This window comes from Ruditapes philippinarum, unplaced genomic scaffold, assembly GCF_026571515.1.
Source record: "Ruditapes philippinarum isolate M1 unplaced genomic scaffold, ASM2657151v2 ctg7388_1_1_1_1, whole genome shotgun sequence".
Taxonomy (NCBI): Eukaryota; Metazoa; Mollusca; class Bivalvia; order Venerida; family Veneridae; genus Ruditapes; species Ruditapes philippinarum.
In genome coordinates, this window is record NW_026863121.1 from 152,669 (window position 1) to 214,293 (window position 61,625).

At 32.6% G+C, this 61,625-nt stretch overlaps 2 protein-coding genes across 2 annotated transcripts; both read right to left on the bottom strand.

The window, feature by feature from the left end:
- Positions 1–26,563: 26,563 nt before the first annotated feature.
- Positions 26,564–29,151, bottom strand: LOC132721201 (uncharacterized). Its single transcript, XM_060705465.1, has 2 exons — positions 28,998–29,151; positions 26,564–28,647 (listed from the first exon to the last, which is right to left on the bottom strand). Exons 1-2 carry the CDS (start codon positions 29,013–29,015, stop codon positions 26,926–26,928), a joined length of 1,740 nt encoding a protein of 579 aa, XP_060561448.1. The 5' UTR covers positions 29,016–29,151; the 3' UTR covers positions 26,564–26,925.
- A 2,462-nt stretch (positions 29,152–31,613) lies between these two features.
- Positions 31,614–46,908, bottom strand: LOC132721202 (prolyl 4-hydroxylase subunit alpha-2-like). Its single transcript, XM_060705466.1, has 11 exons — positions 46,581–46,908; positions 40,873–41,033; positions 39,966–40,288; positions 39,561–39,734; positions 39,181–39,240; positions 38,292–38,344; positions 37,872–37,962; positions 34,432–34,479; positions 33,911–34,021; positions 32,297–32,369; positions 31,614–31,654 (listed from the first exon to the last, which is right to left on the bottom strand). The coding sequence occupies exons 1-11, from the start codon at positions 46,781–46,783 to the stop codon at positions 31,614–31,616; spliced, it is 1,338 nt and encodes a 445-aa protein (XP_060561449.1). The 5' UTR covers positions 46,784–46,908.
- Between the last annotated feature and the right edge of the window lie 14,717 nt (positions 46,909–61,625).

Here is a 61,625-nt window from a genome sequence, read left to right on the forward strand (position 1 = left end):
TTATCAATATCTCAACTATGTTATTGTTACGCATTCAGATAAAATACCAAGGTCTAACACACCCGTGTGGTTTTACCTAGTTTATACTGGGGGAAAACGCAACTATTTCAAAGTATTACACGATATTTATAATTATAGGTATGTTGCTTATTGTAAGCAACGTTTTTTTTCAGTTCCGTTTTTGTACCACTTTATTAATATGTCAGTTAAATACATATGTGAACAAACCTGAAGAGCGGTCTTAGATTCTTTAACAACAGTAGCAGATAATAACTACCAACTTAACAAACATCCTATTTTTAACAAATTAAAACTAGAATTGTGCCACAGAACATTTAAGCCCACACTTTATTTGCCGTTAAACAATGACATTTTAATATACATGTGTACTTATGCCTTGAAGGTCAAGTATTACATTAATAAGTAATGCATATCAAACAGTTGTATTTCACAAACCAATGACCGAATAAACTATTTAATTATAGAAGGGGCGTCCGTGGCCGAGTGGTTAAGGTTGTTGACTTAAAACCACTTACCCCTCACCGCTGTGGGTTTGAATACCGACAGGAACTTTGGATACTTTCATGTGAGGAAGCTATCCATCTAGCTTACGGAACGTCGGTGGTTCTACTCAAGTGCCCGTTCGTGCCTGAAATAATGCACGGAAGGGCACCTGAGGTCTTCCTCCACCAGTAAAACTGGAACGTCGCCATATGACCTTTACTGTGTCTGTGTGGTGAAAAAAGCCCAATCAAACAAACAGATCATAGGAACTCGGTAACGGTCAGCAGCAGGTTGTCACACATACCTTCGATCATGTAACTAAATATTTTTTTTTGTACTATTCGAATATATGGTCTCAAAGAATATAATATCCATTAAACGCAATCTGTCATTATTTGGTAAACGAATAACGCGATACCATGCTCTCGAGTTTAATTTGTTTCGTTTATGTCTCGCCCTCTTAATTAAACAAGAGGGCCAAGGCCATGATGACCCTAATATCGCTCACCTAAATATAAATACATTTATAGACAAGTAATGAGTAATATTATAAACTATAAACGCAAGCACATAAGAAATCTTAATCTTAAGGTTGCTATGGAAATTTACAGTTAGCTATGGATCAAAAGCCCCTGATCACTAGTTGCTGTGTGAAGTTTATGGTTGCTATGGAAGTCAGTACTTACAATGATGGTTATTGGTTCTTATGGAAATTTAATTGTTGCACTTGAATGTCACTAGTTGCTATAAGAAGTCACATTTAAGGAAAATATATGTTCCCCTAGGGTGGGGCAAATTTTGACACCAGGGCTATAATCAATACATTTAGTTCAAGTCCGCTTAACAACGTTTTATGCTAAATACTAGTATCCAAGATATAGACTTTGCAGTTTTCAAGAAGAAGATGTTTGAAGTATTTACTATATAAGGAAAGACTATGACCCCCTAGGGCGGGGCCAATTTTCACCCAACGGCTATAATTTGAAAAAAAAAAAATTGTAGAGGTCCACCAGACATAACCAGAGTATAATAGAGATATTTTGTCTGCTATTTCTACTATAACACATAAGGAAAATCATTGAACCTTTAGCGGGGTAATTTTTAACTCAAGGGTTTTAATTTGAATAAACTAAGTAGAGGTCTACGAGATAACGTTTCATGTAAAAAAACTGAGCTTTATCTTTTGTGGTTTTAGAGAAGAATTTTGCTATATACATATAAAGAAAATTAAAGCTCCCTTTGGACGGGGCCAATTTTGACCCAAGGGTTATAAACTTACCATCAGTCATTATTTCATACCAAATATCTAACTTAAAGCCTCTTTTTGTTATTCCGGTTGTCATGGCAGCTATAATTTAGCATGAAAGGGAATTCTTTGAATATCTCTTTTTACACCAACTGGCCAATATTGTTAAAACTGGAAAGGAATGTTCCTGGCATGAATCTCTTAGGAAAATGTTTGACGCCATTAACGCCGCGCGACGTATACAAAACACATCTGCTCAAGCGAGCTACAAAGTAACGAATAGAAGTCAAGAAATCGTCCGATACAGTGGTAGTGATATGGTGCAATCAATTTTTTTTCCGAAAAAACAAAACAAAACAACAACATGTTTTTGCAGTACACGTACGGAATTCCGTTAGGGCCATTGCCTATGAATGTTTTGATCTGAAACGCGATAGTCCATAGTACGATGGTCACTATCGCGTTTCAGATCAACATATTCATAGGCGATGGCCCTAACGACATTCCGTATACACGAGGTATATAGTTCAGTAACCTAGCTTCAATTATAGTCAATGTTCCTCTTATTCAGTTTGTTCTCCAGCAAACATTTAAATGTTTCAGAAAAAAATAAACATGCAAAACACTCATTCAATAGACTAATTGAGTTTAGTGCCACCACCTTTGAAACATGAATCATGTCCAGGGGTCATTAAATATTTCGATCAATATAAAGGAACGTTTATTTCAACTAAAATCTAAAAAAAACTAAAACCACCCTTGTCTGTAAGTTTAGAAGAGGATAGGTATATAATGATTAAGTTATAAAATGACTGATAAAAACAATAGAAATGTATCATTCCGATATTCTTATAAAAAAGTCGCTTTAAAAAACCATTGATGGAGTTCTAAGTGATTTAAAGTGAACATTTATGTGATAAATAATTATATTTTTTTCTAAAACATTTTATTATCTGTTATAAAATGTGTATGTTATATCTTATCATCACACTTGATAATGACATCCATATATAATTATTTCGTGGTCTGTTTTTGATACTAAATTCTTTTAACGTAATTATTCATTGTATTACATACCCTCCATTATAGACCAATTCACTCTAATTTATAATGAATTGTACATATACTGATCACTTGGCTTCTTTTAAACACGACATACCAACTTCAATTTAGCACTTGCTTTCAAAAGTGTAACTTCAATATATAATAATAATTCCAGGCGCTAATTAATAGGCCAACAGTATTCAAAACTAGACAACGCGAAAAATGCAATGCTTGGACTATAGTCACAGACACTTGGGGTGTGGAGCTCAAAACGTCTTTAAAATCCAAATAAAATGTATATTTGTCACTCCCATATATATATATTGATATTGAAAAAAATCATATTTCAACGTCTATAATAATAAAAGACGTTGAAATATGATTTTTTTCAAAACGGCTTATATTAAGTTTATATATATACACATTTGTATATGTAAAGAAGAAAGCGTTTATTTCCTAACGTATACATAATATATGTATAATAATATGTATAATACATGTATAAGGTATAAGACGATCTATTATATCCAGGTAAACTAAGACACAAGACTTCAGGGGGCTAACTCCGGTAGCCTAAGGAAAAAATATTTTGCGCGATTACCGCCCTGAAATTGTTTAGAAATGCACTGCCTGATTATTATCGCGTTACCAATTATTCCAAGGTATTCGGTATAAAAAGTATACCGGCTAGACTTCACGCAAAAGCCTGGAGACTTTAACTTTCTTATTGTATTTTCACCAGCATGCTCCGAAAACGACCTACAAAGCCATGGCTTATTCCTTCTTAAGTTAGTCATCAGACCTTTGACCTTATAACATCAAACATCAATATAATTATCTACTGGCAATGTACAATGTCCCTGCCAAAGAAAATAAACCAGCGCTTATTTCTTCTCAAGTGATCGTATAAACAAAGTTAACATACCGTGAGCACGTGTATACTGAGCCATCCTATCACAGGATGGTCCCCGCAAAGGGGCATAACTTAGTAACACTTCATGTCTGATAATGAACCTTGGATAGTGACCTCCTAATATGATCCTGAAGACATGTATCAAGTTTAAAGTGAATACATTGAGTAGTTTAACCAGGGATTTTCTAAGTTTAAAAAAATTCATATATATAGTGTTATCTGATTTGTAAATTATCTCGTGCGCACGACTTAAATAACTCGTTCGTACCACATAGTAACTCGTACCCACGACTTAATTATCTCGTGCGCACGACTTTGTCATTCGTGGCCACAACATAGTATCTCAAGTGCACCACTTAATTATCTCATGCGCACGACTTAGTAACTCAAGGCCACGACATAGTGTGTCGTGCGCACCACTTAGTTATCTCGTGTGCACGACTTCAAAATTTCACCATTTTTCGTGTTTAAATGTTGAATTCCGCTTAAGCCGGTGCTAGGGGGCGTGGACGGTAACTTGCACTTTCCAGTACCGTCCATGAACAGGCTCAATCAAACCGAGCCTGCAACATTTTCAATTTTGTCGTGTTGGGCTTTCTTTATGGATTCTGTATTTCTCTATTTAGTAACTCGTGGCCACGACATAGTATTTCGTGCGCACGCGATAAATAAAAACACAATCTAAAATAATTTAAGACAAATTTTACAATGACAAACTATGGTGTATGAGCAACCTACAAAATCACTGGCACGTCACTTGGCTTTTCATTACATACAAGAGTTGAATGAATTACTCATAAAAATATAAAAAGGTTACGACAGCTGTCTAAAACTTTAACTTGATGTGTCCTTACAATTATTCATACGTTAGACGATTTAATTTTACAAAACAGAATACTTACAGAGGGAATAGGAGCTCGACAGATGTTAAAAAGTAAATCTATTGATCAATTCGGTAAGCGGATGTCCCTACAGCAGCTGCCAGTAGGTAAATGAAAACACTTAAAATTGGAAGTAATTTGGCAAATTCCTTTCTTCAATGTAAAAGATGGCATCAGTCTCGTTGAAAATAATGTTACACTGTAACTGAATCATTTACTATAATAACACTGTAACTGAATCATTTACTATAATAACAAACAGCTTAGTTTTTATTTGTTTTGGTCGTGAGACGGTTGCACGCTCGCTTAGGAAGGAGTTCAAAGAGGTCTGGAGTTCAAATCCCAGTAATAGCATCCTTTTTTTCAAATTGTTTAAGTCAAATAAACATTGAATTGAATATCAGTGCTGCAATTAGTCTTATAGCCAATTTACTACAGTTAAACACTGGAAAGCATTGGTGGCACTATACAAAACCAAATTGGTTTATAATCTCACAACCTTCACCTTTCTGACATTCTGAGACCCAAACAAATTCAGTGCCTTGTTTGCTTCGATTATATATGAGCCGTGCCATGACAAAACCAACCTAATGTGTTTGCGACCAGCATGGATCCAGACCAGCCTGCGCATCAGCACTGTCTGATCAGGATCCATACTGTTCGCTTTCAAACCCTATAACAAGTAGAGAAACTGATAACGAACAGCATGGATCCTGATCAGACTGCGCGGACGCGCAGGCTGGTCTGGATCCATGCTGGTCGCAAACGCATTACGTTGGTTTTGTCATGGCGCGGCTCATATTGGTTGTTGGTTATTAGTGTCATGTATGAATAAAATATACCAACATTCATACCGGTGCCTCATTTTTTCTACGGTACTTAAATGTTTAAGAAACATAACAAAAGTAAAAATAATAAAGTTGTGAAAAGCACCATAATTATTGTAGAAAAGATATTTTAAATTACGCCATGGTTTATTCCATTTAATGTAAACTTACATTCGGCAATCATGTACACAAAATGGCGGCAAACACTCATCTAACACCCTGTGAGTTAAAGTTGTTTTCCCATAATTTTAGGTGTCTTTAATTCTTAAAATGTCTTCACCTAGCAGATGTTGTTTTTTTTACGGCATTCATCAAATATTTCTTCATGGCCAGATGTTTTAACAAAGAAAATTGCCCTAAAAGGTATGAAAACTAAAAGTAAAATGGTGAAATATTTTATTTTACGATTCATGTGAATCAGATAATAAGATTTGTCAGTCGTTTTCGGAGCATGTTGGTGAAAATACAGAGAAAATAAGAAAGTGAAAGTCTCCAGGCAGTTGTTTGAAGTCTAGACGGCGCTTGATACTTTTCATACCGAATACCTTGGAATAATTGGTAACGCGATAATAATCAGGTAAAATGTATAAGTAGTGCATTTCTAAACAATTTCAGGGCGATAATCGCGCTAAATATTTTTTCCTAAGTGTACCGGAGTTAGCTCCCCTGAAATCTTGTGTCTTAGTTTTCCTGATACATTATACATGTATTATACATGTATCATGTTTACGTTAGGAAATAAACACTTTCTTCTTTACAAATACAAATGTAGATATAAATGTTTATTTCTTAACGTATACATGATAAAACTATATAATATATTTATACGGGTATACCTGAAATAAATGAAACACTTTTCATGTAGATGTATAAGTCATGTGTGACAAGGGCAGCGGGTGTAAACATTACTGAGGCATCATATTACAGTACACGTGTTGAAAATAAGTTTAAAAAAATCATTTTCAAAGTAATATGGTTTCCTAGATGAGATGATTGAAAGTTAACTTGCATTATTTAGAACACACATATTGACACTGCTTACAAATAAATAACAAAAAAACACATGTTTAATTTTATTCAACGAGTGTAAAACAAAGACATCACAACTTAGCAATAACAATTTCCCTACAAGCTTGTTCAATAAGGTCTGTCTTAAACTTTGATAAATACAAACGTCCATGACGTTTGTGAATTCCCATTGGACTTAGTAAATCATCCAAAACTTTTTCACTCACGTATCTTAAATCTTTATCAAGTTTTAAGACCAAATCTTCATCCCAGACTGACACAAACACGCCTCTGTGACTGACAGAGATTCCCTTTAATGCTCTACCTTCTCTATCAGAAAAGACACGACATTCATCACCAGGTAAATGCAATCTTAAACGAGTTATGCTTGTTCTTTTTGTAATATAGATATATTCTCCATCAGGAGATATGTCAAAATAAGATGGACTTTGGACACCGGTTTGATATAATGCTTGTTCAGCGCCATTATTGCTTTTTATAGCACGCACTTCTCCAGTTTCACACAGAACATATACAAAACCTTCATTGTACTTGATACCTACAATATCACAAGAGCATTTAAGGCTATATTCAGATTTTAATGTCAGCTTCATTGAGTGAGATTCTACAGCTAGGACGAGAAGTTTCCTTTCTTTACAAAGGGAAACTATTACACTGTCGTGGTTTATTGCACATATAGAGTTTGGTGCTTGACACCGGAATTCTTGAAAAGGCTGCCCTGTCTTTGTAAAAGCTTCCACAACATTATGTACTATATCTGTAACCAACAACGTACCATTCCTGAGAACAGTCATACTTGTGATTGAACAACGAAACTCGAGTGATGAATGATCATTTGTCATCATGGTTCTCGTACGGATGTGTTTATAACATGGTCGACATATCAACACACTTGAGAGATTGAAGCATTTCCTTCCCCTACAGGTTTGTTCTACTTCACCTGACTTACTTTTTTGCAATGACGAGGTACTGGTTGTTTTGTCCTCTACGGAAACAGTCTGTTCTGTTTTACTTATTCTTTCTAAACTGTCTGAAACATTTGTGCATGTATCCCTTTTAACAGGTCTGGCTTCAAATGTTCCTATTTTCTTCAATTCCAATCGTCTTTCCATGTCCTCTGGTGTATCTGTATGTGCACCTACAGTTTTAATCAACCGGCATAAAATAGTTTTTAATCTTTTGTACTCCCTTTCGAATTCAATCGTGGTCAAAGATGCGTCTCCTATGTGAAATAGCGTATTTCTTATCTCCTTCAAGCGTGTAACATCAGCTTCTATACCCGTATCGGTATATCAAGTGGGTCCAACCAAATCTTATTGCTGACTTTCATGAAAGGATGGAGCTGTCGTATTAGGAACACAAGCAGGGATATATCTAATGCATCTAAATCAGGTGCCCCGGAATGTGGGTATACTTTGATATATTGTTCCATAGTTAATACTTTACTCTTTTCAAGCCCTTCTTTTATTCTTTCTTTGACATGATCTTGGCCAAGATATTCCTCGAATGTTTTACAAGAAAAGCCCGGTAAGACATGTCTCATATAAAGTTTGAGAACGAATCGTCCCTCTTTATTCAGCATTGACAGCAAACGAAACACGTGTTTCTCTTCTTTCGTATAAATTTCAGTCTGGAAAACACAAAATATATGTACAAATGTCAAAGATCATAGGAATGTTTCACTGTACTCCTTACATGATGAGTTTTAAGATACACAACCAGTTGTATTTTTAAACCTAACTCTGAAATATTATCATGACAGGAATGCTTTTCAAACTAATTAATTATCGCTATAAACACATTACCAACATGCAAAATTACTGATTTTATGTTTTAAACAAGATTTAAAAAATTTAAAAAACAAAATATTTCGTTATTGTGACATAATCATTTTAATCAAATATCTTACCATATTTTTTTGTTTAAAGCCTCAAAAACAGCAGATGTCCCTGTGACTGCGTCTGTATGAATGAAAACATTTGTAATTGAATTATACGGGAACCCATTTCACGTAACTAAAAATAGAATGTTTACTGTAATCATGAATGAAATAAGACATTTTGCGGTTTAAATTAAAGCCGGTGCTTATTATATATGCATATCGTAGGATCTACCTATTATAATTTTAATATTGTTCAATTTCTATATAAAGATATCCGACAGACAGGGTAAATTTACGGCCTTGAAATATTTTATAGGTCAGACTTCTAGATGTTGTAAACTTAATTTGGTCCAGATTCAAAAAACATACTACCTCGTTTTATTATCATATTAAACGTATAGGTAAATGGAGTTACCAGTACTGATAGAGCGAGTAAACGTCTAGACATAAAAAGAGCGGGAAAAAATCTCTAAATATTCCTATCATTATGTGGGATTTTCTCATGCTAGGTAACATATATCCCAACAAATTGTGTGCTTTAGGGCTTTTATTATATAGACGATGGTCGCTCACTTACGATTCAAAACAATGCGGAACGTTTTCCTTCTATGTGTATGCACAGGTGGCAGTATCAGTGTTTGAACAACCCACCCCTATCTGCCCCTGGACCGTTACTACAACGCTGAAAATAATAATTCAACACTCTAAGGCTTACTATAAGGTACCAAATACAAAACCACCGATAAAATTATATATATATAAAAAATTTCCACTATCAAAATTATAGTTATAGAAAGGTGAAAAGCCTACTATATGTTCATTTGCCAAACAATGTGGAACACGGGAAATAGTCGTTTCGGCGACTGAGGCGCATTCCGGCGGGATTCCGCTGCATCCTTCATTTACATCAATAAAAAGAACTAGAATTACATCGCTTATCTAATTCAAGTCCAACTAATATCAATATCATTCCGATTTTTTTTCTGTTTTACTTGTCGCAGCCATTTTGCATTCTGATACCTTGGTTGAAATACGCGATCTGATTGGACGAGCCAATTCGGACGTCCAATCAGATCGCATATAATACACAGGTATCAGAATCCGAAATGGCAGCGACAAGTCGAAAAATACTGTGAAACAGAAAAAAATCGATAGAATATTGATATTCGTTGGACATGAATTAGGTAAGCTACGGAAGAGCATTAGTGTATGTGTATGTTTTTTACTAACTCGAAATTTCGAGTTACTTACTTGATATTTCGAGTTACTGACTCGAAATTTCGAGTTACTTATCTTGAAATTTCGAGTTACTAACTCGAAATTTCGACTCACAAACTCGAAATTTCGAGTTATTTATCTCAAAAGTTTGAGTTACTTACTCGAAATTTCGACTTACTAACTCGAAATTTTGAGTTAATTTACTCGAAATTTCAACTAACTTGCCCGAAATTACGACTTAGTAACACGTAATTTCGAGTAAGCGAGTCGAAATTTCGAGTTAGTTACTCGAAATTTCGAGTTAGTAACTCAAAACTTCGACTTATTAACTAGAAATTTCGAATTACATTTGTTGCCGGTGAAAGTAAGGATTGAATTCAAGATTCTTTATTTCATGTTTAGCTGTTGCACATTGACACATAGCACCTATGTTTTTCACAAAACAATTTAATAGGGTCAAATTGTCCACACATACCGAACATATCCTTCCCATTATCTTGATTGCTTTTAGGTGTGGGGGGAGGGGTGTGTGTAAAATCACACTTTTTACATTTCCGTGTTAACGGGATGTTTCATGTGTCTAAAGCACACATACAACCATCAAGTGTAGATACAACAAATCTAAAACCCACCCTATTGTAAACTGTGCAATATTCATGTGTTAACTAAGTTTTAAGTGGCGTGTATACGCCAGTTAGTATGTCACGTTTCTTTATGCTAATAATGTTTTTGTAACATTTTTTAAAAGATGTTTGTCAATATTTTATATTCATTTATTTACTAAGACTTTGATTCATATTGTGTTGATAAAAGTTGATAAAAGTGGAACGTGTTGTTATAATATTCAAGCATACGATTTTACAAGAAATATAGTCAGAAAACCCTACTTTCCTCAGATGATCCACACGTGAAGTATAGGATCGTTTTATTCACAGGGATGAGAATAATATGATTAGTGAAAAGATATGTTCGAAGAGGTGGGATACAATACAACGTCTGAAGAACGCCTGAACTGCAAATTAAAGGAAGTCTTGTGTTTTTTTAGGTCGGGCGTGTACATGCCATTGTCAAAATTGTCCACCCGAATTAGTTTAAGTTTAACTTTAATTGTTTGTCCAGGCACCCGTTTCTCCATCTCCATCGTTCAACCGCACTCCCTACTATATCTTATATTACCTAACTCTTGGTAAACAAAAACTTTGGCCATTCGAGTAACTAAGTCGAAATTTGAGTTGCTTAGTCGAAATTTCGAGTTACAAAGTCGAAATTCGAATTACTAAGTCGATTTTTCGAGATAAGTAAGTCGAAATTTCGAGTTAGTAACTCAAAATATCGAGATAGATAACTCGAAATTTCGAGTTAAGAAGTCGAAATTTCAAGTAAGTAAGTCGAATTTCGAGTTAAGAAGTCGAAATTTCAAGTAAGTAAGTCAACATTTCGATTTAATTAAAAACACACACTTGGCACTAATGCTCTTCCGTAGTAAGCTGTGGAATCCTAGTTCTTTTTATTCCCTGCGGTCTGGAGACCGCAGGGTATTGGTACGCGTTTTACTTTTGAGGCATGGAGGAGCACGTGACCTGTTTTCGGTACATATGGAGGAGCATGTGATCTGTAAACCGTATATGATTGGTTAATTGACCTTTTCGAAAACCCAGCTAAATACCGTTTGCCGGTACGTTACGGATTTACCTGTAGGGAATAAGTCCGAATTACACCTAATTGAGAACAAAAATTTATTACGTGTTATTTCTAACTTTCTATAATCAATTTACCGTTTAAGGTGGAAAAACTTGAATGACGTGTTTGAAAATTATCAATGTTTCTTTAATATCTATCTCAAATTTTACAAACAATAAATTGTTTATACTGAAAATCTGCAAAATGAAAATATTCGTAGTGGCATCTGCCATAATAAAAAGAGATATTTTCTGCGTAAACTTAAGTGTTTACTTTATTTATTTTTGCTCGGAATTATTTATAAAATGGTAGGCCTATTTAATAATTTTCTTAAAAAGAAATAATTGTTTTATGTTAGACCTTCTCCGGTCTTCAACGGTCACATGCAGTTTCCAAAGACCTTCTTCTATATTGTTCGATTATTGTCAACTATATTCCTGTTACAAACGTTTATTTACCCCCCCCCCCCCAAATAATGTTGAAAATAGTTAAATGAAATATCTTTATATCATTAAAATGTTCACCGCAGGAGCCATTTTACTTGTTGATGTTAATGAATGATACTGCCACCTGTGTGTGTGTATGTGTCAGCCGCTTACTTTGACGTATAGGTAAATGGATACATCGTGGTGACTTACAAGTACTGATAGATTGAGTAAACGTCTTGACATAAAATGAGCGGGAAAAATCTCTAACTACATTGACATAAGGTGGGATTTTCTCACGGAGGAATTTACTTGCTAAAACATCATACAAATCCTATCTGAATTTGAATCCCAAACTTTCAAGATAGGATAACATAATTTTAAAGTCCTGGAATCAAAAGAATTTAAACTTTTTTGTATGGCTGTGTAATAGTTAAAGTACATGAAACGAGTTAGTTACGAGGATATAACACTCAAGGGGTGTTTCTGCTAAAAAAAAATGTCAGGGCCGTTGGCCGAGACAATTTTTTTTTTGCAGAAACATCCCGAGATGTCGCCCAAGCCAGTGTTATAACCCCGTAACTGACGAGTTTCATATACTATAACTGTTTTATCGCAATGGCATATAGTTTTCTTTTTTGTAATAAACAAATCGTGAGCTACATATACAAAAGGCATCCAATGTTAAAGGCGGATTGTAAACTGTTACCAATATTGATTCAAGATTAAAGGGCTTTTTTCAGTGGAATTCAGCGGATGTACCTTTTGATTAAATGAGAGTAATTTTCATTTCATTAATTATCTTTGTTTAAATTTTTCATTGTATTTATATATTTACTTTATTTTATTTTATTGATTCTATTTTTTTTTGCTACTGGGAATATTCGTTACCACTGCCCCATTGGAGCCTTTGTGAAAAAACTACATTGATATAATATACCAGGTGCGAAAAAAACTCAACCGCTATATAGCAGTCGAGTTTTTTTCCTATAATTATGAATCAATGAAAAAGCTGAACTGTTATATATCAATACAGTTTTCAAATGCTTATTGAAGTGTACTGAGTAAAATGGGTAAGTAAGAACAAAGGAAAAGTTCCAAACCATGCGATAACGTTCTGTGAACGTCACCTTGTCTTGTTGAACTTTGTTAGTTGTGAGGTGTTTTGGAATTATGTATATAAAACCTGTATAATATTTAATATGAAGACACCCAATTGGTATTTGTTTGTTTGTTGTTTTTTTTCCACTTTTGTCTTGCAGTTTGGCTTTAATAAATCATCTGAATTAATAAAATTTACTAGTACCAAATAGAAATAATCCAGAATGAAACCATATTACATATTGACCACATTACCCGCTTCAAACTTATACAAAACAAAGAAAACAACATCTGTGCCATCATACAATATGTTATACATAAAATGTTTGAAAGATTAGAATCCGATGATCAAATGTGTTTATTCAAAGAGAGAAAGCCCCTTTCTTCTTACGACTTATGGTTGGAGAATGTACACAGTAGCTTATGCCACTGATACCAGTTTACTTAATGTATGAGTTTAATAAATATACTAGTTAAATTAATATTCCAGTTTAAATAGTTTACCGGTTTAAATAATACTAATACAAATTTAATCAATATACCAGTTTAATAATTGATAATTCAGTTTAATACCAGTTCAATTAATATACCAGTACAATTAATATACCACTTTAAATAATATACCAGTTTGACTAATTAATACTCCTGTGTATCTAATACAAATTCTTAAGTTTTGATTAAAAGCAAATCATAACTCTATTAACACTTAACAGAGGAGTTCTGTTTTGCTGGATAAATTAAAATATTTTTCCTTGTGGCTTTTATGGCCAGTTGCATGAGGTCATCGACTTGTAAAAAGTTAGCCCCTATAATATTGTGTTAGTGACGTATGAGAAAGCATTAATTCTTGACAGAAAACCACTAGGATCTATATCCACCATTTTAATGTGATAAATGATAGTTTGAAATTGTTGGGATTTGAACACGTAAACGACTTAGTTCTTTTTTTATAACAAATGTAATGGTTTCAACGTATTACCGCATCAAAACATCAACATTTCGGGGTGTTGACCTCGAGAAATACATGTATATGATTATTATGATCCCGTGTTATGTCTGAATGTCAGTAGTTTTATAAAGTCAAACTGACTAGACTGCTTTCATAACATCTTGTGTTATGACCAAAAAAAGGCCTTAAATCGAAATAGTTTTTGAATAATAAGCTAGGAAGTCTACACTCCTCTGTATATAACATAATAAAAATTTTGTCGAACATACAAAAAACCATTTGCCAACATAAAGTATTCAGCATATTTTAAGTTTTAAAAGAATATCCTATTTTCTTAAAATGGTCTTGGTCTTGGTATTTAATAGTTTTACTATTTTGATAAATAAGGTATCATATAACATGTTTTGATTGATATTGAATGGATACCCCTTTTCCTATTTATTAGATCGATAAGACAGTTACAAAGTATTTATTTTTATCATAGAAGTTGCCTTAGGTTTTCTTTAAAAAAAATGCCGTCATGTTTCGAATTATTTTAATGTCAAAATATGTAATTATTTAACGTGACACTGCTCGGCTTTGTACACTGGTTACCTTAGTCCTAACATATAAAATTCAAGTTATCTCATTATCGATTATTTTAATTTGTTTTAAAGTCACCTTTCATAACGAATTATAGGAGTGATCCGTTCATTATGTTGAAACCGCATTACAGTCATTGATATGGGATAGCCAACCATTCCTAATTGACAGAAATATAACGTTATTGGTAAAATTATATTTCAGTCAAGGTGATAATAAATTGTATATAATTATACCCCTCTTCTAAAATTATAGAAGACTTAAAACTGAAACATTTGCCGATATTTTCAACTTAATATTTAAAAGTTTTCAATCTTGCTTTTATTATTATTATTATTATTATTATTATTATTATTATTATCATCATCATTATTATTATGTTTAAAAAGGTATTACAATTTGTTTTCTTAAATACAAATAATGAAAATATTTATTAATATAACTTTTCATTGATGGCGCTAACATGAAACCTCTCGTACTTGTTATTTTACACTAATTAACATCAGCTGTTACATAAATTATCAACTTATAAAAATTAATCAATTTAAGCATTGTTCAATTAAAGCATTTAGGTATTGTGAAACTATTTCATATTGTAAAGAGTATAGATCAAATAAAGTTTCCCGGCGCGTTAATTTAATGTTTGTTGAAACTTACTGACACTTAACGATATTAAACGTAAGTCAAAAGCATTCATAATGTCATCATTCTTAATATTGGGAAGTTTTAGAGATTAGACAAAGAAACTAGTATCGGGCTGCAGAAAGCACTTAGTGTGTTGTCTTCATACTTTGCCACAACAACCCTTGGGAAGTAGATTATACCTGATAATCTTTACTGTCTAAATTTGCTTTATTTTTGCCTGACACGGAAGAAAAAGAGCTTGTTAAATATGCAAATATTTATGCAAATGTTATCAATATCTCAACTATGTTATTGTTACGCAATCAAATAAAATACCAAGGTCTAACAAACCCGTGTGGTTTTACCCAGTTTATACTGAAAAAGAAAACTAAACGCAACTATCTCAAAACATTACTTCCTGTTTTAGGACTATATTTATAAATTAAAGGTGTAAGCAACGTTTTGTTCAGTTCCGTTTTTGTACCACTTTATTAATATGTAAGTTAAATACATGTGAACAAAAACCTGAAGAGCGGTCTAAGATTCTTTAACAACATTAGCAGATTAACTACCAACTTAACAAACATCCTATTTTTAACAAATTAAAACTAGAATTGTGCCACAGAACATTTAAGCCCACATAGTCCAAGAGATGGCGGGGTTTTATTGCAATTTACCGTATCACCAAAAGAAGCATTGCCATTATGAAGCATATTGTTTGTAGTTTCTAAAAACCCATTTCTTAAGTTACGCAGCCCGGGCAAAAGTACAAAAATCCAAGATGGCCGCCAATATGGCCGCCTTAAATTACAAAATACCATATAATTTTTGTTTCTTGATTTTTTTACATACGGATTTTGTACAAAGTAGTTTCAATTACACAATATCAGATAAAATATGGCTTATTTATGGTTCAATCAAGCAAAAATGACAATTATATGGCAAACTTTTAAATTATCACTATCAATTTACCAAAAAAGTGGTAAAAAATAGCATTTTTTGACAATATGATGACTTTCGTTTTTCCGTATTTACACAATATAAACAAAAATGCATTTAAAGTGTGTGTACTTTATCAATTTAACATAGTTAGACAAGTTAAGCATAAAAAAAAAATTATTTTCTGGGCATTTATGCCGTAAGAGTAGATCTTCAAAAGTGGGTGGGGTAAAATTAGTGAAAACATTTAAAATTACAATGTTCCCAAAACATGTCTTTACATTATAATTTCAGTTTAATGTATAGTAAATTGTGTTTTAATTGTATTTTATTTATCATTTGAACATTTCTTGATAAGTTAAGCTTAACAATTTATTACCTGATCATTTATCACAGATGAGTACAGCTTCAAAAGTGGGTGGGGTAAAATAACCGAGAAAGAAAGAGAAGGAAAAAGAAGAAAAAAGTTTAAATTATTAAGCTTCTAAAACTTGCCTTTACTTTTCAATTTTAGTGTATTTATCATGTAATTGAATTTTGTGATAAGAAATATAAAGATTGTATTACATTAAAGAAGAAAGAAACATCAAATAATATAGATAAATACAGAAAGTCATCGCAATTTAAAATTATCACAAAAAATGAATGGTACCGAAACACAATTTTGAGATTTCTTGCCTTTAGATATATCGTAGAATAAAATAATTTCATAGTTGTCTGTCTTTTATCAGTTGATTATAGCTTGATAAGTCATTGAAAGTAGTTACCTTATATATCTTAGAGTTTTAAAACTCTATAGGGAAAAATAGCACCTAAACCATTAAATATAATGTTCATCAACTTGCTTTTATTGTTCTATAATATATGTTATATGATGGCATTTTTTATGTTTTGAAACAAAAATATTGTATGGATAAATACTTTTTTGAAAAGATTTTTTGATAATGTTCTTCCAGCAAAAGTTGTAAAATGGATATTCGATCTCATTACATTTTAATATAAACTTTAATTTTGGATGATTGGTATCATTTAAACTTCGACTACTATAATACCTAACATGAAAGAAAAGAGAAATGGTTATTGTCATTGATGAAAGGAGCATTTATTAATGAATGTTGTGCAAATAACATACTGAATAAAATCACAGTCATAGAAAATTGCAATAGTGGATAGCGAAAGGTATTTAAGTCTTTATCATATCAATTAAACTTAAAACACAATTTAAATACATATATTAATATAAGTATAGATGCATTAATACATTCTGCACAAAAGAAACCAGTCAATTTCAATACTTAAAATAAAAGCAGCATTTTATGCCCTCCCCTACAAAAAATTGAGAGGAATTATTATTTGTACAGTGCTTCCATATTCCTTACTTTGAGTGTGGTCCATACCTTTGCATATTTTGCATAAATTGTGCACTGATGGTCATGTCAAGTCAATAATTATGTCATTCCTGGATGGGTTTTTTAAATAACTTAATAAAAATGATTTTTGACATTATATCGATGTGACACATTCAAAAATTAAGTCACACTTGAACTTCCGTATTCATAATATGATTAATAGATGGCGTTGTCTTTCCAACGACATTGTCTTTCATGGATGATTTTTTTACAATTATACATAACTTTTTTTTAACATTGATCTGATGTGTATCACGCTAAAACAAGATGTGTTGCCCAAAGTCACCCCTAATTTTTCATTTCATGCGTTGATACTCTTGTCTGGTCAACAGATGTGTTGCATGTTAAGGTCGAAAAAGAAATAATCAAGTCTCGGGCTAAAAGGTTAAGGTCATAATTGTCTATTCTCAAATTATGTACATAAATTTGTAAATCTTTGATAGATTTTGGAAATATTATGCGTAAACATGCTGCTTATTAAATGGATCATCGTTATCATCAATCATTATTATCTTCAAGATCTCCAGTATCATCTTCATCATTTAAAAAGCAGCATGTCAGGTAATATTTGATTTCCTTTCAACCACTCCATTTCATATTGTACGACCTCAAGATGTAAACTTTACTATAATTATGACAATGTTTCCAAATGTTTACAATATAATCTGAAAGCTTAGGTTTCTTGCTATGCAGGTAATATGCAAGTACAGTTTTCATAGATAGATTTAGGGCATGATAACAACAACAAAAGAACTTAGAAGGTTAATAAATGCCATATAATTAAGTCAATCGTTATGTCCATCTGGAGTATGCCTGCCTAGCTAAATGAGAGAGCATTAGATAAATAATCAAGGAGTCACTTGCTTGATCCTCCGACAAAGTAAATTTCTCTTTGAAAATAGATCTCTCATCGCTTATTCAAATATCATGTGAGGTAAACAGGGGTCACTTGCTGCGAAATTTGCTACTTAATTATCAAGGAAATCCGGTTAGGTGGATCGAAAGCCGAAATAAGACCAAAAATTTGTTATAGAACGCCAAATTTATGTTTCGCTTATTGTTTTCTCATTAGGGTACACACATTCTGTTAATTGTGGGACCATACGCCACGTTTAATGTACTGGCTGAAATAAGTCACATTGAGCTTTCCATGATGACCTCAGTATTAACACATCTGCGAATGTTTCAAAATTCAAATTTTACTATTTCATGCTGAAGGTTGAATCATCATTGAGGAGGTGCTAATGGGGTGTGGACGGTAGTTTGCACTATCCAGTACCATCCATGAACAGGCTCAATCAAACCAAGTCTGCAACATTTTCAATTTTACTGTTTATTGGAAGTTCTTTAGGGATTGTATTTTTTCCCTATTAACACCTATAACTTATGCCAGACAAGCATTGTTTAGAATACATATGCTCAAAATCGTACAAGCAAATAGAAAGATACACAATATGGCACACTTACGCCCGGTTCGATTATGCTTATTTTTTGGACAGCAGTGATATATGCAAGCTTCTAACAACGTCCTCCAAGCAAAATTCAGTATTTAAACAAAAATGTAATGAAATTATAATAGTGAAACTTAAAATTTTAAGCATCCGTAGACAAGTTCATAAGACGGTAATCAATGAATCTTTAATGTAATTATTGCGACACTCCATGAAAAACAGTGTATGAACCCAAGTAAAATAATGCGTGTAGCCTAAATATGAAAATTATGTTGAACTTAATAACTGAACTTTTTAAAATAGGGTTATGAAGTCTTAATATCAGATAAAAGCCAACAAAGGAGAACTCTTAAGTCAGGCAACACATCCTTAATGGTGATATTCAGTTATCACGAAGGGATACTAGAACTACCCAACAGGATAAAAGTCAAAAAGAAGAAACTAAAACTATGCAGCACAGCAATGTTATTGTGCTGAACGATTTTCAAGGATAAAAAATAAAACATCCCAGATTGATCAAACTGTCAGGAGCTGATGCATCATTTTTCCCATCTACACAGTCAGTTCTCAGTGTGACTCCCAAAGTACTGACATTTAAAATATTTCTGCTGAATTGTGAGACTACACATAACATAGCTAGTGGATCTGAAGGAAACAGCGACTATGTACTTATAGATGTAAATTACAACTAAATGCTGGTCGGTTGCTTTATGTGAAAATTGTTGCTTTTAAATCGACTTTTTTACAGAATGTATTAGTGCATACTTTCAAGATGTATGTATTTCTGTGACATGTATTGATAGCTTAAACATGTTTTAACTATTTGGATGTTTTGTGTGCAGTTACTTTCACAACTTTTGCTAAACTTATTCATATATGATTGCTAATTTTATAAATGACAATACTTGTTACCTTTGTTAAATTAAAAAATGATGATGTGTTTATATCAAATTTCACAACTACACTCTCACAAAATGCATTACACAGATATCATGGTTCTTGATTAATATATAAGTGTGTCTTTTGATGTTTTTAATGCACTTGTTCTTGATTGTAATTATGATGCAAAATTTTTTACCTTTATCAAAGGCACATTATGCCTCAAAAACAAATAAATTAAATAATGGTTTAAGAGAATGTAAGATGCTTGTTACCTGAATAAAATAGCGATAAATCTAAAATTCTTTGTAGTAAATGTAGCAAAATGTAAGCAAAGTAGTATTTTAACTTCCATACAAAATACTAATTCACTTTAATTATTGCCAAAATGTAACAGATAAAAAAGTTCTGGTGATTGGCCAGTGAGTAACGATATGGATAACATAAACCTATACCAAAATTTATAAAAAGCTTAAGAGAAAGGAAGATAAAAGCTTGTCTGATGCATAATGGGCCTTTAAGAAAAACATATCCAATTATGTACAGGTGTTGTAAACATGTATCAAAATTAATGAAATTACATTTTTTGGTAGAAAGAACGTAATAAAAACTGTTTCTGCCCATAAGTGTATGTTGTATAAGCATCGTGATGTCTTCAGGTTTAAGTTCAATTTTATCCCAAACACTTTTAAGTGCTACTCTTCTGAGACACATGCCTCGCGACAATTTCAATTAAAGAACACTTACATCTATTTTATGTTACAAAGATGAAACAAAAGGTACAAAAATACTAGCATTTTGTTTTCATACATTTTTGTGTGAATTAATTATGATAAATAAAACATTTAAATGATGTTTTTTTTCTTAGTTTATTAAAGAATTTATAATTATACTGAAATTTGAAAATACTTGTAATTGCTATACAGCCTCTTTTTTTTAAACATAAAATAAACATCTTTTTGAGTACAAACATACAAGATTTGATACGTTTTTTCTCCATACACTATAGATAAACACAGTATAAATACATAACGTCATTATAACTGGCGTTTTTAGTGAGGACCATATTAACTTGACCAACAATAGGGAGTAAAGCTTTCCAAACTTTTTTATTAAAAAATATTCAGTAAGAATTTCGTAGATTTCACAAAAATATCTGCAATAAACGTGTTTTACAAAATATGACTATGCTAGGTTCATCGTTAACATAATTTATTTATAATTATTGTCAGAAAATGGCAAAACATGACTATTAAAAATTAAAAAGTAAAAGCATGTTCAATTAGCACTTTAATTTTGAAAGTGTTTTGTTGGACCCATTTTTTTTTAACTCTATCCCTCTGTGATACATTCTCTTGTAATGATTTTTATGCCAAACTAATACAGCTATAATCAGCTAAAACAACTGTAGCACAATTCTTCTACTTTGTGTCAAAAAGATATACTAAAAGGCAACAGAATGCAAAAAACTGTGTTTTTTTTACCTGTTAAAGTTTTGGTTAATTGTGATTATCTTTAAGGTTGCTATGACATGATGTTTCTTTTCTCTTAAATGTAATAAATATTTATTTTATATCTTACCACAAAATTCAATTAATATATTATTATTGCACTAAAATTGTGAAATAAGGGCAAGTTTAAGGAGCTTATTATTTTTGAACGCGCTTTCTTGGGGCTATTTTACCCCACCCACTTTTGCAGCTGTACTCTTCTGTTATAAATACGTCAGGATATGAATTTTTATGCTTAAATTATCAAACAATGTTAAAATGATAAAGAACATACAATTAAAACACAATTTCCTACACATTAAACTGAAATTATAAAGTAAAGGCAAGTTTTGAGAACATTGTAATTTTTTTTTTTCGGTGATATTACCCCACCTACTTTTGAAGATCTACTCTTACGGCATAAATGCCCAGAAAATGTTTTTTATGCTTAACTTGTCTAACTTTGTTAAATTGATAAAGTACACACACTTTAAATGCATTTTTGTTTATATTGTGTAAATACGGAAAAACGAAAGTCATCATATTGTCAAAAATGCTATTTTTACCACTTTTTTGGTAAATTAATAGTGATAATTTAAAAGTTTGCCATATAATTGTCATTTTTGCTTGATTGAACCATAAATTAGCCATATTTTATCTGATATTGTGCAATTGAAACTACTTTGTACAAAATCCGTATGTAAAAAATCAAGAAATAAAAATTATATGGTATTTTGTAATTTATGGCGGCCATATTGGCGGCCATCTTGGATTTTTGTACTTTTGCCCGGGCTGCGTAACTTAAGAAATGTGTTTTTAGAAACTGCAAACAATATGCTTTATAATGGCAATGTTTCTTTTGATGATACGGTAAATTGCAATAAAACCCCGCCATCTCTTGGACTAACACTTTATTTGCCTTTAAACAATAACATTTTGACATAATTTATAGTTTAACATAGTTTATGGTTTCTTATTTCATACTTGAAGGTCAAGTATTACATTAATAAGTAATGCATATCAAACAGTAGTTTTTCACAAATCAATGACTGAATAAACTATTTTTGTTGCTGAGATTATAATAGGAGGGGTCGAGTGGTTAAGGTCGTTGACTTCAAACCACTTGCCCCTCGCCGCTGTGGGTTCGCCGTATGAACACATCTGCGGATGTTTCTAAATTCAAAATTTTACTATTTCATGTTTAAATGTTGAATTCTGCTTAAGCCGGTGCTAGGGGGCGTGGAAGGTAACTTGCACTTTCCAGTACCGTCCATGAACAGGCTCAATCAAACCGAGCCTGCAACATTTTCAATTTTGCCGTGTTGAGCTTTCTTTAGGGATTCTGTATTTATCTATTCGAATCCCGACAGGGACTTTGGATTCTTTCATGTGAGGAAGCTATCCAGCTAGCTTACGGTGGTTCTACTCAGGTGCCCGTTCGTGCCTGAAATAATGCACCTAAATATAAATGCTCTTATAGACAAGTAACGAGTAATATTGTAAACTATAAACGAAAGCACATATGAAATCTTAATCTTAAACTAATACCACAAAATTCATATTTGTATCTGAAATAGTGCATGTGTAAAAACATTACTGGTTGCTATTGCTAAGTGAAAACGATAGTCACTAAAGAAGTCACTGGTTGCTTTATAAATTGTTGCTATGTAAAAAGTCAATGTATACTATGGAACTCAATGGTTGCTATGGAAATATACAGTTAGCTATGGAAAATCACTGGTTCTTAATAAGCCCCAGATCACTAGTTGCTGTGCGAAGTTTATGGTTGCTATGGAAGTCAGTACTTGCAATGATGGTCACTGGTTGCTATGGAAAGTTTAATTGTTACACTGGAATGCCACTAGTTGCTATAAGAAGTCACATATAAGGAAAATATATGTTCCCCCAGGGTGGGGCAAATTTTGACACCAGGGCTATAATCAATACATTTTTGTTCAAGTCCGCTTAACAATGTTTCATGCTAAATATCCAAGATATAGCCTTTGCAGTTTTCAAGAAGAATAACCAGAATATAATAGAAGATATTTTTTCTGCTAGTTCCACTATTACACATAAGGAAAATCAATTACCCTTTGGCGGGGTAATTTGAATAACCTAAGTAGAGGTCTACTAGATAAAAACTAAACTTTAGCTTTTGTGGTTTTAGAGAAGAATTTTGCTATATACATATAAAGAAAATTTACGCTTCCTTGGGACGGGGCCAATTTTAACCCAGGGGCTATTATTTGACCAACAGTCATTGTTCCATACCAAATATCTAACTTAAAGCCTCTTTTTGTTCTTCCGGTTGCCATGGCAGCTATAATTTAGCATGAAAGGGAATTCTTTGAAAATTTTTGAATTTTCTCCTTTTACACCAACAGGCCAATATTGTTAAAACTGGACAGGAGTGTTCCTGGCATGAAGCTCTTTAAAATTTGTTTTTAAGATAATGGTGACGCCAATAAAGACGCACGATGTATACTGAGTGATCCCAAAAGCTCAACTTCGAGCACTTTGTCATCAGATAAGCTAAAAAGTAACGAACAGAAGACAGGAAATCGTGCGATACAGTGTTGGTGATAGGGTGCAAATGGTATCGGGTGCAAATGGTATCAGGCACAATGCGGTCATCCATTTTTTCCGAAGACAAAAAAACAACATATTTTTTCCAGTATACTGTATATGACGTATATAATACAGTAGCAAAGTCTAAAATGAGGGGCGTCCGTGGCCGAGTGGTTAAGGTCGTTGACTTCAAACCACTTGCCCCTCACCGCTGTGGGTTCGAATCCCGACAGGGACTTTGGATTCTTTCATGTGAGGAAGCTATCCAGCTAGCTTACGGAACGTCGGTGGTTCTACTCAGGTGCCCGTTCGTGCCTGAAATAATGCATGGAAGGGCACCTGAGGTCTTCCTCCACCAGTAAAGCTGGAACCTCGCGATATGACATATACTGTGTCGATGTGACGTAAAACCCAAATCAAATCAAAATCAAACTCTTAAATGATAGTCAATGTTTCTTTAATTCAGAACATTTAAATGTTTCAGAAAAAATTAACATGCAAAATATATTGGAAATATTGGAATTCAATAATATCATACACTCATTCACTAGACTAATTGAGTCTGGTGTCACCACCTTGGAAACATGAATCATATCCAGGAGTCATCAAATATTTCGATCAATATAAAGGAACGTATCCAACTAAAATCTGCTTTGAAATCATCGCAAACCATCCTTGTCTGTAAGTTTAAAGGAGGATAGGTATATAATGATTAAGTAATAAAATGACTGATAAAAACAATAGAAATGTATCATTTGGTTATTCTTATAAAAAAGTAGCTTGAAAAAAAAAATTGATGATAGAGTTCTAAGTGATTTGAAGTGTACATTAATTTTCTAAAACATTTTATTATCTGCTATAAAATATATATGTTATATCTGATCATCACACTTGACAATGACTTCCATATATAATTATTTCGTGGTCTGTTGTTTATACTAAATTCTTTCAACGTAATTATTCATTGTATTACATACCTTCTATTTTAGACCAATACACTATAATTTATAATCAATTGAACATATATGATCACTTGCTATTTTACCCATGTTCGTGAAGTTGGCAGCCTAGCAGCCTGAAGTTGGCAGCCTAGCAGCCTAGCATCCTGAAGTTGGCAGCCTAGCATCCTGGCAGCCTAGCATCCTAAAGAAAACTAAGGATAGTACAAACATGAAAACCGTCGGAAATACACCAGTAGCACTTCCTTAGATCATTCCACGCCTTTTTCAATATCGTGATCTTTATTTTTTAAATATTGAACGTTTTTTTATCTATTTATTTTTCATTTTGACGTTTCGAAATTTGTGAAGTTAGCGGCCTAACAGCCTGCCAGCCTAGCAGCCTAAAGAAAACTAAGGATATAGTACAAACATAAAAACCGTCGGAAATGAATCGGGACCATTCCACGTCTTATTTCAATATCGGGATCTTTATTTTTAAAATATTGAACTTTATTTTTTTTTCATTTTGACGCTTCGAAATTTGTGAAGTTAGCAGCCTGGCAGCCTAGCAGTCTGGCAGCCTAGCAGCCTAAAGAAAACTAAGAATAATACAAACACGAAAAACGTCGGAAATGAATCGGTAGCACATACTTAGACCATTCCACGTCTTATTTCAGAATCGCGATCTTTATTTTTTAAAATATCGAACTTTTTTTTTTTTTGACGCTTCGAAATTTGTGAAGTAAGCAGCCTGGCAGGCTGCAAGGCTGCTAGGCTGCCAACTTCACGAACATCTTTTACACGACATACCTCAATTTTAGCAAACTTGCTTTCAAAAAGTGTAACTTACAATATATAATAATAATTCAGGCGCTAATTATAGCCACAGTAATTCAACTTGACAACGCGAAAAATGTAATGCTTAGACTATAGTCACAGACACTTGGGGTGTGGAGCTTAAAACGCCTTTAAAATCCAAATAAAATGTATATTTGTCAATCCCAGCATATGTACTGTGTGTGTATATATATATATATATATTATATATATATATATATATATATAATATATATATATATATATATATATATATATATATATATATATATATATATATATATATATATATATATATATATATATATATATATATATAAACTTAATATAAGCCGTTTTGAAAAAAATATATATATGTATGATCAGTACATGTGCTGGGATTCACAAATATACATTTTATATGGATTTTAAAGGCGTTTTGAGCTCCACACCCCAAGTGTCTGTGACTAAAGTGACAGCAAGAATCTACTCAATTCAAGCCCTCACCATATGGGCCAATAAATGGCGATCACCGAAACTGAACATGAGAAGTGCATTTTACGTCGTACAAAATTTGAATTTAACTTCCTGTATATTAAATGCAAAATTACTATAAATATCTGTTTCATAGTGATTGCATTGTACATGGTCTGCTCACATAACTTTGACAAAATAAAGAAATCTTAGTTTGTATTGTATCTTGTATTGTATTGTAATTGGTATTGGTTCTGCACTGCACTGCTCTGCACTGTAGTGTACTATACTGTACTTTACGTTACTGTAGTGTACTGTACTGTACTTAACTGTAGTGTACTGTATTGCACTTTACTGTAGTGTACTGTAGTGTAGTGTAGTGTTCTGTACTGTACTGTACTGTATTTAGATACATTTTTTTATTCGGTTGAAAACGATGCTAAATCGATAAGACTAGAACCAATAATGACTTATATTGAAAATGCTAACAGTTCGTTTGTTACATTTATTTAATTCAGGTACAAATCAGATAGCCTCCTGTCTGTTCCATAATAACATAACTTATAGTTCGCAAATGATATATTGTATTAATTGTTCACCAATCTGATCAACAGGACGTGTAGAATAATCGATAGGACACCATTTAGTGTGCGCATATTTAAATTTAATATAATAGATTACACACAAAAAGTCACCTTATTCTATTTTAACGGATATGATATCAGTATGAAGTTCGACTTTATAGTAAACAAGCATTACATCGCATTAAATTTCTTTATTTATTTTATGGAGCATTTCACTCGGCAATCATCTTGATAAACTTTAACCGCAAACATCCTGTGCTTTCAAACATCCGGTGTAATATCATATTTCAAGTGTTAACTCATTCACAAACTTAACGAATTTATTGTTAACGTTTATTTGCATAAAACGCATAAAGGAGAAGTGATTCGACAAAATTTATCTAACTTTTTATAATTTTGTTTCTCAAATCTGCACATTTTTACGGAAATTAAATAACACGTACATTATGCTATGAGCATAAATTTGATTTTAAATCTTTAATATAACAATATCCCGGCATGATTCTTTGTTCAAAGTTGACATAAATTGAGACATAAAAAGTCTCCCTTTATGTATACAAAGTGACCAGGGACATCTTAGCTGTTCGTTGATATACTGTTTCAAACTTTTCCCATCCTTCGTTGCCATAGAAACAACTTTGTCTTTGTCCCAGACACAAACAAATACAGAATTTTTGTGTACTTTAACACCTTTGTAAGTGCTTTTAGACTTGTCAGAAACGCACCAAATCTTGTTTCCATATTTATCAAGACATGACATATGATGGCCATGACTAAAGAAAAATCTCTCTCCTTTGTTTGATAGGTCAAAGTGGGATGCTGATTCAAGCTTCGTTTTGATAAGTCCAGCATCGCTACCTGTATGTACATTTATCATGTGTAAATCACCATTTTCACAAAGAATGTACAAATAACCTCTATTGAATTTCACATCACATAGCCAGTTATCACAACCAACTTCAAGTTCCTTTTCACATTCAATACAGTTCGTTTTCTTGTTGAAAATTAATATTTTAACTTTACAAGACTGTTTTAATGTAACTGCGAATTTCTCATGGCTAATCACAGTAATGCTGTTCGCTTCCTCGCACTCGAATTCATCAATAATGTCACCGGATTTAGCAAGTGCTTGGACAACGCCATGGCTCGAATCTACGGCTATAACAACACCGGATGTCAGTGCAACAAGACCTGAGATATTGCACCGATATTTATGGAACGAATGGTCGTTTGTCTTAATCTCATTTGATTCGGTGCTCCTACAAGAACCCCTGAATGCACAAGAACATGGTCTACTTATTTCTTTGAAACTTTTCTTATTATCTCTTGTTTTAATCCGTTTGGGCAGGTTTTCATTTTCCCTGTCATTTTCCTTCTTTGAAGTGTTTATGAATGGTTCTAAATATGATTTGACCTTAAAAGAAAGTTTCCTTTTCTGTTGAAGAGATGTCGTGCTTGTCATTGCCTCCTTTGTTATATCCTCAGTGAATGCCGGACATGTTTTGCTGTCAATACTAGGTAATGTACACATTGAATAAATTGAAGACGTATCGCATTCACTGGTGGTATCATTGCCTAAGCTACTAGAGACACTTGTCGCTACATCTGAAGTTATCGGCTTACTTTCAAAGGGACCTTTTTTCTTGTCATCAAGTTTAACGGCCAAGTCGTTTACAGTTAAATATGTACAACTCACGTACTGAACAAGTCGATATAGTATCATCTCAATCTCCTGGAAGTTAATCTCAAACGCGTCCCGAGACAAGGTAGTTTTACCAGAATGAACTAACTTGTTTCTCATCTCCTTCAAGCGCGTAACATCCGCTTCTGTTCTGAGATCACCACGTGGAGGTTCTATCCAAATCCTGTCGCTGACCTTCATAATTGGGTGTAGTTGCCGTATTAGAAATACAAGCAAAGTCACATCTGTATTTTCAATCTGAACAATTCCAGATGGTGGATATAGTATAAAATACTGGTCTTTCCCAATTTTCTTGTTACTCAAAGCGTCGTCTACTTGTTGCTTGATAATTGGTTCAGCTAATCGCTTATCAAGTGTTGTGCCAGTAAGTAGTTTCTCGAGGACCAGTTGAAGCACCTGCTTTCCTTCATCATTGATTATAGACAAAATTCGGAGATGCCTTTTTTCATCGTCCGAGTATATATGCGGGGAGGATGTTTTACTTAACGACTGGAATAAAATTAGCAATTATGATCAGATAAATATCCACTTACGTATAACATATATATTTAAAGCTATATTATCCACTTTAAACGTGTAATTAAGTAAATATTACTAACTAATTATGAAAAAATCAAAAAAAAAAAAAAGAAAAAAAAAAGCTATCATGCTTAAAATATTATTACAAGTTACTATCCGCTTACTGCATTTATCTTCATGTGTGTTAAGGTTTAAGATTTTAAATTATGTATTGTTTATTGTTTTAATATTTCAGTAAATATTGCGTGCAATAATTAGCATTTTCTAAATTATAATTATAAATTAAATTTAAAGTTTTAAATTAATAAAATCAAACTCACCATTTTGTTTCCATTCATAAAATTCCACAACTCGTGTGGTGTGTATGAATGAATCGCTATTACGCAGATTTAAAAATAGAATAAATAAAGCGCAAGCGCGCGCGGTAAAATAAACTGAAAACGGGAATATGGGATAGGTTTGACTAGGCTAATTTATGAATGGAATGATTTAAACCGTCTTTCTTTTGTTATATGACATATATATAATATTACAATAAGCACGCGCTTTACAATCCCATTCAGGGATGAATTTGTGTAAAAATATATTAAGACATTGATTCATACATTTGTATAATTATATTGTTTAGCTTTATTATGACAATATGAAACAACACGCCACGTGACTTCATGTAAATTTATACGCTCGGTTACATTCTAACCACAAACAAATGAGACGGACAAATATATTCTCAATGTAAAGCACATTTTCTTTCCTGTTTGGGGAGTAGCAATAATTCGATGTGCTGATAAAGACTCCTGAATTACACTAACCGGTAGCTATCACAGCATGCGGGAAATTCAGCTACATTTATCAGCACACGTGGTAGCTTGACACATGAAACCAGAAGTTCGTCTGCTCTCATGTTTTTGTAAACACCAGATAACGTTACTTCTCGTTTTTCAACCCATTTTTGTGATGCAAAAAATACAATGTAGATCTTTGTTGTGTAACAAGTCTATTTAAACGTCTTTTCAATTATACATGTATAAACAATATCATCATTACACCATGTTGTTGAGCGGTAACTATGATTGTATAAAACCTTGTAACACATGTAAAGAAAATAGACCCTGTGGAACAAGTCTATTTAAACCACATTTCAATTATACATGTATAAACACAAAACGTCGCAATATCATCCTTACATCATGTTGTTTAATATAAAACAAAAAGCTCTTAAAATCATAGGGGATAGAGTGCAGTTCTAAATCAGTTTTCTTTGATGTAATATATTAATACTGTTACAGTTAATATTACAATATTTAGGTAATAAAAGAAAAAAGAAATATAAAGGTTGAAATGAAAAGATTTACGAAAAATAATAAAAGGAGAGCAATGTGCATCAAAAGTGTTTGTTTAAAATAATGAACAAAAATAAAATAGGTCAAAGTAACATGTTTTTCTCCAAAAAAAGAATAATTTTGTACTTGAATTCTAATAAAAGGGTATAGTGTTACTGTACATAACTAACATAGAATTCTACCAAATTTCAAATAAATCTGTTGAAACGTCTTTAAAATGATTTTAAACAACTCAGTTAACGGCGAAGAAAATTTCGGATTCTTTCTCTTTTAACAGTGGTACATAAAATGAACAGAAAAATATATATGACAGGGTATACGGGGTTCTGTGGTAAAACCATCTTGATACAGGAGTATCATTCTGTTCATTTTATGAAACCACTGGGTGAAGGAACATCTTCATAAATGGTTTCTAAAGCAATTTTATTTATTTTTTGAAATTCTCTCGAGTCCGCATACCTGAAACAAACGTAGTATTGTTGCACTAATGGGAAACATGGCCGTCACCCTTTTAAGGCTCGAACTCGTAAGACCTCTGGAGTGAAGTAGACAGACACCCTTAACCATTACATCTCCTGGTGAGTTGTATTATATGTCTGTACTAGTCTTCTCCGTCCAATATCGTGATACGAAACACAAAATGAAGTGAAGAAATAGAATGAGATGTGTAACATTTTTTTTTAAATATTTCCTTTATTTTAGCAAAATACGTATCGTTTTCTGATTCAAGAAATATTGAAACTTTTCAGTCTTAATATGATTATAAAGATGTAAATACATTGTATTAATACATAAAATTTCCAGATTAAAATTCATGACTTGTCCATCGATCACTTTAATTTCATTTTCTTGACACAGTTTACACAATTCTTGTAAAGGCGAGACCACTCGACTTGAGATCAATGAAAACAAAATTAAATAGATGAATATCGCATAATTTGATTGATTGATTGATTGATTGATTGCTTGATTGATTGATTGATTGATTGATTGATTGATTGATTGATTGATTGATTGATTGAATAAAAACAACAACATCTCTCACACCCTTGTACACGTTTAGACATTATTTAGTCTTCATATGAAATCTAAATTCTCACCAATTCTGATACACGAACAAATAAATTCGCACTTTGTCAGTCAATACATCTAGATAAACAATACATGCATATGATTTCACCACAATGACCATAATAATGAGCCGCGTCACGACAAAACCAACATAATGGGTTTGCGACCAGCATGGATCCAGACCAGCCTGCGCATCCGCGCAGTCTGATCAGGAAAAACATGCAGTTTCGGCTGTCAGTTTCTCTTGTAAGCAAACAGCAATGGATTCCTGAATCAGACTTCGCGGATGCGCAGGCTGGTCTGGAGCCATGCTGGTAGCAAACCTATTATGTTGGTTTTGTCGTGACGCGGCTAATATGTTTGACCACATCTCATACTATACATGTTCAGTCAATAAAAATGAATTGTCAGTTAAACAAACGATTAATAGTGCATTGTTTGTCATTTTGTATTACAACAGTAGCTACCCATTTGTCTTCTTTTGGTGCAGGGAACTCCGTCATATTTCTACCGCTTATCGTTTTATTGTTGGACCCATGATTGTACCAGAATACTGCAGTACCCTGTAAAAATAAAATGTAACCCTTAACCTGATTTATATATGTGTAATGAATTTACCAATGTTAGCATTTAGAACAGTTAAGGATTTCAATATCAAAATTAAAGATCCTGTTACTTAAATTCTTAATGTTTTATATAAAAAATCTGATTCCGAAATGAAGATTTATCTATATTGTAAGTTCAAAAAAGCATTATTTGTAAAGACATAACTGAATTTACATTACATGTAAATAAAGGGAGGTAATTAGAATTCTATTTTGGATAAAGTCAAAGCTAAATTGTTCAATAAGAAATGAATGCATAGACTTAAATGATTACTTATAATGCGAATAAACATTTGCAGTACATATTTAACACATTCTTCTATGTTTGAAAATTGTTTCAGATACATGTATAAAATTTCAGATACATATATAAAATTTCACTTAAAGTGTTACATCCTTAATTACAACGCACAGGATCTTTAAGCTCTACTGACAATATTAAGCCAGACAACGACTGCAAATGATACGTCAGACAGTAGCCCGGGTTTTTTTTTTTTTTTGTCAAACTTTGCCCCCGGGGGGTTTAAGGGGGTTAATCATTTTTTGTTTTAGAAATTAAATAGGCATAGTCTAAAAATTTCACTTCGGTATTTTACTTACCGGCTACAAGGAGACACAACGTTGTCCAAGATCTGTGAACCACTGTTGCTCCGCCCATTTGTACGTCAGTCAGCTGTTATCAAAATCATTTTATTTATTGATATAATTTTCAGTTAGGCGTTTATCCTTCAGCAACAATCAGAATGTCTAAACTTTATTATATCTTTAAGTTAACCGAATACATTTTAGAAATGAAAACTGAATACTTAAAAAGACCTATTCATTCAATCTAGTTTACTGCAATTTAAATCACTATTTCACTTTCATCTCGCTATTACTACTGTACAAATCATTATTCAAACTGCCATCATCCGTAGACCTACTTTCAAAGCTGCATACCTCCAGATGAGCGAAAATATCACACTTTAAGTTTAAGGAAAAAAATCTAAAAGTTAGGTAATCATTTACATGTTATGTGCGATTAATGACTGATTTTGCACTATATATCACCATATGTCTACTGCCTTACTCACACAATAAGGGCTATTTTTACATATTTTGATCTCTTTTTTGGTAATTTACATTTGTTCTAAGTGCCGTTTGCAATGTGTAAATTATTTTCTTTGTTCACATCACAATATTTTAAATTTTAAATACATTTTCAAAATTTTCATGAAAATTAGCATGAATCTGCAGGCGTGCTGCTTTAAACTCAATGCCCAAAATTAAAGAATGTAATATATTTGTATTTGTACGTCAATGATAACATTCTAAATATAAAATATGAGGATAGATTTACAATTTATACTTTAATTATCATCATTTTCATCTGCTTTCTTATTATCACTTTATTTTCACTACTACAATGATAGCTCTTTAATATTTTCATTGTTCAATCATATTCAATTATGTTTTAAGTGTATAAAGCTATTTATATTTTACCTGTGACTTACAAAATTCGTTCAAAGTCTGAAAAGAAATTATTCCGAAATATCTGTGTGAAAGAAAGAAATCAGTTTGTATGTATTCCCTTAAGAGCCAATGACGCATATACGAAATAATTGCTAAACGGTTAAAACCCTACTTAAAATGGCAGCATAATATTTTGCTTTTACAGTACTCTTTAGTCTTTACATTAGGTGACGTATGCAACTATACAATATATTATGCAGCTGAAATTGAAACCGATTGCTTCTTACACCCCATCGGTGCGTGCACGTCGCGTATCGGAAGAAGATTTGAAGAACTAGGATGGCGATATATAAATAAAGTCCAGAACTTGTACCTGCAGACCACTGCCGAATGTCCTGACTTAAAGTTCGAGAGGATTGGCCCTACAAAGTAGCCAGGGATGGTAGAGAAAGTATGCTAGGGCGCGCGAATGTCTTAACGGGCGGATGGACCCACATTTAAACTTAACATACATACATACATACATAAATACATACATACATACATACATACATACATACATACAAACTTACAAACATAACATACATACATACATAACATACATACAGTACATACATACAATACATGTACATACATATACATACATACATACATACATACATACATAGAAAACCATATCATACAGTACATACCATATTTATACATACATACAAACATACATACGATACAATACATACAAACATGAAACCGATTGATACATACATACAGACATACAGACATACATACATACATACATACATACATACATACATGAAACCGATTGATACATACATATATCCTGAAACTGGCAGTATCGATGGAGTCTGGTATTACCTGCAGAAAATATATATCAAAATTAGTCAATAAGATTTCAGAAGTACACCGTCCCATTTAACTCAAACTGCGTTAAAGTTCGGAATATTTATCCGAGCAATTTCAAGTGTCTTACAACAGTTACAAATACAGTTTAGAGGTAGTTTAGATAGTATTTTTAGTTGCAATATTTAATAATAACATATGATTTAAGAAATATATATATATGAGATTAATAATACTAAAACAAAATTAAAATAGTGTAAATTATATTTATAACATTAAACCACCTAACAACAAAGCCCACACATTCAAATAATTATAAAAGTATTTAAATGTATTTTCAGAGATTTTGTAAGTATATATCGATGCTTTTTCCGTCTAATATTAAAAAGACTTTCATAGTTGTACTTTTATTTCATATTACTTACTTGATTATCTTGATAGGGGATATCCTTGTAAAACTTGCCACCACTTATCTGGAAATAAATTATATAACCATATAAAGGGAGGTAATGTATTGCTTTAAAGTGTAACACAATCCTACAAAGTTAGTACCCTTTGTATAATCATGGAGGGATTTTAAATAAATTAACGGCGAGAAATATTTGCAGATTGTGGAAATTTACACCGGACGCATCCTTAATCAGTTCATGTTTCATTAAGCATTTATCTTAATCTGCGTGACAGAACTATGTGCATGCATATTTCGGAAGATAAACTGTATTGACTTATTTTATGATCAAACAAATCGTAATTATATTCTAATTATTGATTACCTCACTTGATGACATTCTCGCTCAACGAAGTTACTTGATTGATTTTTGTACTAGCAATAACCTTTTTATCAATAAACTGGAAGAGTTGGAACTGATTATTTAAATACATGTACCACATGTAAAGGATGTAGTACCCGGTAGACTATTTTGGTGTGTACAGTAAAGCTTTTTGAAATTATTAAGAATACTACATGTAGAGACTTTTTCTGATCTCTACTCAGATGTCCATAATCCAGTTTGTCTTAACCTTTAGTCTTAGACAAAATGCTGATTTGATAAAACCAATACAGAATGTAAACAAAATCAAAGACACGCTTTGTCAAAGCTATGGGATACTAATGTAAATACAGATGACTTTAATAAAAATAATAGATCAAAATAAAATACAAAACATAATTGATAATCTTAATTCAATAAATTGACTCAAAAATGGTCACTCAGAAAAATATAGATGTAGTTGTACCGGAACATTAACTCCCTATTTTTGAACACAAATGTAAACTCACATTTTGGATCACAGAAAATTTATAAGAAAAAGAATAAAAAGGGGAATGTTTTCAAAGCCTTGGTTTAAACCAGGAATGTTTCAGGTGTAGGAACCAATACCATATTGCACCGCAAATTGTATAATAGAAATAAAACAGAGAAGAAATAAATCCATACTACGGAATGTAAGCAAGCAGTATAAATATATGAATAAATGCAACATATAAATCATTCAGAAATAACAAAAATTGAACATTTAAGAAATATAAAAGGGAAATAATCCAAAAGAATTTTGGAATACAATAAACAATATCAATAAAAAAGATATAATCAACAACAAGCAAACATAGAAGATCTTTACCAATATTTTTTTAAAATATAAATTGTCATGAAATAATGAAGAAAATGAATACCAGAGACGAAGAATTAAATAGGATAAATGAAAATAAATGAAGATATAAATATCGCAATACTGAAGAGGAAATACTTTAAAACTGTAAAAACATTAAAGAATAACAAGAGCCCTGGGGTTGACAAATGTTCTTTATGAGCATATTAAATGCAGCATAAATACTATGCTACCTGTTTATGTAAGGCTATTCAATTTGATTCTTGACAATGGTATAATACCTGAATGCTGGACTGAAGGTAATATCATACCAATATATAAAAATAAAGGAGATGTAAAATCACCAGAAAATTATAGACCTATTACCCTACTAAGCTGCTTTGGAAAACTATTTACTACAATAATCAATAATCGCTTAAATAAATTCTCAGATGAAAATGACCTGATAGGAAACTGCCAAGCTGGATTCAGAAAAAATCACTCTACAACTGATAATTTGTTTATTCTAAACTGCCTTATAGATTTACTATCTGAACAGAAAAAGAAATTATTTTGTGTATTCATAGACTTTAAGCAAGCATTTGATACAGTGTGGAGGCAGGGACTTTGGCAAAAATTATTGAAATATAATATTAATGGAAAATGTTTTACTGTTATCAAGAATATGTATCATAATATCAAATCAAGAATCAAATCAAATAATGAATATTCAGATTTTTTTCCCTGCATGAATGGAGTGAGGCAAGGAGAAAATCTCTCACCTTTATTGTTTGCAATTTATTTAAATGATCTTGAAAATTATCTCTGCAGTGAAAATGTAAAAGGTATTGAATGTAAAATAAGCCACAAAGAGTTTGGGATGTACTTTAAATTGTTTATTATTTTGTATGCTGATGACACTGTTCTACTGAGTGAAACTAGTGAAAATTTACAAGAAAATTTAAACATATTTGATAAATACTGTAAAGAATGGAAACTTCAAGTAAATACCCAAAAAACTAAAGTACTCATATTTGGCTCAAGAAGCAAAAAATATAACAACTATTTTAAATTCAATGAAACCATATTAGAAACAACAAATGAGTATAAATATCTAGGTCTCTATCTTTCACGGACCAAAAGTTTTAAAAAAAACTAAACAACATATAGCTGATCAAGCAAATAAAGCTATGTTTTCATTACAAAAAAAGATTAGGTCTCTTAACTTGACCATTGATTTACAAGTCGACCTCTTCAATAAAGCTATTAAACCCATCTTGTTGTATGGCTGTGAGATATGGGGATTTTCAGGCAGTAAAGAACTTGAAAAAATACAACTAAAAATTCTTTAAAATGATACTCAATCTTAAAAAGACAACACCTTCATACATGATATATGGTGAATTAGGAGTAAAACCTTTATATATATATATATATATATATATATATATATATATATGGTCACTAAAGGCAATACAAAGCAAATGTACTAAAACCAAATCAAAGATATTTTACCAGGATATATCTAAATCCATGAACAGTGATGAAAAAAAACAAAAACAAAAAACTACTCTCTACAATAGGCCTACAACACTGCTTAAATCACAAAAAAAAACACTTACATTGCAGGTTCAAAAGGTCACGCACCCATGTAAATCCACAAAAAGAATAATATCACTTCTGTTCAATATAAATAAGTCAGATATCAAACTGACAAACACTTAAACACCAACTGAATGACACACTCTTGCTTTTTTCCATCTTAATTAAATTCCAACATTGAAACTCATAGATTTTTGGCATTTTATATTGTTAAACATCCAACATAAATCAATAAAATAAATAGTTTTTTTTCTTAACGACAACGCACACTTCTATTGTTACTTCACGTGCCGTCCACCACCTGTCCGAACCTAATGACCCGATTTAATCATGCGACAAATCTATTTATAGGCATTCTCAGTTACGTAATTACTAGGGTACTGTTGCACTGAATTAAAATGTAGGTAAAAAAAAGGGCAAAAAAAACAAAACATTATTTTTTCTATACTGCAGTATGTGTCTGAATTGTTTAATTTTCGTTAATAATTCTTATGAATGAACTGTATTAGAACTTTGTGTTGCTCTCTGCTATGCATGTGACTATTTGTATGTAAAATAATTGACATGTATTATCTCTTGTATTTGTATGTATGCAAACAGAGAATATGTAAATAAAACTTGAAAAAAATTGAATTGAATATTGCTGTTTGAAAATACATATAAATCGGTAAAATACCTGTAAATGTTTGAACGTGTTAGATTTCAATGACGTCAGTGCTTCAATATATCTGTATATAATTTCTCTCTCCGTTGAATTCTCGACAGTCCTATCAAATTAAAAAGAGAACTGTTCTTTTAGTTCAACTACATTTTGCAACGACCTTTGTTTTGCAAGATAGGTGTCCGGTTATCAAACCTTATATGCGTATTATTTTACCGGGTAAAAATCTGCTCTAAAATATCGTTTAATCTATTATAGTTATGGGTACAGATTATAAATTAAACATATTCATGTCAATCGAAACTATGAAAATTGTGGAACTAAATAGAATTGTACAGAAAGTTAACATATTTTTGAGCATTCTCTGAGTATACATCTTGACCACCGATTTTCCTGGAAACAATATATTCGTCCGATACAAGAAGTACACTTCACCTTACACCTAGTTTCTCTTGATCTTTTTGTTTCTGCCACGTGGACTTGTTGACCTGTTAGAGATAATATATATAAAATTGAATTTCTTTTACTATATTTGATAACATTTCTTTTCCTGTAATCATATACATAAATGCCATTAGACATCTTACAAAATTCCTGCTTATATTTCACGGCATTATGTAAAATTCCAGAAAATTTTAGTTATTTTATAAAAATTTTATAAAATAACTAAAATTTCATTTAATGACGAAAACACCTAGTTATTTTACAAAATATTTAAACATTTCAGGGATTTTTACAAAATGCCTCCTTTCAGAAAATGCCTGTAACATATATTTAGATTTAGACGCGATATTAAATTTTTACAAGGTTGACTGATTAATCAAATGTCTATATTTGTGTGTATGCAATCACATGCATACAATGACCCTATGAAGTTCGTAAAGTGATGTTCAGTCATTACTTATGGTTGAAGATCTACTGTAGCTTTGGGTACGAGCGGAAATCTAAGTAAAACCACTCATATTCAATTGTAGTAGATCTTACGGTGACGTTTTAGGTTAAGTCTGCATTTAGGATATCATAATTTTATAAACTTTCTCAAACTCTAAAATAGTATTTGCATTATTTTTATTGTAAAGAATGATTTGTTATGTGAATCGCATGACGATATAAATAATATGTTGTTGTTGTTTTTGTTGTTGTTGTTTTGTGTGGGGGATATAACTTAACAATAACAATATAAAAAGTAAACGTGCATTCAATTTGCAGACATGATGGAATTTAGCGGAGTATTTAAAATGCATCTCTTTTTAAGCATTATACCAGGTTTATTTTAAAACATATATCAGTAATTAATAAAGATGATAGGTTAATTAAAACCTACCCGTATTCGACGGACGCCTGATTTCGAACTAACCGTTTTACGAAATGGTTGTCTGTTTTGCTTATAAGAAAGTAAAAAAATAGCATCAATTTATACAGAATAAAAAATGCATTATACAAACAAATAAACCCAATGATTACAGGTGTAATCTTAAGAAATTTGACTAATTAAAAATGATCTCTGATAAGTAATTACCAGAATAGTGCTTGAAATACATGGGATGTTCGAGATATTCGATATTTTATTCCAAAATGATTTTGTTACTTATTTGACTGAACTAAATATTTGATTAGCTGCTTATTCCTACAGCAAGAAATAATTGTTAACTTAAAATCTTCTACAATTACTGTTCCTATGAAACAATTAAGATAGAGTATTACCCCTTCTGTGACGGATTTCATCAGTTTTGTTAGAATATCTCGGCTAAATAATTCGTGATATACAGCAATAACAGGGTCCAAGGACAGCAGTTCTCTTTTCACAGGGCGGTAAACAAGTAAAGGGTGATTGTTTGAGATATATTGACAGAATAGTAATTTGTTTTGCGCTTGTGGCTGAAATGTATACATGTAAACCATGTTTTAAAAACCAACTTGAATTTTTTTAAGTTCTTATCATGAAAGTAGAAAATTACACATGATTATATATGATACGATTCAAAAGAAACGATAAAAGGGACAAAATGTAAGCTCTGACTTCTTCTAACTATCTATAGTTGTCATTCTTAGGTTTTATCAAAGACGAAAATTATTTTTGAGAGCTGTCGTCAAGATGCGTTATTATACCTTTGCAGACATCTCAAAAGCTTTGTTTAATATGACATCTGAACTTGTACTTATATCCCCTATAGATGTCTTCATCAACGCCTCCCCCATCCATTCCCATGCCAGGTCATATCGTTGTAGTTGATAAGCCCCCACCATCATATCAAAGCATTCTTGTGCGGTCATCATATCTCTGACATCCCCGAGGGATATACCGCCAGCCATATCATTTGTGTTTATGTCATACTCTATTTGTAGCTCCAATATACCACGAACTGTTTCTTCAATGTCGTCTGCTTGCACGGCGGGTAAATTGCTTGTGATTTTGTCCATTTCTTCACGTTCTGTTTAAATGCATGTTATTAAACGCGGAAGCTGAATATTTACTTGCGATCAGTGCCGTCTGCTAGTCGCTATTCAGTCAGTAAATAATAAGAAATTTTCCTCCTAATACATGTATTTGAAATGTTTTTGTCCAGTTTAAAAGGACAAGTCCATTTAAAATATTTAGCGTGATAAGAGTTAAGAATGCGAAATCATAGTTATAATTCCAGCTTATATTTTAAACAAAACAATAAAATAAAACGCACAAATACAACAAAATTATGAAAAGGCTTCTAAATTTTTTACAGATGGCTCCATAATTTACAAAGCCATTTGAAATCTTACAGTGAATAATTTAGTTTTAAATGAAGGAAAGCATTTTTTTAATAATATTTAAGCCGTATATTATCTAACGCTCAGAAATTTGTTATCATTCAAGTAAAAACGATCCAATACGCCAGTAATAATATTGTCCATTTAGATACCCCCAATAACAACTATTACCATAATTTTATGTATGAGTTATATACCATTTTTTGATTTACATAGAAAAGTAGAAAAAAAAAGATAATCAAAACAACAATAAATAAACAATAAAAGATACCTTGCTCGTATAGGCTAACTTCTTCAAGCAGTTTCATGGCCGTTTGATTGTAAATAACTGAATGGTTCCTTATGAACCTGTAGGCGTTCAGTGGGTGATGAACTGTGAAATTAGGGTCTCGGATCTCTTCGCCGGATAAGTCATCTAACTCGTTTACTAATCTGAAAAAAAAGACCAGATCTGCAGTTGTTTACAACGGTGAGCGAGTTAAAGAAACTTTAATACACAAATGTGTGCACCCATTTCTAAATCTACAACCTCATACACATATACAGTATATCTTGTTTAACCCATTACTTCATGAGCATTTTGTGAAAAATGGCTGTTTTCATTGAAAAGTCTCCCGTTACAAGTTCAAATTGCTATAATACTATAAAAACTGCTTCAACACTAATCAAACTTGGCACAAATGTTGACTGGACCATTGCCCTTGCAACAACATGCTCAAGCTTAAATTTTCTGTTACCATGGCAACGAGGGGACATCTCAAAATTGCCAAAAATCACTATTTTGCGTTGATTTTTTCCATCATAATTGATTTCAAAGTGCTGCAACTTCTCAATGGATTGAGATAGAGTCAAATGCTTTTCAGCGTTGGTTACACGTTACCTTATGATCAATCTGAGGTCATTTATAGCCTCTCACAAGTCCAAAATTTTCTTGGCGATGAGGGGGACTCCGCCCCCCTTCAAACCCCCCAAACAGAAGGGGGCGCATCCCCCTTCTGCCAACCCCCTGATGTATCTTTTGGTTGGGGGGGCCGCGCCGAAAAAGTGGTCACTTTTTTTTACAACATTTCTCAAACAAAAACAAGTGTTGGGGGCCTAAATAAGGCATTTTTTCAACATTTGAGACAACAAAAAGGGGGGGGGATGAAAAAGGCGTTAAAAGGCGTGTATATGAAGTAATGGGTTAACAGAAAATGATGAAAATACTTGAAATTACCCTAAATCGCGTTTTTCCATGTTTAAACATGGCCTGTCATATAAATTTGAAGAAAAATTGTTGTTTTGTAGATTTTTTTATTTTTTTTATTAACCCATTACTTCATGAGCATTTTGTGAAAAATGGCTGTTTTCATTGAAAAGTCTCCCGTTACAAGTTCAAATTGCTATAATACTATAAAAACTGCTTCAACACTAATCAAACTTGGCACAAATGTTGACTGGACCATTGCCCTTGCAACAACATGCTCAAGCTTAAATTTTCTGTTACCATGGCAACGAGGGGACATCTCAAAATTGCCAAAAATCACTATTTTGCGTTGATTTTTTCCATCATAATTGATTTCAAAGTGCTGCAACTTCTCAATGGATTGAGATAGAGTCAAATGCTTTTCAGCGTTGGTTACACGTTACCTTATGATCAATCTGAGGTCATTTATAGCCTCTCACAAGTCCAAAATTTTCTTGGCGATGAGGGGGACTCCGCCCCCCTTCAAACCCCCCAAACAGAAGGGGGCGCATCCCCCTTCTGCCAACCCCCTGATGTATCTTTTGGTTGGGGGGGGGCCGCGCCAAAAAAGTGGTCACTTTTTTTAACAACATTTCTCAAACAAAAACAAGTGTTTGGGGGCTAAATAAGGCATTTTTTCAACATTTGAGACAACAAAGGGGGGGGGTGAAAAAAAAGGCGTGTATATGAAGTAATGGGTTAACAGAAAATGATGAAAATACTTGAAATTACCCTAATCGCGTTTTTCCATGTTTAAACATGGCCTGTCATATAAATTTGAAGAAAAATTGTTGTTTTGTAGATTTTTTTATTTTTTTTATTAACCCATTACTTCATGAGCATTTTGTGAAAAATGGCTGTTTTCATTGAAAAGTCTCCCGTTACAAGTTCAAATTGCTATAATACTATAAAAAACTGCTTCAACACTAATCAAAACTTGGGCACAAATGTTGACTGGACCATTGCCCTTGCAACAACATGCTCAAGCTTAAATTTTCTGTTACCATGGCAACGAGGGGACATCTCAAAATTGCCAAAAATCACTATTTTGCGTTGATTTTTTCCATCATAATTGATTTCAAAGTGCTGCAACTTCTCAATGGATTGAGATAGAGTCAAATGCTTTTCAGCGTTGGTTACACGTTACCTTATGATCAATCTGAGGTCATTTATAGCCTCTCACAAGTCCAAAATTTCTTGGCGATGAGGGGGACTCCGCCCCCCTTCAAACCCCCCAAACAGAAGGGGGCGCATCCCCCTTCTGCCAACCCCCTGATGTATCTTTTGGTTGGGGGGGGGGGGGCCGCGCCGAAAAAGTGGTCACTTTTTTAACAACATTTCTCAAACAAAAACAAGTGTTGGGGGCCTAAATAAGGCATTTTTTCAACATTTGAGACAACAAAAAAGGGGGGGGGTGAAAAAGGCGTTAAAAGGCGTGTATATGAAGTAATGGGTTAACAGAAAATGATGAAAATACTTGAAATTACCCTAAATCGCGTTTTTTCCATGTTTAAACATGGCCTGTCATATAAATTTGAAGAAAAATTGTTGTTTTGTAGATTTTTATTTTTTTTTTATTAACCCATTACTTCATGAGCATTTTGTGAAAAATGGCTGTTTTCATTGAAAAGTTCTCCCGTTACAAGTTCAAATTGCTATAATACTATAAAAACTGCTTCAACACTAATCAAACTTGGCACAAATGTTGACTGGACCATTGCCCTTGCAACAACATGCTCAAGCTTAAATTTTCTGTTACCATGGCAACGAGGGGGACATCTCAAAATTGCCAAAAATCACTATTTTGCGTTTGATTTTTTCCATCATAATTGATTTCAAAGTGCTGCAACTTCTCAATGGATTGAGATAGAGTCAAAATGCTTTTCAGCGTTGGTTACACGTTACCTTATGATCAATCTGAGGTCATTTATAGCCTCTCACAAGTCCAAAATTTTCTTGGCGATGAGGGGGACTCCGCCCCCCCTTCAAACCCCCCAAACAGAAGGGGGCGCATCCCCCTTCTGCAACCCCCTGATGTATCTTTTTGGTGGGGGGGGCCGCGCCGAAAAAGTGGTCACTTTTTTTAACAACATTTCTCAAACAAAAACAAGTTGTTGGGGGCCTAAATAAGGCATTTTTTCAACATTTGAGACAACAAAAAGGGGGGGGGGTGAAAAAAAGGCGTGTATATGAAGTAATGGGGTTAACAGAAAATGATTGAAAATACTTGAAATTACCCTAAATCGCGTTTTTCCATGTTTAAACATGGCCTGTCATATAAATTTGAAGAAAAATTGTTGTTTTGTAGATTTTTTTATTTTTTTTATTAACCCATTACTTCATGAGCATTTTGTGAAAAATGGCTGTTTTCATTGAAAAGTCTCCGTTACAAGTTCAAATTGCTATAATACTATAAAAAACTGCTTTCAACACTAATCAAACTTGGCACAAATGTTGACTGGACCATTGCCCTTGCAACAACATGCTCAAGCTTAAATTTTCTGTTACCATGGCAACGAGGGGACATCTCAAAATTGCCAAAAATCACTATTTTGCGTTGATTTTTTCCATCATAATTGATTTCAAAGTGCTGCAACTTCTCAATGGATTGAGATAGAGTCAAATGCTTTTCAGCGTTGGTTACACGTTACCTTATGATCAATCTGAGGTCATTTATAGCCTCTCACAAGTCCAAAATTTTCTTGGCGATGAGGGGGACTCCGCCCCCCTTCAAACCCCCCAAACAGAAGGGGGGCGCATCCCCCCTTCTGGCCAACCCCCCTGATGTATCTTTTGCGTTGGGGGGGGGGGGGCCGCGCCGAAAAAGTGGTCACTTTTTTTAACAACATTTCTCAAACAAAAACAAGTGTTGGGGGCCTAAATAAGGCATTTTTTCAACATTTGAGACAACAAAAAGGGGGGGGGGTGAAAAAAGGCGTTAAAAGGCGTGTATATGCAAGTAATGGGTTAACAGAAAATGATGAAAAATACTTGAAATTTACCCTAAATCGCGTTTTTCCATGTTTTAAACATTGGCCTGTCATATAAATTTGAAGAAAAATTGTTGTTTTTGTAGATTTTTTTTATTTTTTTTATTAACAGAAAATGATGAAAATACTTGAAATTACCCTAAATCGCGTTTTTCCATGTTTTAAACATGGCCTGTCATATAAAAAAATTTTGAAGAAAATTGTTGTTTTTTGTAGATTTTTTTTTTTTTTTATTAACAGAAAATGATGAAAATACTTGAAATTACCCTAAATCGCGTTTTTTCCATGTTTTAAACATGGCCTGTCATATAAATTTGAAGAAAAATTGTTGTTTTGTAGATTTTTTTATTTTTTTATTACCCATTACTTCATGAGCATTTTGGTGAAAAATGGCTGTTTTCATTGAAAAAAAAGTCTCCCGTTACAAGTTCAAATTGCTATAATACTATAAAAACTTGCTTCGAACACTAATCAAACTTGTCACAAATGTTGACTGGACCATTGCCCTTGCAACAACATGCTCAAGCTTAAATTTTCTGTTACCATGGCAACGAGGGGACATCTCAAAATTGCCAAAAAATCACTATTTTGCGTTGATTTTTTCCATCATAATTGATTTCAAAGTGCTGCAACTTCTCAATGGATTGAGATAGAGTCAAATGCTTTTCAGCGTTGGTTACACGTTACCTTATGATCAATCTGAGGTCATTTTATTAGCCTCTCACAAGTCCAAAATTTTCTTTGGCGATGAGGGGGACTCCGCCCCCCTTCAAACCCCCCAAACAGAAGGGGGCGCATCCCCCTTCTGCCAACCCCCTGATGTATCTTTTGGTTGGGGGGGCCGCGCCAAAAAAGTGGTCACTTTTTTTAACAACATTTCTCAAACAAAAACAAGTGTTGGGGGCCTAAATAAGGCATTTTTTCAACATTTGAGACAACAAAAAGGGGGGGGGGTGAAAAAGGCGTTAAAAGGCGTGTATATGAAGTAATGGGTTAAAATATAATAAAGAAGATGCATGTATATAATTTGAGGAGTTTTTTTTGAATTATTATGAATATAAAACAAAGTGACATATTTGTCTACTAAAGTCATTAAATTTATTCATATGGTTGTATTGTCTTTCAATTCGTGATCCGTCTTCTTTGGTGACTGAATTGTGCCATGTCGAATTTTCGCTCCGCGAGGCGCCAGCCAACATTTTGTCTAACTTTTGTTATGCTAAAACACGAAAATACGACAGTCGCCACTTTGTCTTATTTTCGTGTTTTCACATGGCCTCCCGCGGAGCGAAAATACGATATGGCACAAATCCACCATCATAGTAGTCCCCGAAACACCATCATCTGTTTCATAAAAACAAAATATACTCTGAATATTCCATATGGTGACTCTGGAGGTTTTCACTGGACAGGTTCATTATGTTGCACATGAGCGGAAACGGGTAGAATCATCTACCTGCCGAAACCTAGCGGTGTAGTATCATTACATTTAATGGTATTATTGTAACCCCTAACCCATAGCCGTGAGGGGAAGTTAAGCAATGGCAGTGACCTTTACCTCTCTCCCACAGGATTTGAAGCAGTAGTTTTGAGGGCCTGGTGATTCAACACCAGCGGCTTTTAACTTAATTAATGATGATATCTGCCGTATTTCTTAAAAGAAGATACAATTTGATCTATCATTTTAAATGCTTAGAATTTTTCTAAAATGCAGGTTGATCTATTATTATACATGCTTATAATTATAAGAAATTATTTACATACCCCTTTATAGTATTAAGTCTCCGTTCATGATTATACACCAGCTGTCTAAGGTCAAGAATTTGCCCCTGTCCGCCCGACTGTCGCTCCAATACCTTGGCTACAAACTGTGACATTGATACACATTCTTCAATCAACACTACACTTAATATGCCAAGTACCAGTAACGAGGTCAATAGACGTATTTTGAATATTTTCCCTATCATTCCTTCTTATTTAAAAATTTTCTTCGCGATACATTTATTTCATCGATCCAAAATAACGAAATAATTATACTTTATAAATACAAATGGTAACATATGTATTGTCATTTATAATGAGATATTTCATATCTTTTTTATCATTTATATAATGTTTTATTTTTTTCTTCCAAGCTGTCTGTCTTTTTTTTGTTTGTCTTTTTCTGTTTTTATTCATTTCTTTTCCATGTTCAAATTTTGTTTGTTTGGTTTATCCTCGGTTAGGATCGTTCTGATATCAACACACATATAATAATAATCAGTCACGTGATCAGTACAAGCGGACATGTTATTTTGAGCTCTCGATATTTTTTACAGAAAAACGGATTTAAAGTTGATATAGAACTTTTTTATGTTCACACAAGTTTGAATAAGGAATACATTATTGTGCTATGTTTTAAAACTATGACAAGAAAAAGGAATAAAGGGAGTAGTGGAAGCGAATCCGATGAGATATTGAACCCCAAAAAGCAACAAAGAAAAGAGGCCCTTCAGAGGGTACAGCTGACAATTTGAATGTAAGTGAAATATTGAATGAGGACACATTGCTATTCTATTTTGACTCTCAACATTGTGAAGTGGAGAGAAATAATATACAGTGCAAAGCTAGTGCTAACAACAAGGAGATGCCCAGAGTATGGCTTCTTTTTAGCGATATAGTAAGAAAAGAGCCCAACTTCTACAATGTCTTCGAAACAAGAGGATACTAAGGAATTATTTAAAAAACAGGTACGAAGTGAAAGTACTAAATTGGACTTGTTACTAGAGACAGTTATGGATATTAAGAAAAAGTCAGGATAGCATGAAACGTATGTTCGAATCGAAATTAGAAAAATTCCGATCTGACCTGATGGAGAGCATCGATACGAAAATACGGGCCTTACGTAACGAGTTGTCAATGGATATCAACCGAGAGAGTTATCGTTTAGAACAAGTCGCGAAAAATGTTCAAGCTATGCAGTCTCGGATTAATTACAATAGAGCAGACGACAAGTTTCACGCCAGACAGATGAAAATAAGTCACGTGATAGCAACGGATCAACACAAACATGACAGTTTAAATCCAAGCGATGACCCAGATTTAACAGTAACGGCAAGTGGTATAAAATACACTGACGGGGGGAAGATTTAATGGCGGTAGCACATGACTTGATAAGTGCTTTAGGCGATGATGTTTTTTGAATGTTTTATTACTAGGTGTACGCGGCTTCCGACTCGGGTACGTTAAAACCGCCCACCGGGTTTAGTCAAAATTTAAGGCTTTCAAACAATGGTCGACGAAAAAAATACTTGGTGCTGAGGCATAAAAAAGGCCACTTTAAAAGATATAGACAGATATAAAAGAAGTTTCATTAAGAGTTACAATCGGTATTGGAAAAAGACTGATTAAATGAATGCGCAAGCTTTTTTGAAGGAATTAAACCACAAAGCCCAACACGTTAAGGGTAAATGCAAATTGGACTTATTGATGCACAGAGTACAAAACAAATGATTTAAACCAGAAATAGGAAGGACCCCGTCTCCCCAATGGGCATAGTTAAAATTGGCCAACACATTTTAATGTGTGTGGTTGGGACAAATGATAAAAAAAGTGAGCTTACGGTCGGGTATAAATTGAAATCCGTTAATGGCTGATTATTGTTGTCAATTTGCGAAACGCACTTTTTAAAGGGGAAACGATGGAAATAAATGTAATTTGAAATTATACATTGGTTTGGACATAATAAAGAACGGAATTACACAGGAACGCTCCTAAAGCATTCTGGGGAGTAGGTATGTTACTAGTGAAAAACTCTATTTGTGAAGAGTAACGAATTAAATGTTATAGATAAATCGTATGACGGAATTTTAGTTGTTAAATTTTGTTTCACAAAATCGTGTGATTATGAATTTGTTCGTATGCGCATGTTATCTGCCGCCAGAGAATTCGACCAGGGAAGAGATTCCGCAAGGATTTTATTCGCATTGTTTAGCCACAGGTATATTTAAATAGTGACAGTTGACGCATTATTCTTAGTGGGTGATTATAATTCACGGATACGGTTTCACTCCGGATAGTATCAGTGGCAGTAGACCTTTACCCAAACAGACAAGTTTCTAGACTTTACAGTAAATCAACATGGTCATGAATTTTTAGAATTTCTTATGTGAAGCAAAATTTGTGCTTCTTAATGGTAGATTCGACGCTGCCAGACGACAATTTTCACATCCATATCACGAAAAAAAGGAAAATCTGTTTGTTGGACTACATATGTGTACCACACGACGTTTTGAAGATATGCTCGAATTTTATGTGCAAACTGTTTCAGTCTATTGTTGACAAATATTGGATTACACGGATTTAATAGGTGAAAGGTCGCGGTTACCAGATCATTGTAGATGATATTAACGGAAATTTAAGCTGTCAAATACCGTTACAATGAAAGACTGTGATAACGTTAGTACAAGAATATTATTAATCCGAACACGTTTCAACTTGATAGGATACCTTCAGATTTATTGGGGAGCGAACTTTCATAGGACAGCTAATTGATAAATATAATTACTAGAATTGGGAACTTTGCCGAGAAACACCATGTTGTGGATATTTGACGTCACAATTTACTGAACACATTTTTGTGAGGGCCACTTATAACCAAAATAATAATTTACATGTTGCCAAAATACAGTTCATCCAAAGCACACAAGCAAACGATTCCAAGAACAAAAAACCGTTCTGGGATGAAAAATTTTGTCAACAGCTTTGGAACAAAACATGAATGTTTAAAGAAACGGGATACTTTGAAATGTAAAGGGAATTTAAAATACGATTCGTAACGTTTACGTATGGGAATATATTGATTGCAAGAAATATGTTTGATTTAAAACACTAAAGACGATGCCAGAAAAGACAGTATCGTGAATTTCAATCGCCCTAGAAAATAGAAGGTTTTTATCTTCAAATTAATCCTAACGACTTTGGGGATAAAATCCCGGAGATTAGGATACCTAGGCAGAATAAAAATATACCTGTTGAGATAGTTGAAAATTGGAGATTATCATTACCGACGAAAATTTTCGAAGGTCCCTTTGAAAAAGGAAATGTGACTTTTGAAAAACTTATACAATGGGGGAAAATTTGGCAGTGAATTTTTGACGAAGAAGAAGAGTTTTTCAGTCAGAAAAAGATCCATAAACAATTAATTCGAGTTGGACATTTTGCACCCTTTATACACGCCCAATTTACACAACTGAATGGAAATTATTACCAATTCAAGAAACTTTCTAGGCATAGTCATGCAAGCAAAAATCAAGATCTTGCATTCCGGTTATGATATGATCCCCGTACGCTGTAATTAAAATTCCTAGCATTAATAGCCGGTTTCTTGCAGCCAATATTATTTCAACTAATTATGGATTACTGGAATTATATGACCTTCACCCTGGAGAAAATCAATAATCTGTCCCATTTTGAAAGACTCGAATTTACTTGACGCACGAATTACCTTTAATTATTAGAGGGGTCAGTCCTACTATCATGCATTTAGCAAGTTATATAGTGCATTTTCATTAACCCAAAGAATTACCGGTTTATTGAACGAACACGATTATTTTAGCCGACGAACAGAATGGAGTTTAGAGCAGATCGTCATGGTGAGGATCAACCATCCTTTACATTAGATAGCATTATAAAGGAATAATACGTCCGTAATGACAGCGTTTATTGACCTCAAGAAATGCTTTGATTTTCATCGATAGAGACATGATGCTATATAAAACCTACTTTTGAATAAAAATTTTTGATGGTAAAATATATAATTCAGTGAAAAAGTATAATTACAATTATTCAACGTCTGCGTGGTTCGCATTAATAAATAAACTCACAGACTGGGGTTCATTTGGGTTCAAAAGGTGTGAAACAAGGATGCAATTTATCGCCGACAATTTTTGCTATCTTCGTTAATTGACTTAGTTAGGGAAAATCAACGACCTTGACCTAGGAGTCCAAGTTTGGGGGACACATCAATATTCAATGCTACTATATTGCGGACGATATATGTCTTGATTGCCAATTCTGAAAGGGAAAATCTAACAAACAATGTTGAATACAATGCACGACTCGGTTGCAGCGTTGGAGAGTCTTGATTACTGCCGAAAAAATCCAAGATAATACACTTCCCGGAAAAGGGACGAACGAATCGCCCAGTGATTATCCAATTCCCAAAATCCGGAGCGTAATTATCTTAAAACAAGTCGACAAATATAAATAACCTTTGGTTTGTTATTTTTCCATGAAAAAACACGACTTTAAACTACAATTGTGCAAACACTTTCAAAAAGCGCAGGACGGGCTCTTGGGCAGGCCTTTATTTTCAAAAGTACATGGGCTTAAAACATTGTTGGATTTTAAAACATTTTGGAAAAATTATATTATTCATGTGTTTGCCTTTCCTATTTTTGGATTATACTGTGCTTCCGTTTTGGGGTTTCCAAACATTTTCAACGCGGCCCTGAAAAATGTTACAAATTTCGTGCGATTCGTTACTTCTTAGGCGTTCACAGATTTACACCTAAATGTAGCATTTGTTGGGGAAAAACAGGTTGGATTACCCGTGCGCCTATAGAAGATTGGATTTGTATTGTCCGATATTGGGAAATAGACTGGTTTAAATTAAGTGATGATTAGGATTTACTAAACCGAGTGTTTTAATATGGATTACGAATAAATTCAAGCGCAACGAAGTAACTGGTGCAGTGAAGTTGAAAACCCCATTTGTGTTCTAAGTTTGACTTATCAACCCACCCTTTGAGAATAAATTTTAACAGTGAATATGGAAATTATATTAAAAATTTGAAAAATTTTTTCGAGTTATTTTCAAAATTATGGAGTCAATCGATAACTATGAAAAAGGTCCCTAAATTAACGGACCTTTACAAAAACATTTAAGACTCAATTTTCAAAGGAAAGCTATTTGTCCACTAAATCTTAAAATAAATGAACGCTCAATCTTATGGCCACAAATTTCGGTTGTGGTATTCTGCCCTTACGTGTAGAAACCGGGAAGATATGTAGGAGAAGCGCCAATCCCAAAGACAATTTTAACTTTGGTGTCAATAGGATTAATTGGAAGATGGGAAACTCATTTCTTAATTTTGTGCCCGGGGAAATTTAAGAAAATAAGTCAATGACCCTTTAAAAGACATTAAATTTTAAAATGATGTAAAATTTAAACATGGGCAAACACGGAAAAAATTTTGTATTTTTTTAATTTTAAAAATTTAAAAGAAAAAAAAAATAAAATTTCTTGTTTTAAAACATATGTTTTTAAGGAGAAATTTTTGTTAATAGGTTTAAATTTACTTTTAAAAAAAGCCAAAGTGACAACATGAGATATATTGACCCGTCCATTTTCTGAAAAAGTGGATACTGTTTAATTTTCAGATCGAGCAGCAACTTTAATCTCATTTAAAGTTCTTTTTTTAAAAGATTGTTTTCACAGTTTGTATAAGTTTTAATATAAAAATAAGGGGACTTATAGGGCCAAAGGGCCGGGTTTTTTTTTTGTATTCTTATAATTGGTATTTGAAATTTGATAAACGCACAATGTCACTATAATAAACAATTTAACTTACTTATTACTTACTTTAAGTTAGGGGGATTGTTTAAGTCAACATAAAATGATAATAAAATAAAACCCTTTGTAAAATAATAAAGGGAATATATTTGTCTGTTTCATTCAACCCTTGAAATATTGAAGAGACACTTTTTAAATATAATGTTGGCAATGTTAATTGGTCTAATACGTTTTGTTTTCGTTCCCAAAAAAAGTAAAGTATGCTACTTTACATATTTTTTAGGAAGATACTTGAACACATTAAATGAGATTATGCCACCAAAAAAGAAAATCAAACGTTTAATTTACTTTCTTCTAGAAAGTTATAAGACATTTTTTTTAAAATTTTTGAATTTTGTACTTATTTTAAATCCTTTGGCAAATTAGAATAATAGTAGTCATTTTTTGCCATATGGATGTTTTTGTAAAAAATTTTGATTGTTTTTCTTTTTTAGGCCTCTACAATTAAATAATATACTTTAATGTTAACGCTATTTCCCTTTTTCTCTCAAATAAATTCACATACACAGGAATCAAAAGAATGACACTTCTTAATGGCAACAACCAAAACCCCTGGTTTCATGTGTTATTATGGCAACTGGTAACACCGCCCACTTTGGGGTTAATAAACGCACTTTGGGGTGGAAAACCCAAAGTCGTTACGGGGTTACTTTGGGGTCCGACCCCCAGAGTTGCGTTAAACGCACTTTGGGGGTCCAATTTTTTAACCCCAAAGTGGCGGTTTAAACAGGTTTACATATGCATTTTTTAAAATTTCAGGCAAACGACCCGCACTTTTGGGGTCATTAGAGAAAATTAATGTTTCATTAGTTTTAAATAATATATTGGGTAGTCAAAGTCAATTTGGAAAAAAACAAAAAATCAAGGTATTAAATAGACACAAACATGTGGCCCTGAATTAAATAGTAGAATCAATAGGGATTTAAATGATCTTGATTAGTAAGTGAAGAACTTTCACCAAATAAATCACCAATAAAGAATTTGCATCAATTATTAACTTAAAATTTTTCTTTAAAATTTTTTCCCATTTATTTTAAAAGAATGGTTACACCTTTCATTACTCCTTGTTTTTACCTTTAAATGCCATTATTTTCCCCCGTTTTTTATTTACACATTTTAAATAGAAAATATGATAGTCTTAGCATAGACAAAGGTATAAATTCCTGGGAAATCTTAGTAAAGACATTTCAGTAAAAAATGTGCCTGATTTAATTTATGTTGAAAAAAAGCCATTTATTTAGTAAATGTGACATATAAGAAACTTGACTAGGTGTAGATGCGGCTTGTAACATGGCTTTAAGTAAGTTTAGAATAGTCCGTACAGGCAGTACTAAAAATATCAACTATTTTAAGTAGTCGCACATTAAGAGCGGAGCTTCAGAATTTAATGGGTAAAATAATTCTCCACTGGGAGTATAGAGGGGATGGTGGGTTATCGATCCCCCCGAGGGGTTAAAAATAACGTTTTTCATTTTGATGTTCTTCTATATTATCCAAAAAATACACATTGACCCAATTTAACCCTGAACCATCTTTTTTCATTTGTTGCCTTTTTTGGCACAATGATGAGTACAGTTATAGTGAATTTAGTAATTTTATAGGGAAGTTCAAATACTACAGTGTTGGACTTCCCTTTTATGGACAAATAATTTTCACCATTTTTATCCGCTACCTTTTTATTCAGGTAACAAGCATTCTTACATTTCTCAGATACCATTACTTTAACATTTATAAAAATTCATGTTTGCCTTTTCTAAAGAAGTATGTTAAGATTTATCATAAAAAAAAGCCTCTGGCGAACGGTTGCTTTCGGAGCTTACAAAAAAACCCTTAAGTTTGTTGATAAGCTTTAATAATGTTTTTTGTAAAAATCACTAATTATTAGTCCAATCGAAAAAAAAACTTTGATGTTTCACCAGAACATTTGCAAAATAGAGTAATATTTATAGTTCTTTGGACAAAAAATTGGTAAAAACACCATTTTTTAAAACACTTCGCCATCTGTAAATTACAGTACCTCATTTGCAAATTTGCCATTTTCAAATACCCAATATTTTTCATTTTTGGCAGGTATCAAAAAATAACAACACTTTTTTAGTATATATATAAATATATAGTCCCGCCCGGTAACCCCAAAGAATGTTCTGCATTATGGTCTCGATTTGGTTAACATTTTGTAAAAGGTGCCTTAAAATCCTTCAATGGGGTTTTTCCGGAGATAAGGGGTGCGGACTGAAACCCAAGTTTTTTTTTTCTTTGACCTGAAGGGGTGTGACCCCGACCTTTGAGCCGACACACCTGGCATTATAAGTTTCCTGAAACATTATCTGGATGTGCTAAAGGGAATTTGACCTACGTTAATTCTCAATTCTCAGGGGAGTTGGTGCATATTTCATGGTAATAATAAATGATCACCAAGCAATAGCCCTTTCCAAATAACACTAATATAATTTTATTATATAATAATTAAAAAAAAATAATTTATATAAAATGCTATTAATATTATAAAAAATGGGCCGAAAAGGGTCGGCCGAAACCCAGGAACTTGCCGGGCCGGAAAACGGACTGGGCCATTCCAAAAAATGGGTCCTAAATGGGACCCAAACACTGTGGCCCTAGTTTTATACCTCACCTTTATGGGCCTGTTGTTATGAGATTTGAATTAAGGCTGTTTTTATTGTGCTTAAATTATGTGTGAAAAAACAAAAATAATTATATGTATACGAAAAACAAAAATAAAATTATGAATGCAAAACTAAAAAATTATGTATGCAAAAACTGAAAATAATGTATACAAAACTAAAGTCAAAAATTAATTATATACAAAACCATTAAAAACAAAAAAATTTGCAAATGTTCACTTTGGTTATATGCCACCCCGTTGTAATTTTGGTATATGAACAAATTTTTAGATATTTCAAGTTTTGGTTCGCCGGAAATTTAATGAAACTTTTATCACTTAAGCATCATAAAGTATTGACCGCCATCTTGAATTCACCTCAAATATTTTCCCCAATGTCACAGATAGAAAATAAGTCACCGTACTCAGTATTTTTGAAGCAGAAACTCAGATGACACCTTTAGACCTCTTTGAACCCAAAGTGCGTTGATATGTAGCATATTAAACGCACTTTTGGGGTCAATTTCTCCGGATTTTAACCCCAAAGGTGCGTTGGACCCCAAAGTTGCGGTGCGAAGTTTAACGCACTTTGGGTTCGACCCCAAAGTGCGTTTGACCCCAAAGTGCGGTGTTTTTACATAGCCCAACCTATAAAATCATTCCTTTTAAAGCATATAAACCATATATAAAAATGTTGAAAAAATACATTTCTTGATTGGTTTAACTATTTGTACATCAGGAAATTTTCTAACATTTAGTTCTATCATTTCAAAACATAAACCATATTTGTTTTTCATATATTGGCTAATTTCTTGGAAATTTAGATTTTTTAAAAATGTTTAACTCACTTAAAAAGATACTTAAAAAAAATTTCGGTTGCTTTGCCCACAGACTGCTTTTAACATTCTAAGGAAAAATAACCTACTTCCTTTACAATTATAGTTATCGGGAAAAAAGTCATTTAAACAAAAACCCAAAAAAAATTTTAAATTTGAATTTCTTAAAATTTAATTTGGAAACAGGAAAAATATATACATGTATATTTTTCCCTTTCGGGTTTTGATATATTATTACCCTTTTTAAAAAAATAAAAAATAATGTATTAACTTAAACTTTAATTACAAATAATACAGGCTTTCCCTAATATTTTGCAAGTGTCCCACTATTATTTTGGTGGGATGTTGTATTTCCCTTTTTCGATTATCGATTTTTTAAAATTAAAACTTATACATCGTCTGTTTGTCCCTTTTTTTAAATTTTGTATTTATAAAAAATTTTAAATATCATAATAATTATTGACCACTGTATATTTTTGTACAGTAAAATTAAACCCAAAAAGGGATAAATAAATTTTTTTTAGGATACTCTCTTAAATATAGACAAGGATACTATAATTTCACTTTGTTTTTAAAAAAAAAATTTATTTAGTGAAAAGTCAAATTTTTAAGCAAGACATTACATTTTTAAATTCGGGTATATACATTTTGAAACAAATACATTCAGAAAACGGAAAACTTTTATGTTTTCAAGAATGAAAATCCTTAGGAATTTTCAAAATTATTTTTCAAGTTTCTAATTCAAAGAAGAAATTAGTGTTACATCAGATAGATTATTAATTAAATAGTTGACAGTTGGTTACCGCGCGGTCTTTCCATATTGACCAGAAAAGATTACAAGTAAAAGAACACCTTTGGTAATTGACTTAAGTTTGCACCCCAATTAACAAACACAACCGGAGCGTTTCGCAGAAGGAAAATTAAAAATTTAGAACATTGCGTTAGCCAGCAACCTGTACAAAGGAGGGACCTTGGCAGATAATGACGTCTAACCAACAACCCCCGATAAGACGTTCTGGTTGATAGAAATAAATGCCGAACTCGGGATGTTTGGTGAAATTGCTATGGACCCCATAATGACGATTTGTTGTTGCTGTTGTTGTTGCTGTGGTATGGTGAATGTCATTGCCTACCAACCCACTATTTGCGTTGCTGTAAATGTGATGATGGTGGATGTTACTCCCAAACTTTGTAGAGGTGCCATGCCTGTGAAAGTTTATATTTTGGGATGTGTAGCGGGGATGTTGCGATTGTATACAGTGGTAAATTGGCACTGGGCCCCTTGCCGATGGATGTTGCGATAATTGCCAGAAGTAGCTGCCCTTGCGGACAAACGTAACGACACTTATCCACTGTTCATAACCCGTGTTGGTATAGTCTAGATAAGTTTGTGTAGTAAAGGATTTTCGGATTGTTGGTGAAAAACGATTTGCGAATTTCGTGTTGTTGCGATGGGTTGCGATGGGTGGTTAAATTGGGTTTGCGATGGATGTGATGGTTTGCGATGGATGTTGGTTGCGATGGATTTTGATGGTTTGCGAATTGGTGGGTTTTTTTAATTCAACACGTAAAATGATTTTACATTTGAGATTCAAAACATTCTAAAAACAATTCAACAGTGACGGGGCAATCAGTTCGAATTGACTGTATTGAAATATTGACCACTTTGACGATTTTAAAATTAAGAGGTTGCACAATTCATGTGCCCCAAATGTGACAGAAAAATAGGGGTTGTAGATCTTGTTATTGTTTAATTATTTTCAATGAGACGTTTTTGGAGTTCACTAAAAGGTCTTTCCTAAACAAATATGGAATTCGTATTCAATATATTTTATCGGTGGGTACCAAAAAATTCGAGAAAAATGCAAATATTAAATAATATTTTTTTAACGTTAAGGGAGACAAAGTTAATATAGGGTTGATAAATAGGAAATCACTGGGATTACCTGTCCCTTTTAAACCCAAAGTTAAAGTGTAAAAATACTAAATTCTAAGAAAAAGTTTTAAACATTGTAAAAGGGACTTTTTTCCCTTATTTTATATATAACCTATGATTCATTTATTTGTTTTTTTTTTGGGTTACTTATATATATTTATATATAATATCTATTTTAACGGCAATAGAATTGATGAAGCCTAAACGTGGGTTCGTTATTTCGAATTTTTTGAATATCACTTATTTTTTAAATTGAATTTTACAAGGTAGACTAAAACTGCTACTACCTGTATTTTATTGCAGATTTAGCATTTTTTTTATAACATTTATATATTAAGATCATAAACTTATTTAAAATTTTTAAAGAATCTGTTGTTTTTGAAACCCCATAATTTATAAAAATAAAACATAGGGATGAAACTTCACATATTAGGGAGACAAATAAGAAAGGTTTACATTAAATTTATGGATGTTTATTGTAAAGAAGTTACTGTCCTATAAATAGCCGAATTTGCAGAGGTTGAATTTTCATTTCTAAATCCAACACACGTGGCCTGGCCGACTGGCCGAAAAGTACAAGCTAGGAAGTATTTTTTCACTTTTTATCGAATCTTGGTTTTATTTGCCAATTATGAAGAATCCCTATAAATTTTATATATCAAAATAACATAAAAGAAAACAAATTCCCTTCTTACCCTGACAACACCCATGTAGACTACCCAAAACCCCCATTTTTTAATCCCCCAAAAAAAAAAAAAAAAACCTATAGGTAATGAACTAACGTTAACTTCGTCCCAAATTTATGAAAATTACTCAGCAAGAGGAAATTTAAATGTATTTCGGTTTCAAATTTAATATCTAGGTTGCAAGCCCTAGTGTTTTGGCAATAAAAAACCCATTGTTTCAATTTGTTCTTTTCATTCTTTTTACCGGCAAATTGCACCCGTCACAGTAAAAAAGAACGTTTAAACGTCTAATATCTTGCTAAGTTAACACATTGTAAAAGGCAGTAGTAATGGAGTCATAACGATTTCAGAAAATTATCAAAATTTTAAAACTAAGAAAAGTTTCTTACTCTTAAACTGGTTTTTAATACCCAGGTTTTAATACCTACCCGCCTTGTAGTAATCTTTCTTAAAGCCCCTTAAACACTTTCAAAAACACGCGGAGAATTATAAATGTTAAATTTGGTTAGATATGATATCCATTTAAAACAGGGAATACTCGTTCAATAAATTACACTACGAAACATTACATATATCCTCCATGGATCATTTATATGGAGTTTAATAATTATGAATTACTGAAACTGTTTATTGAATGGACAACAATCAACCGTTCATTGTTTGTGTAATGTCTTTAAAGTTATTTTTGATGGACTATACTTTTGTGACCATTATATCTAAAGGACGTTAAGATGGAAAATGTTCCGTGAAAAAAAAAGGCAAAAAAACATTATGATATACAGTATTCAAATCAGGAACAAGTGGAACGATAATGAAATTATTAATAACGAAAAGAGAACGTTATTTTAAACCAACCTAGAGATACGAACAACAAGGAACAGTAACATAAAAAATACGACAAATAGTAGCACCTTACCTGCCATACTTGTGCCGGTGCTGCTGTGACTTTTGTTTGTGGCTGGAATTTTATTTCAGTTGTGCTCTCTGTTGTTTGGATTACGTTGTGTAATTGACATGTTGACAAATCATCTCGTGTTAAATGTTGTAATCATGATGATTTATATGATTGATAATTTTACTTATGATGAGGATGATAACGTATTTATTAGGTAATGTTTTTTTGATAATTTTCGGTTATAAAGTTGATCGGATGGGTAATGCATGGATTTAAAATCAATTTTTTAATTTGTAGTTAAAATAAAACTTTAAGTGATAACATGTTTTTATTTTGTTTTTGTAACAAATGATATTTCACTTATCTTCAGTTATGATAAAATTTGATCAACATATAATTAAAATAGGGCCGAATTTGTAAACAGGATTTTTTTTTTAACACCTGTTGCTACTTAATTAACATATTACCCAACTTTACCCCTACATTTTTTGTTTGTTTTACTTTAAAATTAATGGGATTAAAAAATGTAATTTAAAAGAATAAGTTTTTTGTTCAAAATGTCATATCTGAATATATAATGAGAGGAAGCCATTAAACGATAGGGCTAGTTTAGTGTGGGTGAGCAAAAAAAATCAGCCTGTTTTTATGAAATAAATAGTTGTAAGATAAGTCCTTTTTAATTCATCAAATGATCTTTTTTTATGATATATTTCAGATTCAAAACAGTTTACATACAAAAAAACGCGTAGTAAATGTTAGAGAAAAGTCAACTGGGGAAAAGAAAAAAAACTTCTGAACAAGGTGTCCTCACAAGAAACGTCTATGTGGAAAAAATTGTGTTAATGATTGTGAATCATCAATGACCAAAAGGATATATCGCGGGCCTTTTACTGAAGCAGACGACGATTGTCGTCATGCAGCCTACAAGTGCTTGTTGCAAACGCCGAAACATTCACAGGAATCCTGAAAAGTGCCTCTAATAATCACCAGTTGTTTAAGATCAGCCTCGACATAAAAGAGAAAGAAAAATTAGAAAAACCGATAATTTAAACAATCAACACAGAATAAAATAAAAAGTGTTTCTGCTGTTGCGAATAAAACATGTCAAAATCATTGTGAGTGCTGGTTAAATCATGTTTCCGGTCACATTCCTGTGTAGTTGTAGCCATGGTGACGAGGAGTGTTGTACATGTATGATAACCATTTTGATCTGTGCTGCAATGAAGTTTGCTGTATAAAAAAAGGCTTGTTCCAGTAACGATAGAAAACCGTTCAAAAGACAGTACCGGCTGTTGTAATTGCTGTACAAGCTGTACAGATTGTTGTACCCTCTGTTCAGATTGCTGTGACGTCTGGCAGATTTGTTGTGTAACTGTGGACTGTGATGATTAAAAACTTTTCAAGTTATTCGATGGAAAATACTAATTTTTTTTTTTCCTGGAAGATGTTATACCATAACTTCCTTTCAACATATATTACCAAAACCTAAAAGAATCGGGAGGGGTGAAGCAAAGGATGTATAACAACTTCTTACTTGTACCGTTGAAGACACTGGGTTTTTCAATTTACAACAATCACTACATATTTGGTCATAAAGATTTATTGAATGGAATTAATTCTTTTTTATTTCCTTTAAACAAAATTTAAAATTTACAACAAAATATTATTTATTTTATTAAAAAAAACTGAGTTATTTTTTCTATGTTCCATACTTATTTCTGTATTTGATCCCGAAAATATCAAAAACAGATTATAGATCAGACCCGTGTGAATGTAAATATCAAATAACTGTTTACACCACCAGCTACACCAGTCCTGAAAATTTATAATAAAATACACCTGCTTACGAATATCTTTTACACATTGCAATTTCTTTATCTGTTTATGTATCTGTTTTGAATAATGATTCTGGTTATTTTTTACCAAACATGATAATTTGAATATAATGATCAATTATTGTTTTGGATGATGGTGATGACTTTTACATGATAATATTGGGTTTATATGATGGTGTTGTTATGATGACGATGACTGATAATGAACTGACTGATGATTATGATAGATAATGATGATGATGGTGATTGTGATGAATGATGATGTTGATAACGATTATAGATGACGTATGTTGAGATGATGATGATTAATTTTGATATTTATGATAATTTTATGAAAAGATGATGATGATGATTTATGATAATGATTTATGATGGGGATGATGATG

Bases quoted from the DNA above. Each gene is read 5' to 3' on its own strand.
- LOC132721202 (XM_060705466.1), bottom strand. From the start codon at position 46,783: ATGATAGGGAAAATATTCAAAATACGTCTATTGACCTCGTTACTGGTA. The intron at 40,289-40,872 runs GTATCTTTTATT...GCATTTAAACAG, and splicing joins AGTTAGCCTATACGAGCAAG to AACGTGAAGAAATGGACAAA. The intron at 31,655-32,296 runs GTAAGTAAAATA...TTATTTTTACAG, and splicing joins GTTGTGTCTCCTTGTAGCCG to GGTACTGCAGTATTCTGGTA.